Genomic DNA, 72089 nt, shown 5'->3' on the forward strand with positions numbered 1-72089 from the left:
GAAATAACGAGTGATTTTTTGTTGATAATGTGCGAGCTGGAGCTGCGAATCTTCTCGTCTTTCATCAATCAAGTCTAAAGAAGTGCAAAGTAGCTCGTGATTGCGATCCTGGTCGTATGACTGGACCCTATAAGAAAGTACCTTAATTTCCACGGGGAGGACTGCCGCACTCCCAAAGGTCAAGGAAAAATGAGTATGACCCGTAGGAGTCCGATGCGAGGTCCGGTATGCCCAGAGAACTTGGGGGAGTTGTTCTGGCCAGACCCCCTTCGCTTCGTCTAGTCTCTTCTTGAGGCTCGCCTTTAACGTCTTGTTGACAGCCTCGACCTGGCCGGTCGCCTGAGGATAGGCCACGGAGGATAAACTTTTCACAATTCCGTACCTCTCATAAAACTCGGTGAACAGGTCACTGTCGAACTGAGTCCCATTGTCGGAAACAATCTTCTTAGGCAGCCCAAATCAGCAGATAATGCTCTTAACCACGAAGTCAAGGACTTTTTTGGAAGTTATCATTGCCAAAGGTTCTGCCTCAGCCCACTTCGTAAAGTAGTCGATGGCCACCACGGCGTAACTGACCCCGCCTTTTCCAGTAAGGAGGACACCAACCAAGTCGATCCCCCAAACTGCAAACGGCCATGGGGACGAGATCATCTTCAGCTCGACTGGGGGAACTCGGGCAACTGTGGCGAATCGCTGGGACTTGTCGCACTTATTCACGTATGAGATCGAGTCCTTGGACAGAGTTGGCCAGTAATATTCTTGCCTCAGGACCTTCAAGGCCAAGCTTTGCCCCCCAGTGTGATCTCCGCAAAAACCCTCATGCACTTCCTGCAGGATGGCCTTTGCTTCGTCTGGAAGAACACATCGTAGGAGAGGTAGGGAGTGCCCACGTCAGTATAACACCCCATCTACTATAGTATACCTGGGAGCTTGATACAGAACTCGTCGCGCATCATTACGCCCTTCAAGTAGCTTTCCCTCGACGAGATACTCAAGGATGGGGGTCATCCAGGTCGGCCTGGCATCGATCATCTCGACCTCTGTCCTGACTTCTTCTATACTTGGTTTCTCCAAGAATTCTATCAGTACTAACCCCAAGGTCTCCGTCTCCCCGGAGGTGGCGAGCTTGGCAAGAGCGTCTACGTTAGCATTCTGTTCCCGAGGTATCTGCTCAATCAAGCCTCCCCCGAATGCGGACAGCTCAACTTTTACCTTTGCTAGGTAGGTAGCCATCTTGGGTCCTCGTGCTTGATATTCGTCCAGAACCTGGTTTACCACGAGCTGGGAGTCACTGAAGCACTGGACGGAGCTCGCCTTTAGTTCCTGGGCTATCCTTAGCCCGGCCAACAAAGCTTCGTACTCGGCCTCGTTGTTGGAGGCCTTGAATCCAAATCTCAGTGCCGAGTGGAATCTATGTCCCTCAGGGGATAACAAAATGATTCCAGCCCCGGAGTCGTTCTCGTTGGATGAACCATCCACGAAGATCCTCCACGACGCCTGGGACGAGGTGACTTGGGGTGAGTCTTCTGCAGGATCCTCCCGAAATCCTGTGCACTCTGCTACAAAATCGTCCAGGGCCTAACTTTTTATAGCAGTTCGCGAAGTGTACAAAATCTCGAACTGACTGAGTTCGATTGCCCACTTTAACAAGCGTCCCGATGCTTCAGGTTTTTGCAAAACCTGCCTTAAAGGCTGATCGGTCATGACGTGTATTGAGTGGGACTGGAAGTACGGCCTGAGCTTTCGCAAGGCCGTGATAAGGCAGAACACCAATTTCTCCATCAACAGGTACCGGGATTCAGCTCCGAGAAGTCTCTTGCTGACGTAGTAGACTAGCTTCTGAACCCGGTCTTCTTCTCGGACTAATACGGCACTAGCTGCATCCTTTGTGATAGCTAGGTAGAGAAAAAGAGGCTCTCCTGCTTTCGGTTTGGATAATACAAGTGGCTCGGCCAGATGTGCCTTTAGCTCGAGGAAAGCACTTTCGCACTCTTCTGTCCATTCGAACTTCTTATTTCCTCGGAGCAGGTTGTAGAATGGCAAGCACTTATCGGTGGATTTTGAAATAAACCGATTAAGGACTGCCACCCTTCCTGTCAAGCCTTGGACATATTTGCGCGACCTGGGTGAGGGAAGTTCGAGCAGTGACATGATCTTGTCGGGGTTTGCCTCGATTCCTCGGGTATTGACGATGAAACCCAGGAATTTTCCCGATGCGACTCCAAAAGTGCACTTCTGCGGATTAAGCCTCATGCCATACTCCCGTAGTATCTTGAAGCATTCTTCCAGGTCGGAAACATGGTTATTGGCAGTCTTTGACTTAACTAGCATGTCATCAACGTACACTTCCATGTTTTTTCCAATCTGATCTGCGAACATTCTATTCACTAACCTTTGGTAGGTAGCTCCGGCATTCTTCAGCCCGAACGGCATGACCTTGTAACAATAAATGTTAGTCGGGGTCATGAAGCTGGTGTGCTCCTGGTCCACCGGATTCATGGTGATCTGATTGTAGCCTGAGTACGCATCCATAAAGGACATGAGCTCATGCCCTGCCATGGCATCCACCAATTGGTCAATCCTTGGCAATGGAAAACAATCCTTAGGGCAGGCTTTATTCAGGTCGGAGAAGTCGATGCAGGTCTGCCACTTCCCGTTGGGCTTTGGGACCAGCACAGGGTTGGCGACCCAAACCGGAAACTTGGCTTCACGGATAAAGCCGCATTTCTTGAGCCGGGCTACTTCTTCCTCTAAGGCTTCAGCCTGAGTTGTTCCAAGGCATCTCTGCTTCTGGGACTTTGAAGGAACACTTTTATCCAGATGAAGGGTGTGCATGATGACACTCGGGTTGATTTCCACCATGTCCTCGTGCGACCACGGAAACACATCCAGGTTGTCCTGCAGAAATTTAGTCAGCTCCGCCTTCCTCTTGCTATAGAGGTTTTTCCCGAGCTTGACCATCCGTGAAGGATTCTGCGAATTGATGTTTATTTCCTCGAGCTCCTCAATGGCCTGGAGCTCAGATCTGTCCTCGCCTATTCGGGGGTCAATATCCTCACTCAAGATGATATTTTCCCCTTCGGCGCTCTGAGGTTTTTCAATCTCAAGACCAGCTAAGGGTTCCTGAGATTCCTCTTCACCACCTTGGATGGCCATTGCTAGCTGCTCGGGTTTCGATTTTCCCTTCATGGAAATGTTGTAGCATTCCCTGGCAGCAATCTGATCGCCATGGACAGTGCATATTCCCGTGGAAGTAGGGAATTTCATCGCGAGGTGACAAATGGAAGTGACGGCCTCAAAGGCTATGAGTGTGGGTCGTCCCAAAATTGCGTTGTATGCAGCGGAGCAGTCGATGACCACGAACTCGAGGAGTTTGGAGACAGTCCGAGGTCCTTCTCCTAGGGTGATCACCAGCTCGATCGTCCCTATGGCCGCCGATCCTTCTCCCGAAAAACCATACAGCATCATGGAGGTCGCCTTCAGCTCGGCGACAGTCAAACCCATCTTCTCCAGTGTGGACCTAAATAGAAGGTTCACCGAGCTCCCGTTGTCTATCAGCACCCTCTTAACCCTCCGATTAGCGAGCTGAACTGCTACGACCAGGGGGTCGTTGTGAGGGAACTGGACATGGCCCGTGTCTTCCTCCGTAAAAATGATCGGTTGCTTCTCCAATCGCTGCTGCTTTGGCAGGCGCTGCTCCGGGATGAACTCTACTCCATTATGCGCCTTGAGTTCATTCACGTACCTCTTCTGGGCACCCCTGCTCGTGCCAGCCATATGCGAACCTCCAGAGATGGTGGATATCTCTCCTCCTATCACGGGAGGAGGGACGTCCTGATCTACCCGAGACCCGGACTGACTGGCCGGACTTTTGGAGCAGGTCGACTTGCTAGAACCCTGTTCTGCGCGTACTAAGCCAAGGGGCCGGCTCGGATGAAAGTCTCGATCTCATCTTTTAAATGCCTACAATCGTCGGTATTGTGGCCAACATCGTTGTGAAAATGGCAAAACTTGGAGGTCTCTCTCTTCCCCTTTTGGTGCTTCAACGGCTCGGGCCTCTTCCAGGGGAGGTGAGTAGAGTTGGCTAGGAAGATATTCTCCCTAGATTGGGTGAGCTCTGTATAAGTCGCGTAGACGGGCTTAAACTTGTCTACGAACTTATTCTTCTTTTGGCCGTGCTGGCTGCCCTCGCCATTCCCCTTTCTTTTGCCTCCACCGAGCTGGTTGTTCTGTGTGATGTTTTGGGTCGCTGCCACGACCTCCGTCCCCACTCCAGCGGGCTGCTCGGGAACCTAGCTGGTTCCTGCAGCTGACGCTTTGGCCTCCTCCAAGTTGATCCATTCCTGGGCCCTGTTAAGGAATTCGTTCACCGAGCTAACTCCCTTTCTTTGTATATCTTTCTAGAGTTCCCCTCCGACGAGGATTTCAGTCCTCATGGCCATGAGCTTGGAGCTGTCATCCGCGTCTCTGGCCCGAGCAGCGACGTTTGCGAACCTGCTCAGGTAAGCCTTCAGTGTTTCGTCGGGCTGCTGCCTTACGTTAGCCAAAGAGTCGGCCTGAACGCGGGCAGCCTGGGAGGCTCGGAATGCCCTTTTGAAGTCAGCCGAGAAAGTTTTCCAGGAGCTGATTGACTGTCTTTTGCCTTGCTTGAACCACTGCCTGGCTGGTCCAGTCAGTGTGGAAGGAAAGATTAAACACCTCAGCTCGGGGCCAATGTTGTGGGCCATCATTAGGGTGTTGAACATCCCTAGATGATCTGACGGATCTCCGTCTCCATTGAACTTAGACAGGTCCGGCATACGAAAACCAGGTGGGTACGCCGTTGCCGCTATGCTGGGGGCAAAGAGCTCCATCTCGTCCCCCGAATCGTACTCATCTTTCTATTTCTCCGACAGGAGCTTCCTCATCAGCTCCTCCATATGAGCCAGGCGCTCGAGGGTTTGGTCCTGATTTCTTTGGTTATTCCAAGGCTGTTCAACAGCTCCGGATCCATTGTACATATTTGGTGGGTTATTGCCCCTCCTATCTTGAGATAGGTTATTTGGGGCATTCCCACCGTTACGTACTTCGGACAGGCCCCCCCCCCCTGAGCGAGCATGGCTGTCGCCTCCTGCTGGCTCCCCTCTATGAGAGTTAAGGCGATCTCGCAGGTCGCCCCCTTAGGTGGCCCAAGGGCTTTGTGCCGAACTTAGACGCTGACGCAGGTCTCCGCCAGAGAGGCCGCTCCGGCGACTGCCGGTCCAGTAGGTCCTGTTAGATAGGCTCGGAGTCCGCCTTTGGTGGTGAGGATCTGGGCTTTCCCTCGGCGCCCTGCTACGTCGGGAGGGCCCTGCAGAAGGCGGGTCTCTCCTGCTACTTCCATAGGCCGGGATATCTCGGACGGGCCGAGGAGGAGATGGACATCTTATTGGAGAGGGAGGATGCCTGACTGGAGAGGCGATCCTGGTTCCATCAGGACATATGAGGTTAGGTGGGGGCCTCTCGGCTCTGCCAACCTGCGGGTCCCGTGCCTAGCGATCAGGACGAGGCGCAGGACGGCTGTTGGGGACGGGCTGATGCTGCGAGCCCTCCTCGGATCTCCTTCTGGAATTTCCTCGGGCTCTTCTGGGCGCGCTCGAGGCCGGTTGGGAGCTAGGAGTTGAGGTTCTGACCGAACGGCTGTACTGCTGTTGTCCGGCTCTAGGCATTTCTGCGAAGTTTTCCTCTCGACGGTGCGATGAAGGAGTGGAGTTGGTTGTTGGAAGTCTGTTCGAGCGACTATGCCTGGATCGATTACCCCAGCGAGACTTAGGAGCCTCGCCTTGCCTCTCTCCGACGTTAGCGTCGGTTGTGAGAGGGGGTAGTCGGGCCAGCACGTCTTTGATCTGCTGATTAGCTATTGCTAGCTGGCTCCTCAGCTGAGCATTCTCCATCTCCACCGCAATGTAATAACATGGGTTTGGATTAGGTGGCCGGGGCACCGAACTTCCGGTGTCATCTTGGCCCGCCGCTGTTGGACTTCAGGAATTTGTTCGTCGGGGATGGCGACATGACGAGCCTCCTGCCCATCATGTTGTTCTGTCTCGTTACCGTGTCTGGATCGAGTGGTCACCATGGTTGGATGTTTGTGACAGCACCAATCTAACTTGCTCTCAACGAAAGCACCAAACTGTTGACGCGGTTCTTCGCCAACAGGTAATTAAGAAAAGAAAGAGGAAGGGATTAGTGCTTATGTTGAACCGAAATAGATGAATGATCTTGGAAATGAAATGGTGACACACAATACGTTTTTAGGTGGTTCAAAGGTTAAAATCCTTCTACTCCACCAGCCAGTATTATTACTATATATTGGGTATTCTTTTACAGGGTCTTTCTTACAATATAGAATCCAACCCCCTACAACTCCCAGGGTCTCCATATTTATAGGAGAAGGCACCTGGGAGTTGGTAAGAAGGTCATCCCGTGACCTTCTTACCTATCATGTCAACTCTGTGACATTCATTATTAATTCCTAAACCTGACACATAAGTGTGGTCAAATCAATAGGTAAGGGGATAATGGGCCACACGGCCCAAACCAGTCGTGGGTGTCTGAATACGCACGTTCCTGCTGCGTGTCCGAGAAGTTAGGGGTATATCAGACACGTGATGTCTGATATATGCACGTTTACCTTGCGTGGTTGACTTTACAAAAGGTCACAGCCTCCAACTCTAGCTCGTACCACGAGCTGGATGCTTCTCTCGACCTGTTGCCCTCAGAGTCCAGATAGTCCTTAAGCAATCTTGGCGAACCCTTAGGTTACCTCGAGCTAAGGAGGTAGGATCTTATGATGGCAGCTCCGGTCTTGGGGATGTCCACGTGGTAGTCATGATTAGGCCGTATCTGAGCTCGTTAATCAGCCCGTGGGAAAATTAGGGCGTATAAGTAGTATATCATCTATGTATAAAACTATAAAGATCACTTTCTCCTTGTCAATTTGCTTGTATACACAAGGCTCAACATTTTGATCAAAACCATAAGTTTTAATAGCTTGGTCAAATCTTATGTTCCATGATCTAGATGCTTGCTTAAGTCCATAAATGGAAATTTGCAGTTTACAAACCTTTTGCTCTTTGCCTTGTTCTATGAAACCCTCTGGTTGTACCATAAAGATACTTTCATCAAGGTGGCTATTCATAAAATTCATTTTAACGTCCATTTTCCAAATCTAATAGTTGAAATGATTTGCAATGGATAAGAGGATCCAGATGGATTTTAGCAGGGCCACGGGAGAAAATATTTCTTCATAATCCCCACCTTCTTTCTATGTGTAGCCTTTAGCTACTAGCCTCGCTTTGAAAGTCTCTACTTTCCCATCAACTTTTCTCTTTCTCTTGTACATCCATTTGCACCCAATGTGTTTTACATCTTGAGGCAGATCTACAAGTTCCCATACTAAGTTAGAGTGCATCGACTCCATCTCGAGTTTCATAGCTTCAATCCATTGTTCCTTATCAGGATCATTCATCGCTTGACCAAAATTCAATAGGTCGTCAACATTGTCATCAGATATTGCAACTTTTACTTCTCTGAATCCAGTGTCACAAATGGGTTGTCTTACAACCCTCCCACCATGACGGACTACTGTAATATCCTGGTTTGGAATTGTGGTCTAATCTGTTCCAACTTCTAAAGTCGATTGTGGTGTGATCTTATCACCAAGTAACTCCTCGAGTACAACCTTACTTTGAGGTTTGAAGTCCCTTATATAGTCTTCTTCCAAAAAGGTAGCATTTTTTGATACAAATATTTTCTTTTCTGTCGAACTATAAAAGTAACCTCCTCTAGTGCCTCTAGGATATCCAACAAATAAACATACTTCAAATCTAAGTTGCAACTTCTCATTCTTAGCTTTTATCACATGTGTTGTATGTCCCTATATATGTACATGCCTCAGACTAGGTTTGCGACATGTCCACAATTCTGAGGGGTGTCTTAGCTAAAGACTTGGATGGAACTAGGATTAAGATGTATGTAGTTGTTTATAAAGATATCCCCAAAATGATAGGGGCAACGATGAGTAGCTGAACATTGATCTCATCGTGTCCAACAAAGTCATATTCCTCATTTATGCAACACCGTTTTATTGCGGAGTACCAGGTGCGATGAGTTGTGAAACAACTCCATGCTCTATCAAGAAATCTTCGAATTCCTTGTCAAGGTATTCCCTGCCTCGATCTAATCGTAGCATTTTAAGGGTTTTGCCTAACTGGATTTTAGCTTCGGCTCAGAATTCCTTAAACTTTTCAAAGGTTTCTGATTTCCTTTACTTCAGGTATACATAACCATAGCTTGAGTAGCCATCAATGAAGGTGAAATAATACTCATAACCACCACAAGCTTGTACATTCATTGGACCGCAACGTTTGTGTGAATTAACTCGAGAGGTTCTTTGGCTCTAACACCTTTAGAGGAGAAAGGTCTTTTGGTCATTTTTCCTTCTAAACAAGATTTACAAACCGGTAGAGTTCCGACATTTAACTCACTAAGAGGCTTATCCTTAACTAGTCTTTGAATCCTTTCTAAGTTAATATGACCTAGTCTTAGGTTCCAAAGATATGTATCATCTCGAGGTACTCTTTGTCGTTTTGGCTTTGGTTGTTCAGATTTGAACATTTCAGTATTGACTAGTGAAGAAATTTAAGATCTTATCATATATAGACATTCCTCTAGATTTCTGTTACAAACATGTGAACCATTTCTTGAAATAATAACATAATTATTATTAAAAGAAATAGAATAGCATTGTTCTAAACATTTTGAAATAGAAATTAAATTCCTTTTGAAATTAGGAATAAAACGAATGTCTGCTAGAGATAAAAATTTATTTTTAGTAAAATAAATTTTCGCTTCTCCCACCGCTTTGGCTGAAACAAAAGTCCTAGTCCCAACTCTCAATGTGAACTCCCCTTCTTGGAGATCTCTACAAGAGCTAAGCATTTGCAAATAAAAAAAAAACATGATTAGTGCCCCCTAAATCAACTATCCAGGTATAACAATTATTTTCCACTAAGCAGGCCTCAATGTCTAACAAAATAGATTTACTTTCTTTTTTGTTCTTCAACTCCTTGAGGTTCCTTCTAGAGTTCCTCATACTATACCCATCTGTATGGAAGTGGGAACAATATCCATTGTAGTTGGAGTGGGCAACCCTTGCCTTTGTTAATGCTAGACTTCTGATTTGTGTGCTAAGTCATTAGCAATAGATTCTTGTTATTTTTTCACCTTTTAATATTACTAGTTAATTTGTCATTAGTAAGAGTGAACATACGAGAGTTTCCTTCAGCCATTGTATTACTATAATTAAACAAAAGAAAAATAATAAATACAAACACACACTCATACACCATAAATCATAGTATTCTTACAATAAAATAAAAAATAAACATGATGCATACTTACAAAAACATATTCATATAAGTACAACAATGAGATAACCAACACAAGTAAGTGTCGTCGATAGGATATGTCAAATACTTGCTAGTTAAAATGAGACATTATTATATCAAAATATTATATATCTTTATAATAAACAATTATCGTTATTTTGGTCAAAAATATATCCAGCTAGGGTAGATATATTTTTCGTGAGTGTAACCAACTATTTCAGATTTCTTGACTTAACCCATGAGTGTCGTTGATAGAATATGTCAAACATGGAATACATCTTAAAACCCTATCGCAAAGAGATCTAACTATTAAAATCCTAGCTAAAACACCTTTCGATAGGGAGGACGAAATTAAATTCGTCTCGAGGCCCTGACTAGAACCAACGTTTTTCAACCAATAATAAAGACAGTAGGTTATAGGGCCTTATTTTTCGTGAGTGTAACCTACTAAGTGATTATTACCAAAATTTAACTATTAAATCTAAATAACTTATGCAATCCAAATTTTAACTCTTAAAATTCTAATTACCAAATTTATAATAATTACTAACAATTACTAATTAATTCTAAACTATATTTTTCTTAGGTTTTAAACTCATTAATAACCCTAAAACATATTAAGGTACTCTAGACATGCTAGTAATGTGACATTACCTAATTTAACTACTTAAATCTCATTCACATTATTTGTGTCCATATATGGTAGAAAAATAATTATACTACTTTTCTATGCTAGGAGATATGTTAAGGGAAATTTCACTTTTTATGCATACTAATATGTACAATTACAAAAAAATCTTAGCATTATTAACTTTTTCAAATTAATGCTAAACTTTTCCCTCATACCCAAAATACCCTTCCCATTCAACCTCGTCCTTCTCTCTCTCAGTCTCGGTTTCTCTCTCTCAGTCTCACAAAAATCCCCCAAAAACCATCGAACCCCCACCTCTGTCGAGCCGTCGAGCCCCCATCTCCGTCGAGCCCGCATCTCCATCGAGCCCCCACCTTCTCCGTCGAACCCCCACCTTCTCCCATTTCTCCGTCGATCTCGAGACCCACTGTAAACTCCCATTTTTCTGTCAAACCCGAGACCCACGGAGCATATTTCCTTCAAATTTTAAAAAACAAAGGTAAAATCTTGAACCCAAGTCCATATTTGCTTTATATTGTTGTTGAATCTGTGATTTGTGGAATGGGTTGTCCGATTTTGTGGGAAAAAATTTCTGGGTTTGAACCAGTGGCTCAATAGGTTTGATAGTAGGCTCGATAGATTTAGGTTGTTGATATTGCTCGATGGAACTCGATAGTTTCTCGATAGTTGCTCGATAAGGTATGTTGCAGCTCGATTATAGCTCGATAGAGCTCGATGACAACTTATTTCAGTGTTTTTATGAAAAAAAATTTATTCTATTTTCTTACCCTTTTTTTTTTCATGTGTTGTTACAGATGCCTAATTTGCTTGTTCCGTTCAGTGATCACTTTCCTGGTCGAGTGACATATCGGGGTAGTAGTACTTTAAATCACATTAAGACCAGGTTTTTGGAGCTCGGGCTGCTTGAAAGGGCTAAGGAATCCCCTTTCAAGCAGTTCTTTTTGGCTTCGAAGTTTAATTTCTCCGGAGTCTTGGTGCATCAACTGTTGCTCAGGAAAATCGCCAGCAACAACGAAGATGAGGTGCATTTTTTGTTGGGGTCGAAGTCTTGTAGATTCGTCATGGGAGAGTTTGCCCTGGTGGCGGGGTTGGATTTCAGTACCTTCCAGTCACCAGAAGAGTTGGAAGGGCGTAATCTCAGTGATTGGTTGATAAAGGAGTATTTCAACAATGCTGAGAAAGTAAAGCTCTCACAGGTGGACCATGCTTTCAAGACTTGTACGGTTGTGGAAGATGTGTACAAGCTTGGTCTATGTCTGTTTGTTGAGGGGGTTCTGAATGCCATTGAGGGCAAGTTGCACATTTGGCGAGATATTCTAAAAATTGTTGAGAATGTAGAGTACTTCTTCAGCTATCCATGGGGGAAGTACTCTTATAGGAGGCTATTGCATTCTTGTAAGAAGGACATGGTGAAGCAAAAGGCCAACTATGATGCCAAGAAGGATGCCAAGGTGCAGCAAGAGTCCAAGTATAGTATGTATGGTTATGCCCCGGCCTTACAGTACTGGGCATATGAGGCTATCCAACAGCTTGCGGTGGAGCTTGTTGTGAGCTCGGGAAACATGTTCCCGAGGATGCTTAGTTGGTCGCATCGGAGGAACAAGGATTTCACCAAGTCCATCATCGCACCGATATTATTGAAGAAGAATGTAAGTTTTTTTTTTTTTTTTATCTATATGCTTATCTTTTATCATTATTTGAGTTAACCAAATGCTTTATGTTGTTTGTAGTTAATTGTTCTTCCGATGTTGAAGCCTCGGCCAGCAGAAAAAGACTATTACTTGTCTTTGACTGAGGGAGATCTTCCCCTTTATCCTGGGCTTGGCCAGGATCCCACGGAGACTGATGAGGAGGAGGATGCGACTTTTGAGAAAATCGCAGAGATAGTTTCTCAGGCAGCCGAGAAAGCCAAGATATTTGTTGATGCTGGCCCGGGGGAGGAGGTTGCAGGTCCCACCCCTTCTATTGCCCCAGCCTTAGCCCCAGCCTCAACCTTTGCCCCAACATCAGCCCCATCCTCAGCGGGAACCCCAACACCAACCCCAACACCAGCCTCAGCCCCTGAGCTCGCCGACTTGATTGAGCGGTTGGATAGAGTCGAGGGTCGACAGGAGACCCTCCTGAAGAACCAGTCAGTGATCTTGGACTTAGTCAGTCAGATCCTAACATTTATTAAGGAGAAACCGAGGGGCTCCAATGAAGATTCAGACTCAGAGTCATTGGATATTCCGCTAGACTATGTTGATGATCCAACGACGCCTCCTACCATCATTGTGACACCTGATGCTGAGACTCCAGGAGTCGTTATTGCAACCCTGCGGATGTTGCTGGGGTTCAGTTTCAGAGGGCTAGACGCCAAAGACGCAAGCCAGATTGGTTTGAGGACTATACTGATCCCACGAGGAAAAGGCCTCGCACTGATGTAGCTGCACCAGCAGAGGAGGCTACACAAGAGGCTACACATGTGCTGGAACCTCTCAAGAAGCCAGATCCCAAACAGTATAGGACAATGTGCAAGTGGCTACTTGGAGACATGCCCAACAAGACCCCGCGGGATGTAAAGACTGGGAGTCACGGTCCAGCGTGGTTTCTGAAGTTGAAGACACCTCAGTCGTGGCTCAATGATGGGATAAGCCATTTATACCTAATTATGGACTATTTTCAATTTTACATGTTTTGTTTTTACTGACTCGATATGAGTTCGATAGGAGTTTGATAGGAGTTTACTGGATCGATGTGAGCTCGATGGAGCTCGATATGAGTTCGATAGGGATGTTAAAATAGGGTTGTTCTTTACTGTTTCATACTGGCTCGATGTGAGCTCGATGGACCTCGATATGAGTTCGATAGGGATGTTAAAATAGGGTTGTTCTTTACTGTTTCAGACTGGCTCGACGTGAGCTCGATAGTAGTTCGATAGGAGTTCGATATGGATTAGGGTTGTTCTTTACTGTTTCATACTGGCTCGATGTGAGCTCGATGGAGCTCGATATGAGTTCAATAGGGATGTTAAAATAGGGTTGTTCTTTACTGTTTCAGACTGGCTTGACGTGAGCTCGATAGTAGTTCAATAAGAGTTCAATATGGATTAGGGTTGTTCTTTACTGTTTCAGACTGGCTCGATGTGAGCTCGATGGAGCTCGTTATGAGTTCGATATGGATGTTAAAATAGGGTTGTTCTTTACTGTTTTAGACTGGCTCGACATGAGCTCGATAGTAGTTCGATAGGAGTTCGATATGGATTAGGGTTGTTCTTTACTGTTTCAAACTGGCTCGATGTGAGCTCTATGGAGCTCAATAGGAGTTCGATATGAGCTCGATGGAGCTCAATAGGAGTTCGATATGAGCTCGACAGCAGCAATTTATGATGGTCTTTGCTAATTTTTTTATCGTACTCTTTTTGCAGCATATTGATGCGGCAGAACACATGCTTTGTAGGCGTCGTAAGTATTTTCCCAATATATATCGACAGAATGCAGTTGTGATGAACAGTTATTTCTCACAAGTGATACCTGCTCGATATGACCAGTACAATAAAACAGCCGACAAAACAAAGTATTCTTGGGATGCTAACATTATGTCCATGTTGACCAGCATCGAGCAGAAGTTTCTGGCATCATGGGGAGGAGTTGAGGATGTATATTGGTGCCAGAACTATGGACAACAACATTGGTTTGCCATTGAGGCTTCCATTTCTAGTTGGACTCTGACTGTTTACGATTCGAACAACTCGGTGATTAGTGACGCAAAGCTTGAGGATATTATGAGTCCATGGTGCTTGATGCTTCCTTCTCTATTGATGCAGAGTAAACTGTTTACTGATAGCTTGATGTTGAAGATTCCATCAGCAAGAAAGAGGCCGCATCAGTTCACATGGCGTCGCAAATAGAAACACGAGCTCCCTCAGTCAAAGAGAAGGTAACAAACATCATCTTCATACTAATTTTGTTTCTAACTAAATTTATAGTAATGTGCACTTAATATTTACTTTTTTTTTACAGTGGGGATTGTGGTATGTATGCTGTCAAGTATATTGAGCATCTAATGGTCGGTCTTCCATTGGAAACTATCTGCGATGAAAATATGGAGGTGTTCAGGAACAAGTGGACCACAGACTTGTGGTATCAAAATTTGTTACCTTGATGATTGTATATATACAGGGTCTTTACATGTACAGTTTGTTGTTCACATTTTTTTATAACTTTCATGGGCTGTTATCGAGCTAATATCAAGTATATCGAACTGTTATTCAATATATGAGAAATTTGTTACCTTCATGATAATCTTGTATACGGGGTCTTTACATGTACAGTTTCGAACTGTTATCATTTTTTTATAACTTTCATGGGCTATTATCGAGCTAATATCAAGCAATATCATTTTCATATCGAACCATTAACATAACTTTTAAGAAAAATCAAATAAAAAGAGTTTATTAATACAACAAGTTCAAATGGGAAAAAAGAGTTTAAAGCCTAGCTTTGCATGTAGCCCTATTGTGGTCAAGACCACCACACATGCTACACTTGCGCTCTTTGCGAATGATTTATCCATTCGATGGAGTGCGGTTTGTCTTCCTTCTTCCCACCTTATTCTTCTTCGGTCGACCAACTGGTTGTTTTTCTACGGGAACCCCAAATTGCATTTTCTCTATGTTCTCGGGAACTTCCCAATCATCCTCGTTTCCAGTTGGGTAAATTGTTTCTGTGTAAGACTCCCTCCACATCTCAGTAGTGTAATATGGTGAACACAGTGAGTAAATGTTGACACTGCGCAACATGGCCACAACCACACCATGAACACAAGGGTAACCCATTATTTGAAACTGGCCACAAGAGCATGATTTGGTCATCAAATTCACCTCACCATCACCTTCTGGGTCTACCACATGAAATTCAAACTGTCCAAGAGGATGGACTTTCAAGTACCTTACATCATCCGCAATGCCTGAGACATCTTTCTCATATATTGTTGCTAATTTGGATGTGCACTTCTCTACCTCCTCACGACGCGCGGCAAACCATGACTGAATTGTGAAACGAATGAATTCCACAAAAGTAGTGACTAGGAAGGTTCTTGCGTCTATGGTTTTGTTGTTGAAACTTTCAGTGTAGTTGCTTGTCATTACATTATATCGATTCCCAGGAAAGTACGCACGAGTCCACTTATCGAAGCCAATACCCTCGAGATATTGAGCTATGGCAGGATCCATTTGCTTTATATTGTTGAAGAACTTGTGAAATTTTGACTTCCGAAATGCATATGCCGCATTCCACATCTCCTTGTGACAGTGATCAGTCTTGAACTTAGCGATTACATTCATACTTATGTGATGGTAGCATGCGCCGTGGTAGGCATCAGGGAAGACCAACTCAAGAGCATGAATAATGCTAGCATGCATGTCTGATACAAAAGACAGATTATCAACAACTCCAATGGCTTCCTTCAATTTCATCATGAAATACTTCCAAGAAGCATGATTCTCACTGTCAACAATCGCGAATGCAATTGGATAAATGTGGTTATTCGCATCCAATGCGATAACACACAACATGTGGCCACCGTACCTTGACTTCAAGAAAGTGTCGTCCACACATATAACAAGACGACATGATGTAAATCCCCTTCTACAAACTCCGAGTGAGAAGAAACAGTAAAGAAAGCGACCGTCATATGTGACAAAATCAGTAATTGTACCTGGATTCTTTTGCTACAGCATGTACAGGTAAGAAGGTAACTTGGAGTACGATTCTTCAGGTGTCCCCCTGACATAACCGAGTGCCTTCTCTCTGCATCTCCAAGCCTTTATATAACTCATATCGATCCCAAAATTATTCTTCATATCCTCCTTTATGTTGTTTGGTGGATAGCTAGTGCCATCAGTAGCATATTTGTTCTTGATAAGGTGCCCAATGACAGAAGGTGTTGCTTGACGGTGGTCTTTTTGTCGTAATTCTAGTGAGCAAGTATGTACACTATTATAAACAGTGATCTCAAACATCTCCGATCGCGCTACTTTTTTCCCTCTTATTCTCCAACCACAACCAGGATCCTTGTAGGTGATATACAACACATCAGTACCAGACTTCTTAACCATAAACTCAAAATTATTCTTCATTGCAAAGAGAGCCACTTTGGTTTTCAATTCCATCTTGTTCTCAAATGTCTTCCCAAGATGTAATTCCCCCAACGCTACACCAGATGAGGGTGATTCAGAACGACTACAAGCTATGATATCTTCTTTTGTAAACATGGGAGCACTCCATTTTCTGTGATCTTCTATTGAACATATTGAAATTTTCCATGTATAGTTATATTCTGTTCCACCAGGACGACTAGAGCTGGTGCCAGGTGTTCGACGTCCTTGACTTGGTGGGTTCGTTCGTGCAATATGACGTATTGGTTGTTCTTGTGCTTCTTCTACTTGCAAATGTTCAGCTAATAGATCATCATCCACTGAATTGTCTCCTAAGTCCTCATTGTGTTCAGCTACCGGATCGTCATTCACATAGGGGTTGTACTCATACTGGTTGTCCCTCAGGTCACCAATAGGAAATCCTTAAGTACTGGCTGCTCCCTCAGGTCCGGTAGTGGAATATGGGTCTGCAATGACAATCTTTTTAACAGGAGTGACACACAAGGCCAACCTTTCTTTAGATGTTACTCCTAAGAATGCACGGACACCAAGATCACTTTCAACATGAACGGGTGTAAACGGTTGGTCGTCGCAAGTGTAAGGAACCTCCAATTTCAACTCATACATCTGTTTATCAACTTTAAGTTCCTTGTGCAATATGTCAAGAAGTTACAAGTACGTTACAGTATCCTCCATCGGTATCACCATGCATTGAGGGTCCTTGAAAATCCACTTATTCCCTTGTAATTCCCAAACACCATTGTAGGATACAAAAACGTAGACAATAGAGCCTATGTTGGAAAAAAAAACATTAACATTGTCAGGAAAACTGTCATTTTTTCAAAAATACATTAAAAAAGAACATTATCGAGCTTTATCGAGCTAACATCGAGCTTTATCGAGTTCGCATCGAGCTCTTATCGAGTTAGCATCGAGCTACCATTTCTCAAAACTGAACAAAAAACCTAACCAAACCCTCTATCGAACCGCATCGAGCTCTTATCGAGTTAGCATCGAGCTACCATTTCTCAAAATCGACCATAAAACCTAACCAAACCCTCCATCGAACCCTATCGAGCTCATATCGAGCACATATCGAGAAAACCTAAACCTATCGAGCTCAAATATTGTAAGGTCCAAGCGAACCCTTATCGAACCCTTATCGAGTTTCCATCGAGCACTAAAACCCAAACCTATCGAGCTATAATCGAGCTCACATCAAGCTCTTACAAGACCTTCTTCTACATACCATCGAACCGTTATCAAGCTGCTATCGAGCAAAAAAATTGCAGAAAACCCAGAAAAACACAGATCGCGGAATCTCTCAAAAAATCCCGAAAAATACACCAATATAGGCTCAGATCTGTTCAAAATAGCCAAAAAAATGTAAACAAATAATACCCAACACATAAAATGTAAAATCTTATTACCCATGGTTTTTCTCCTCCAAAAACTCTCAAAATAGATGTTGTCTTTGATATTAACGACTTCACAGAGACAATGGAGATGACTAACAATGATTTTGACAAGAAAATTATACAAAACTGTAGGTTTTATGGATGATTTCGTGAGAATTAGAGAGAGAGAGGGAGGAGAGTGGAAGAGAAGGTTTTGTGATTTTTTGATATAATGGGAGGGGTATTTTGGGTATGAGAGGAAAGTTTAGCATTAAATTGAAAATATTATTAGTGTTAGGATTTTTTGGTAATATTAGACATTATTAGACATAAATAATGAAATTTCCTTATGTTAATAAAAATTAACATTCATGCATAGCATGTCATTGAAATGATGCAATGACTGGACATTCCTATTCTATATGGCATGTGAAGTGATCATATCAACTTGTTACCAATCATACAATATAATTAAATATTAGGATATTGACCGCGTTCTCTCTGTTAAATGAAATTACAAAAATATACCAAGACATTCCTTGGGCTTCAAAGCTTCTTGTAATCTCCATGAGTTTTGTCCTTTGTTGTCGGCCTTCCAGGATTAAACACTCAAACGTTAATCCTAAATTCTAAATGAGATGATCTAATTTCCAAAATTAGGATTTTATCAAAGTTTCCTAAACTTTTGTTATTAAAATAATAATTTCATAAATTGTTAATTAATAACCAATAGTTTCCAAAAAAATTATCAATTTTTGGTAATGAATAGTTTCTTACACTATTATTATAATTAATTTATTGGGATTATAATTAAAAATAATTTTTATTTCTCTAAATGAAAATTAATTATTAATCTTATTAGTGATTTCTTAAACCAATATTTGATTTTAATAAATCAAATATTTTTCATTAAGAAATGAAAACTAATAATCTTGCTTCATAAATATTGTATTTGACTAATTTAATAGTCAAATGTTCCCCATAATAAAATTAAGAAAAATGAACCATTAACTTTCTTAATTTTGAATTAAGACATAAATGTCTTGTTTCTCAAAATTATCAATTAACAATTTAATTGGCAATAAAATATTTTAATTAATATAATTAAAATTTTAAAATTTGAATCTAATTAATTAATAAGATAATTAATTTAAATTTGGTAACCATCACCAACTTCCCTATTTTTAAGGAGGAAAATATTCTTTTTATTTGCTTCTTAAACAAAAAGACTAACAACCCAAATAATTTTCATAAATATCAAATATTAAAATATATATTTATTCAAATTAAATCATTAATCATATTAATTAAATAATTTAAAAATCTCCTTTTTGCACAATTTGTGTACTCACAACTAGACTATTTTTTTTATGTATAAAAAAATATAGGGATAATAGCTGCATAAGTATCCAATGTTTGGGAAAAATACCCGGCATGGACCCAATCTTTTTTTTAGTGGGTAAAATACCCAAACTTCCTAAAACTATAATTCTGTCCAATTCCGTCAATAAGGTCTCCGTTAGTGGGCCATAGTGGACACATGTAGGCTTCAGATTAATCCCAGGTTTATTTTTTAAAACAAAAAAAAATTATTTTCAAATTTAATTTCATTATTATTATTATTATTTTATTTTTAAAACCTAAAAACTAAAACCCCTAAAGTTCAGTTATACTCTCCAAACCCACGAAAAATACCCAAAGTCTTGAAAACCCCATTGACGAAGAACAAGCCAAGTTGACGAAGACGACGGGCCTTACATTGACGAAGACGACGGACGGCAGAGGAGGAGGCATTTGCTCTGGTTCGGCTTGCTGGAGAAGACGACTACAATGCCGTGGAGGGAAGCATCGGTTCCAAGTCCTATTTATGGTAAGTTTTCAGACAAAAAATGGTTGTGTTTGTTACCGTTATCCTTGTGCTTGCACAAAATCATGAATAGGTTTTTGGGACCACCAGGTTTTGCATTGGGTTCCATTTTTATACATTTTTTTTTACTAAATTCTTAGTAAGTGCATTAATAGTAGTGCTTGACAATTTTGGTTATAAAGATGTTTTTTACTGTCCCACATACTGTTTTTGTGGAATCTTTGCATTGGGTTGGGGTTGTGGTTGTCTTTTGTTTTAACATGTGCTGAGTTTTAAAGTATGTGGGGGATTATTAATGTTTGACTATTTTGGATGGCTAGGATTGAATTCAGAGATGTTCACACTAAATGTATATCACGGGGGCAATTGGTTTAATCCAAATGGAAAGTTGAAATATGAGGGAGGACAAGTGGCTTGTTTTGATGGTTGTGTTATGGATGAGTTTGGCATGTTGGACATGGAGAGGTTTGTCAAGGAGATTGGATATGAGCTTCCGTTTGGTTTCTGGTTCACACCGAAAGGTAAAGAGTTCCATGTTGGGAAGAGAATAATCACAGACAAGAATGTACTTGAGCTGTTGGAAGATATGGAGGTAAAAAAATATAGACATGTTGATGTTTATATAATTCTGCCAGAGAAAGTCTTGAAACTTGGTTGGGATAGCAGTTTGGAACAAGCACCACATGTAACCCCCCCCCCCCCCCCCAATGTTGTTCCTCATCCCCAGCTGCATTGAAAAGATGTGTCATTGAGGAGCTGCCTAATGATGCTGATGTTAAGGTAGATGTGGTTGTTAGTGCTAAAGCGGATGATTATGTCATGGATAAGAAGGAGTTTGAAATGGTCATAAATGGTTATGAGGATGTAGAAGGAGAAAAGGGTGATGGTGAAGAGGAATTTGTTATGCATATGCCTAATGATTTGGGGGAAAGTGATACATAGACTTGGTTCCTAAATTTGTTGAAGGAGGATTTTGAAGGAATAGATCATACAAAAATCACTATGATTAGTGATAGACAAAAAGGCTTAGGGAATGCTTTGGGTTCTGTATTTGAAGGTGCAGAAATTAGATTTTGTGTGAGACATCTACATTCCAACCTCAAGAAAGAGTTTCCTGGTCTTTTGCTGAAACAAAAGTTGTGGGCATGTGCAAGGGCTGCAACACCCGAGGACTTCAAGAAAAAAATGGCATCACTTAAAGAGGTTATTGAGAAGGCATATAATTTGTTGATGAAGAAAAATCCAAGTGAGTGGAGCAGGAGTCATTTTAGGTTCCATGTAAAGTATGATATGTTATTGAACAATTTGTGTGAAAGCTTCAACTTAGAAATATTGGATGCAAGGGAGAAGCCTATGATTACCTTACTAGACAAGATTCGATTCTGATTAATGATTAGATTATGTATGAAAGTGTTTCCAAATGGGTGCATCCTGTAGGAAAGAGGGTTAGGGAGGCCATTGAAAAGAACAAGCATGTGGCCAGACATTTCCAGTCCACTAGAGCAGACTCACACAAAATCCAAGTACATTTTCGTGACTCAGAGTGGTTCTTTGTGAATTTGATGGATAGGGTGTGTACTTGTAAAGGTTACCAATTGACTGGTATACCTTGTGGCCATGCCTTGGCTGCCATTTGGAGCTCCAACTTAAATGTGATGGATTTTGTGGATTCGGCTTACAAGAAAGAGGCTTTTATAGCTCTGTATGCTGGTATTATAGAGCCAATGCCATCACCTCATAAGTGGCCAGATCCAGGACATAATCCTATTTCTCCACCTACTGAGAATGTCTTGCCTGGGAGACCTAAGAAATCAAGGAAAAGAGAACCAGATGAACCTCCTGCCCCCAATGCCACAAAAGCTCGAAGAGTAGGTCAGGCAAACTTTTGCAGCAGCTGTGGGAAACAAGGTCACTCTCGACGTACTTGTAAGAGTCAGCCTACAGAACATGTATTGGGGAAAATTCTATATTCCTTTTGTTTTGATATGAACTGATAATTACAACTTATTAATGCTAAGGTATGTTGTTTGCAGCCTGTTCAACAGAGAAGAATGGGAAGACCACCAAAGAAAAATCCAACACCAGAAACTATCAAAAGAATGAAGAGGAGGGTGAGACAAAAGGCAAGAGAGGCAGCACAAGCTTCATCATCTCAGCCACATCCACAAACCACTGAACATCCTTAGATTAGGCAGTTGGAACATTTCATTTTAAGTCATGCCTTTGATTTAATTAACTACAAAAACACTTTGTTTTGACATGTTGGCTTAATTTTGATTTTATGTATAAGGTACAACCCTTAAAATATTGCCAACAGGTATTATGTATATGTTTAATCTAACCAAAGGAACTTGCTGAAAACTGGTTAATGTTGTATTGGTCTTTATGTTGATGCCTATGTTATTGTTATTATGTAATTTGTTAAATGCACCAATACAACCAAGTGCCCTCAACACAATTTAACATAAAATTGTCAATCAAAACACACCAATTTTCACAAACAAAAAAGTAGCACAATTTCATTTCAATTCATTTGTCATTGTTACAACTCATGAGACCATTACATTTGTAAAACCACCACTACTTCGGCAGCAATACTAGCACAATGACAACTACCAAAAAAAAATATAGTTTCCCCCAACTTATATTCAACCAAAGACTACTATTTGGATGAGTACACATTATACAAACTTGTTTCCCAATTTTCTTGTCACCTATTTCTACATGTCTCTGATCATTACCACATTTTCCTCCCCATTGCAATCTTCACCTTCAATTCTCTTGACCCAATCCGGAATCAAATCCTTTCCACCTTGACAAGTTTCTGGATCCACCCAACGAAAAAAATCACATCCCCCCTCTGACTGTAATAAGGAAGAAAATATACAAGTTATTTCAAGAACACCATTCAAACCATGAATAATCAAGAACAAGAGAAAATTTAAAAACAAAAAAAAACTTACTTTCATTCTATAGCATGTTATGAATCTTCTACCAGGATTTCGATTAGTCCAAGAGGTCCTCAATGTCGACGTTAAGCCACAATCACATGTTTCTCCATCATACCTCACTGGACCCCTACCTCAATACCTCCCTCTGCTGTGTACTCGACCAGAAGAGCAAAATGAACCTTCACCCTCCATATTTCCAGTCCTCCTTCTTCCTTAGGTCTTCAAAAATGGCTTCTTCTTCCACCGTCGACTTCTTCCTTGCAGCCTCTTCGAAAATGGCTTCTCTTCGTGGGTCTCGGGGTTTTATTTTTTAGGTTTTAAAAATAAAATAATAATAATAATGAAATTAAATTTGAAAATATTTTTTTTGTTTTTAAAAATTAAACATTGGATTAATCTGGAGCCTACACGTGTCCACTATGGCCCACTAACGGAGACTCTATTGACGGAATTGGACGAAATTACAGTTTTAGGAAGTTTGGATACTTTACCCACTAAAAAAAAGATTGGGTCCATGCCGGGTATTTTCCCCAAACATTGGGTACTTATGCTACTAATATCCCAAAAATATATATGCCTTGTGGCATATGTGTACACGCATTGCTTGATCAAGTCAAACTTGATTAGTTACCTGTAACGACCCAACTATTTCTAAGACCTTGCTAGAAATAACTACTACTAATTGAGAAAATATACATAAGAAATAATCACAACTTTATTAAAACTCCAAAATAAATATTGTATCAATAACATAAAATTATAAGTTTAAAATGTAGTATGGCATGGGTACCCATTTTTTGTAAAACATAAAACACAACTTTACATTAATTGTTCAAAAACTAAATGCGGAATTTCAAAAGAAACATAATTCAAAAGACTAAATAAATGTCTTCCTCGATCGACACGCAGTCCATTCATCCTTAACACACAAGCCAAGGTACCAAGAATCCTTTCCATGTTCATTTTCCTGCATTACACTGAAAAAAAAATAAAGGAGTGAGCCTAATGCCCAGCAAGGAAAATCTACTAACAATCACATATCATAACGTAAGACTATATCACAAACATATACTATATAATGTATGATTATAACAACATATATCATATAGGACTATAACAATAATGGCCATCATAAATTATTGGGGCTTGTTAGCTAAGCAAGTCATGTGCCCATAAATTTGTGGGGCTTGCTAGCTAAGCAAGTCATATGCCCAATATAACTTCTTGGGGCTTCCTTATCTAAGCAAGTCATATGCCCAATCATAAATTTATGGGGCTTCCTTATCTAAGCAAGGCATATGCCCGATCATAAATTCTTGGGGCTTGCTTATCTAAGCAAGTCGCATGCCCAAGCGATTGAAAACATATTCTTGGGGCTTGTTGTTTAAACAAGTCATATGCCCAAGGACTACAAAACATACTATACATATACTTATCATAACATAAACATAAACACATAAAATCTATCATATTTTCCTTACCAAAAGCCTGGATATTTGGGAACAAGAACGGGATTAGAATACTCCTATAAACCAACAGTAGAAAAGGTGAGAATATCTAAGAATAAAGATGAATATGAAAACTAAATCATCCAGGAAGAAACTTACCAAGAAGGACCTTAAGTTTCAAGAACTTAAAACCTAATCAAGAATCATAAACAAGAGTTAGGATCTGAATAAAAGAAACTAAAGAAAACTAAAGGATTATAAAGAACTGAGCTTAGGAATAGGAATACCTTGATTGATCTTATGGATTGATCTAAACCTTAATACTGAAATCACACTATTTCTCACTTCCCAAGTGTTTAGAAAAGCTTAGAATGATAAAGCTTTTATCCCAAACCCAAGTGTATCTCTCTATGGTAATCTAGCACCTTAGGGGCTCTGATCAAATGCTTGAAGAATGAAGGAAATGGCTGAGCACTAGGTCCTATTTATAGAGTTTGAGGAGTGAAACTATCCTATTAAAAAAATACCTAAATCCTTAAATAAACATGATTATGACAAGTGTCATGCTCTTAATGGTTCTGGAAGGTTCTAGAGTTTCCAGATCTTTCTTTTATTTAAAAATACTTAAATCCTTAAATAAATATGATTATGACAAGTGTCATGCTCTTAATGGTTCTGGAAGGTTCTAGAGTTTCTAGATCTTTCTTTTATTTAAAAATACTTAAATCCTTAAATAAACATGATTATGACAAGTTTCATGCTCTTAATGGTTCTATCTAAACCTTAGGTTATAATAAATATATTTCTGGAACAGCAATATTAATCAAACTTTATGTTATAATTAATATTCTTAAACTATAAGTTAAACTTATAAAATTCATAACCGTTGCTACGAGTTTTCAACTAAGTCCCGACTTGAACCAAAATCCACAGAATCTAACATGCTGCTGCTGCTGCTAACATTCCCCATAGTATGCATTTACGGATGACTTCTCCATTTTTATTTTTATTTTGTGCACTAAAGTGAAGCCATGGCTAGCCTTAAAAAAATGAATTGATCAATATCAATTATCATGGTTACAATAAACATTTCAAAGTAATCCAAAACAATTTTGTAAAATTTACAATCTTATCGAATATCATCTCATTCAAGAACATAATTCAAATTTTAAAAACTATAAATTTAAAGAATTACAAAGAATATGTACCCAACAAAACAATGTGGGTGTACATTGAAACTAATTCAAAAAAATTAAGAATAAAACCAAAAACAAAGAGAACTATATAGTTAACGATCAATCTCATTCATCACATTCATTCAACATATTCAAAATATAATAGAAATAAGAACAATCCTTAAGCTCACTTATAAAACATGTGTTCTATGTGTTCATACATTCAAAATAAACATAGATCAGATTAATGACACATGATCTCAACCATGGCTCTGGTACCAATTGTTAGTATTTTGATCATGTGATTGATAGTCCAGCAGAAGCATGTGATAACATTTAAATGCGATAATAACAATTATTAAAGCATAAGAATGAATCACTATAGAAATCATAACTAAAATGAGATCTTTCTCATGCAACATGAATATGAATAAAAAAAATACAAATGCATTTTCTAGACGTAGAACACGTGTAGATCAAATAACATCTTAGCCTCCTAACCCACCATCTTCCATACTATGACTTGCACAAAGAGAATGAGACAGGTGGATGTCTATGTTATTTGGTAGGATACACAATAACACATTTTTTAATCTCAACAGAAGGTCTTCTTCTCACAATTCAAAGAGAACAAAGTTTCCTATTTTTCTCTCTTGACAAATATAACGTGAAATTACATCTGTTGTCTTATTCTCATAATGTTATGTTCTATTAATATAACAATCAAAAAAATACATAGCCCTAATCTCATTGGGTCTATGTGTGGGCTACAATCTATTTGGACTGTGATTGGCGCCAACTACAGGGCTTTGAGCCATGTGGTATTTTATTTCTATAAAATGCTATTTGTTGGGCTTTTATCATATTATTTTAGGTAGTATACAATTATACCACAAAATTAAATATCATTCAACTTAATTTTCAATAAAAATTAATTTCACAAAATTATTAATGTAATTTTATTTGCCATTAAATATTATTTCACAAATAATATTAATTTGTGAGATTAAAAAATAAAATACTTTATTTTTTTAATTTTTTCTGTTTAATACCAAATTCCTACTTCTGTGTTATCGAGCTAGTGGGGACAGTATGGACCCGTATTCTAAGTTTCAATAATTTAATTAATTTCACAAACTTTTAGTTTCATTAATTAATTTATTAACTATGAATTATTCTACTAGAAATTCATAGTTGAACTCTCAAAACTGCAATCTTATATTATTAGAAGCTATAACTATAAATTCATCCATTGATTTAGTCATTGCATGAGTTATGACCCTCAACTAGTTGTTCATTATTAAAGTTAGGTCTTAATGTTTGTTCACCCTCTAATTATATCGTTATCAATTAGTTCCATTGATCATCTAATGAACATTATTCTATAAATTTAATTGCAGAATGAAAATTATGTTCTCTAACAAGCGCTCTATGTTCAAACCACGAATCAACATTAAAAGGAACAACTAATCTGCTTTCATTTAAGTAAGGAGCAGATTCCATATATGTGTAGTATATTCTCATCCATTTGTAGTTCTATAACTCCAAAATATCAGGAATTCAGTCGTAGGAATATTGAACCTTACCCGATAAGTCAAAGGTCATAAAAACACAAATATGAGTTCATTACTCACTTCAGGATTGAGGTCAAGTCTTAAACGATCATCGATTGATAAATGTTTAACTTCTATATTTTAACGGAGAATATCAAAAGTTCTTTCTTTCATCGTGTCCCAATCCTATACAATCTATATTGTATATGGTACATCTATCTCTCTGTGTCGCTACACTTAACAGTCTTGATAAACTGCTCTGTCTTAAATAGAAGATAGAACGTCCTTATAATCTTTATTAAATAAAACTCTCACTTTATTTAGTGATTACGAACAATTTTTATATTATTATCTTGAATTAAATCATTATATATATATATCATTATACATATAATTAATTCAAGACCACATCAATAATATTGGATCTTCATGAAAAATGACATGTATAATTAAATACAAATATGAGTGTCAAATATTAATTTTATTTAATTAACAGTAATCGTTCATACAGAAATACGTTTTAAGTGCACAAATCCCAACATATAGATATTATTCATAATCGTTCCTTTATTCGAGTATGTCATAGGCATAGTAGCCTCTCCTATGAGTACTTCATCAAGGTCAAGATTATGAAGTACCGGCAAATCATTTGAACCATTAAACTTTTAATTTCATGCTTTGCAGTCGAACTTTTAATTTCATGCTTAAATAAATGAGAGCAAAGCAACAAATGTGAAACTGTTAAGAAGTGAGTTAGTGATGTAGAATATTATTAAATTTGGTTAAATTTTTTTAATATTTTATTACTTAAAAATTCAGTAATAATTTTATTAAGGTTGTGAAAATATAAAAAAAAACCCAAACATTTTTAACATAGAACAAATTACCTTCCACAAAGTTCAAGCTCGATGTGGTATTCAATGAAAACTGTCAAGATTAGAAACTCCAGCAGTACTTCAATCTTAAAATATATATATACGGCACAACTTTTTCTCATACAGTGTAATATTATATATGTACAATGAGATATAGATCGCTGAATTAACATGCAGTAGGAGACAAATTTCCTTTTTTATTTTCTTGCTATTATTCTAAATATTTAATATGTAGAAAGGACATAAAGTAAATGCAACTTGATAAAGAATGGTCTAATCCCACATGGGTAAAATTTTAAAGCCACTAGTAGGACTAGAAAATACTTTATCTCTAGGACTTTTTTTTTTTTTTTTTAAAAATTAAAAGTAAAAATTAGTACATGTTATATAGTAAATGTTCAACATTATTCATGGATCTTCTGCTAGTAATTGAATAATTTTTTATTTATTTTAACAAGTATGTGTATATACATAGATATAGATATATAGATTGCAATGCTACTGCTGAGAAAATTGCAGGGTTACAGCAAAGAAAATGGAAAAAGATGCCTGACATGATGAGTTGTATTGAAAGCAGCGTATATAGTAATGATCTAGTCAATTTGTGGATACTAAGTTTGTCAACTCAAGTTTTGACAAAGTGGGTATTTTGAGATTTGTAAGTGTTCAGACTTTAATTATAGTTCATGTATGCTAAAACTGGAGAAGCACTCAATTGAGAGACCAGTTAGTTAATGAGTAATTATTAGCCTTATAATGATTCAGAAGAATATGAAAATGTACAAACTATGAACATGTAAACCACTTACCAACTTTACATAATTGTGTTAAAAGAAAAAGCATCAAAAGAACTGTTTTATGAAACCTTAAAAGTGGTTTTGATTCATATGTCTAAAAAAAAATATCTATGACCTGACCACCAAAGGGTCCAATATCAAGAAGCCAAAATGGCCAAAAGGGTAGTCTCACAATGGTCCCCCCTATCTCTAACATTAGATCTCATCAATTTACACCAAAACAGACATAAAAGCCAGTAAAATGCCAATGTACTGATTTTGAATTTTGGCATTCTTCAACATAAAAAGTGGGTAGCTGATTAATCTATGTATGTGTGTGTGTAATGTATGTATGTATGTATCTATCTATCTAGTCTTTGAGATTCCCCAGAGCTTTTTTTTTTCAGAAAACATTAAAAACAGTGGTCACCTTCTCTCTACTACTACCAATAGTTTCACAAGTACTCTTCCTACAATCTACATATTTATCTTTTTCACACATTTTTCTCAAGGTGAAACCAAATGTATTAGTAGTCATAATAATAATACCCTAAAAAAGAAAGCATCTTTAAACTTAAAAAACTCTCCTTTCTAATAGTATATACTATATACTAACCTTTTAATTTCTTCATGGAATGGCTTTTCTGATATGGGCCTCTTGTGTATAATCAAGTGTCCACCACAACATGACAAATCTCCTTTCCACCAATACCCTTCTGCTTTCCAGCCAAACTTACAAGCCTACAAAATCACTAGCCAAAACAAAATAAATAAATATGAGAGAGAGAGAGAGATAGATAGAGAGAGAGAGAGAGAGACTTACATTACAGCTCAATAATCTTCCCCACCACAGTTCAATAAATATAGAAATATAATACAGATATGAATATCTCTATAGGTACACACGCAGAAGAATTGAAGGCAAAAGGAGAAGAAGTTTGTGAAAAGAGAAATATATATATTCATTTTAAGACGATAAAACCAAGAGATTGAAGGCATGAGAAGAGAAGTGAGTTAAACTAGCTGAGGTAATGTCTTGTTTGCTCAGCTGTCATGACCCCATAAGAGGAATAGTCCCATTTTCTGTACACAAAAACAGGAAGCAACCCTCTTCTCCTTTCCAGATCAGATGACAAAAAAGAGGCAAAAAGGAAGAGAGAGTGAATCAGGTAAGAGACTTGGAATCAATAGAGTGATAACTACCTTTTCCTTTTGATCCATTTCAATAATTATGTCTTCTGGTGTCAGCAACCCCAACCTGATTAAAGTCACTTTCTCACCTGTTCATATGGCACGTACGTATTACTAGAACATATATACAATAATATGTTATCATATCATATGTATTTACTTACAGTGTTGTAAGTAAGTAACAACTGATAACATAAACCAGGTGGAGCATAGAAGTTTTGGTTCTGAGAGAATCAAGTACAGTAGTAAACTTAATCATCTTATTCATATCTTACCAGAAACAAAAGTTTTTAAAAAAAAACAAAGATGATTAAAGTTAATCATCTTTTTGTATGCTATGTGGGAACTACATGAAAGTGTGCATAGCAGGTTAGTCTATCGTCTTTTACTTGACATAACTTTTGGGTAAGCAAAAACTAAATTTCTCTTTTTTTTCATTTTTTTTCTTTTAAGCACAGATGACAACTACTTAGTAAGCAATGCCAAATCTAGACCAGCCTTAAGTTTATATCAGCAATTAGAGAAAGGTTACTAATATATACATATATCTTCTGTCTTTCAAACCAGTAAGTAAATAGAATGTTATTCAGTGTTGGGAGATTCTCTAGTGCCAACTTGACGAGATGCTCATGAATGCTGGACAGCAAAGTGGGGTATCCCAAAAAAAACAAACAAATGAGGCATTGTGTTTATCTATTGGTTATACTTCTCCAAAAGTAGATTCTTGAGATCAGCAAGTCAGCATTTATGAAAATTTGTCAGAGTGATGGAAAACCATTTCAACCAAAAGAGGGTGAATTTGATGTTAAATTTCCCTCTAGAGATGTCAAAATCTCATCATAGTCTTGGATTTTTGTTTATGTAGTTTTGGAACCAGAGATGGATGCTCAGCTTTCTTAGCTTGTTTTAAGTAATTGGGTTGATCAACACTCAAGTCAATTCTTCTTACATCAGAGGTTCAATGTTTATATTTTTTTATTGTCAAAGGCCTGAAGAGGAGTTTGAGACATGTCAAAGCAAACTACAACAACCATAGTTGGAGGTGCTGCAGGGGCAATAGCATTCATAGTAGTGGTCATAGGACTTGTTTGGTTCTGCAAGTTTCACTGGCAAAAGTTTACAAACAAGAACTCAGACACAGGTTCATCAGATCCATCTGCACTGGGTGAGTTGTTATTCTGGTAAAGACTTTCCAGGCGCTAATTCAATTCACATTTTTTTTTTCCTTTTGGTAAAGTCATTGATTAATAATCTTCACAAAAATCACAGTGGAATGGAATAGAAGGGGAGAGAGCTCATCAGGTGTGGAGCATCTGTCTCCATTTGGACCAGTTGGAGCAAGGCAGTTCACAATGGAGGAGTTGGAACAAGCTACAAAACACTTCAATGAAAGCAACCTCATTGGTTATGGAAGTTTTGGCACTGTGTATAAAGGTTTTCTCCATGATGGGTCTGTTGTGGCTATCAAAAGGCGTGCAGGTTCGCATAGACAAGAATTTGCTGTCGAGGTATGTGTAACACTAAGAACAACAAGAATTCTCACAACTGATTCCATTTATGTTTTGTGCACAGATCAAATCTTCATTCCTTATTTCACATGTTCAAAATCAAATGACATGAAAATATGGTCCATGACCATTTGTGGAAAGAAAATAACAGATTGTTTCTCCAACAGGCAGCTTCATTTTCAGAGATTCGTCATCGAAATTTAGTTACTCCACTCGGCTACTGCCAGGAAAGTGGATCCCAGATGTTGGTTTTTGAATATTTGCCAAATGGCAGTGTGTGTAATCACTTGTATGGTATGGATCTTTTGTTTATATGGATTAAGTTTTCCTTCCTCCAATGATAGCTTGTGTTCAGAGTTACCTATTTGAATTGATTGTTTTCCCAGATACTGGAAAAGATCCACCAACTAGACTAGAATTCAAGCAAAGACTATCCATTGCTCTAGGAGCAGCTAAAGGTAGATAACCTCAGAAGCTTACTTAGTGCTCTTGACTTCAATAAGAAATAACAAACAATTGATTGGAAAAAGAAAGTTTGTTTTTTTCCTAAACAAATGCAGGTTTATGCCACTTGCATAGCCTAAGGCCTCCAATGGTGCATAAGAGCTTCAAGACAGCCAATGTTCTAGTTGATGAGAATTTCATTGCCAAGGTTGCAGATGCAGGAGTGGCAAAGCTGCTTGAAAAGATCGAAGAAGCAGGTCCATCCCGCTTGTCTAGTGTCAATGTTTTCCAAGATCCAGAGTAATTTAAATTTTCTTCTCATTAAATTTTACTCAATTTATGGAAGGAAAAGCTTTTTGACTAATGTTTCAGTTGATCTTACCTATTGCCAAACTATAGGATAGGAACAACATCTGAGGCTGCATCTCAAATGAGTGACGTGTACAGCTTTGGAGTGTTTCTTCTGGAGCTTGTGACTGGACAAGAGGCCTTGCGCAATGACATATTAGGATCCAATGAAAGCTTAGTTCAATGGGTAAGTAGAACATTAATAACTATATTAGTATGAGTTCATAAAAGATTAATGAGTTTCAAACTTGTGAAACAAGAAAGGAGAGAATTGACTGTCCTAGTCTTTTGAAACATAATCAAGACATTGTTAAGAATGTCTACCAAAGCAGTATTGTTGTACTTAGTTGGCTAACGATAAACCAAAGAACCTTTCAAAGGCAAAGCTAAACTACACCAGTTTAACTATACTTGTGTTGTAACTTGGGTGAAAACATGAAATTTTTAATGGTTTTTCATGACTTTTGTGAAGGTGGAATCAAGATTGAGTATAAATAATTTTGTGGACCACCGTCTGGCCGGAAGCTTCACACTAGAGGCAATGAGGGATTTGATCAAGTTGACTCTACACTGTATGAGTTTTCCAGGAAAAAGGCGGCCAAAGATGGAAAGAGTTGTGGCTGAACTAGAAAGAATTCAAGAGAAAGAGATGGCACTAACAACAGTCATGGGGGAAGGCACTACCACAACAATCACACTAGGAAGTCAACTATTTAGTTGAAAAATGAAGCCTATAAATCAATAAAAAAAGAGAAGAGAAGCAAAGTTGCTGGTGGGGTTGCTCATAATGCTTGTGCTAAACTTAAAAGTTTACCACAAGAATAATCAAACAACTTGGGCTGGGGTAGAAAATTGTTTTTGGGGACGGGAAGACATAAAGTGAAGCTGATTATTTTATATAGAATTATATGAATTGTTCAAAATCACAACAAAGTAAAAAAAATTAGCAGCCATTTGATAAAGAAAGTTTGCATAGTACCACTGTAGTAGCTTTGTCTGTAATTCATTAAATTGAAATATATGTCATTGTTTGGCACTACTGAGACAGTCAGTCACAAGACTCAAAATTAATAATATTCATAACATTTGGATCTTGTGTTGGTAAGAGTATGTTATGCATAGCTTGAAACTTTGACCATGAATTGGAACTGAGTTAACTTAGGACTACAGACTTACTTCTTCTTAACAGAAAAAAAAGGTTTATATAACACTCATTAGAATCAAGGGTATGTGTTGAAACCAAAGAATTCCAATGGAGAAAGCTCAAGAATCATATATGGGCAAACATGTCTCATTGATTGAGGTACAAGTAAATTGATTCATGAAAACAGACTAGAGATGGTGATGTGACAAGCCTCTTCCCCAAGAGTTCACTGCTTCACCCCTAGGGAATATTGACACTATTTCATGAAAATCCACCCAACAGATGGTATTGAAATGACCCCAAAAAGTTTAGAAAATTGTTGTTTCATCACAATGTAAGTTAGTTACAATTATAAGACCAAATAAAATCATTAGTCTGTGACTGGATCTTGAATTTTGAATGTACTACTACCTCATATTGTCAGAATAAGCATTAATTGTTCTAAGACAACTTAATGTAAAAACCAAATATCATACAATTGCTTCACTTGTCCCACATGATTCCTTTGTCCCCTCTTTTTCCCACTAAGATCCACTCATGATTTGGATTGTTGGTCCACTAAAGATTTTAGGTACTGCCTCCCTAATTCTAAATTCAACCAAAGGTAAATTTATCATTACTTTTCACACATTTACAAGGAATATACCACAAAAGAGAACAAGAAAAAAAAAACACAGAACATAAAAAGTTACCACTAGTAAAGTAGTACTATTATCCAATGCACTCAATCATTCACATTTGACGAAAACCAGAAAGATATAGTTTCTCAAAACCTTGTACTGCGACTACAATTTTGCACTACGCAAAAAGAGTGGCTCTTGTTTATGTATTCACATGGAAAAAGAGCAAAAAAATTTAGTGAGGACAAAATAGAAAATAAAAAATTGAATGAGGACAACATAATAATTATAGTAGAAATATTGGGCATATTTAGCCTAGAGTAAGCTTTTTCACCCTAAGCATACTCCAATTTCACACACATGAATAAGTCATAATCTAATTTTTTTTTTAGACGACGATTTTTGTTATAGTTACAGCATCACTTATATATGTTCAGGAAATCCTGAAGAATAATTTAGTATATTAAAAAGAAGGTTGAAATACACACCTAAAAAAAATTAGGTCATGTCGTACTTATAAAATAAAAAAACTTACCTACCACAGACATCCCTAGAAATATTATTGAACACTAGTAATTTGCGGTAGCCAAAACGCAAATAACAATAAATTTGCGTACAAATTTAGAATTAATTTTTTTAGGAGCCTCACATGCCTCATGCTCCGCCCTCATGAAAAAATATTTTTTTTAACAAACTCGTGAAAAGGGATTTGAATGCATTGGTAAGAGTGCCCTTGAGTTTTTGCCACAATGTTATTTTTTAATTATTTTTTCTTGCAGCTAGGTCTTTAAACAAACACCATGTGAACAAGGAGTTGGCAATCCAGCATTGTATGCAGAAACTGCTAGTATGGAGGGTTAAACTTTAAAGCAAATTTCGAATTAGTATCTGCCACTAAGTTAAGGAAATTTTGGAGGAAAAGAAATTCTCTTACAATCAGAATCAGAGATATATAGGAGCAGCCACCCTTTTGGTCTTCAAAATCAAAGCGACCCCTTTGACTGTTGTTGCACATAATAAGCTGAGATTCCAGAACAAAATTGTTGACATTCGGCTCCATCGCCATCTTCAAACCATCATATCGGTTTTTGAGAGATATACACTAATGACTACTATGATATAAAACCAATCCATAATGAGATCATTTTTATAACTTAAGTTACAAAACTTCTTTCAGTAGGAAAAAAAAATCAAAAATTATTTTGCCAATCGAGATAAATATTTTGCGCTTCTGCTTTCTTATACATTCTTATAATAAGTTCTAAACAATTCTTCAAAATAGTTCATTAAAATTACACATTCTTTATTTTCATCAAACTTTTACATCACACCTCTATATTTTCTTTGCATCAATTAAATATTTATATATATATTTACTCATTTACATAAATATACATTTACTAGACAATTCAACACTTGCTTAATTTTATTTAAAAAATTTATGAATTATTTTTATTATATTTTTATATTTCCATATAATTTTTTTTTAAATAAATAATATCTCTTTTATATAATAAATGTGTAATTAACGAAAATTCTTAGTTTTAACAGTTTTTTATTTTTTCGTTAACTTTAACAAAATATTCTTATATATAACATAATATTCTTATATTTAACGGTAGATTATAAATATAATTTAAACTTAAATCAAATTAAATAATTAAATAAATTAAAATAAGATATTTTACAATGATTATTATTTAAAAATAATAAAAACTATAAATTTTATAACTTAAATAAATTTTAATTAAACTTAAACTTCACGTATTAGAATAATATCATATTAAACATATAATATAATATAATCTATTATTAACTAGAAACAAACTTCTTTAAAAAAAAACTAGCAACAAACTTAAATTTAAAATCTATGTATAATATTAATATAATATACAATCTCTTGTTGTCACTATCAAATTAAAAAACTAGAACAAACATAAACTTAAACAAAAATGAATAAATTAATTAATTAAAATAGGATATTTTTAAGATATTTTATGATAATTTAAATAATTAAATCATATTTATTTAAAAATAATAAAGTCATACATATCATTTTTTTTATCTTATAAATTTGTTTGATAGTTTATTTTTATCAAGTGATTGTAGCTGTTGACGGTGCGAACTCGTCAACTAAGTTAAGTTGGAAAGAATTGCAAGATCAAGATTATCAATAGAAAAAGCCTTAGAAATTTAAGTATCAACTCTAAGATCAATTGCAGAAGAACAATGGTGAAATCAGTTTTTCATTCACTATGGTGCACTTTCTACAGTAAATTTTTCAACCCCCTTCCAAATGGGAGTGGAATTTATTTTATAGGGGGCTCTAATGGCCCCTGATACAATGTGGTCCAGGGGACCAGATAGTACGCCAGTACATTGCCAGGTGAGTGGTCTCAGGGGTAGTGGTGTCTGCTCCAGTACATGATCAGGGTTGGTGGGTGCATCTCCACTACCTGTCTGGTACGGGTGTCAGGGGAGTGGCTGGTGAGGACAACGAAAGGTACTTCGCTCATACCACCACTACTCATCTGATGTGGGTACTATGTCCGTACTCTAACTCCTTTCAGTTCGTCAGTGGACTCCGTACCTCATGAGATCAATGCCATGTGGCCCTCATTTGCAAGGCATAGATGCGAGGTGGTAATGACCCATACACTTGTCGTGCCTTGCAAGGCTCCTAGTGGCAAGGGGCCTTGTTACACTTGTCTCCTTGCGGCACAGATCCAGACTCGTGACGTGATGGTGCGACGGCCTCCCAAGAAGATGATGGCCCAAGGGCCTCGCGGGGGCGCGCGCGCATGATGGCCTCGCAGGGGGCGCGCGCGCATGATGGCCTCACAGGGGGCGCACGCGCATGAGGGCCTCGCGTATGGGCGCGCCTGATGGCCCCGCGGGAGAGCGATGGCTCGAGGGCCTCGCGGGGGCGCAAGCACCTGATGGCCTCGCGTGGCTCGCCTCCTGGGCACGCATGAGGGCCTCGCGTGGCACGCCCCTTGGGCACGCATGGTGGCTCCGCGAGAGGGTGACGACCCGAGGACCTAACGAGAGTGTAGGCGCATGGGGGCCTAAGTGCGTTCTTTGGGTCTTTTATAAGCATGGAATATTGAGCATCCACACTTGCCCCCCAGTCTAGGAGAGGACATTTAGGTGCTCTTGTAGACTATTCTTCTTGATTCTTATAAATAGGCCTTCATGCATGTCTCATTATTTTCACCTTACTTCTTTGGCTTAGTGGTTTTGAGAATCCTTCCCCTTCCAAGAGGTAAGGGGTTCAATCCCCCCCTCCATCATTTTTACCATAGTTTCCTTCATTTTATTTTTTCATCTCGTCATCATTTTTTTTTTTTTTTACATATGAGCTAATTTTTTGGTGTGTCTATTTGGAGGCTAACACATCCTTTTGGTCTATTTTTGCAGACGCGTATATTCGACCATTTGGTGTTTTTGGCCCTCGACCTCGACAACGCTCCATCTTATCTGCTTGAGGTATATTTTCTTTTTCCCTCACGTTCATTGGGTCCAAATTAACATTACTCGGGATGGGGTACCTTGGCCTGAGCTCGCAGCGAGTTTGCCCATTTGCATGCCCCTCTTTTTTATACTTTGTAGTGGGTCATTTAGGGTGTTTTCATCTAGAGGTATTAAGCCTATTCCTTTGTGTTTTGTAGCCATCCCATCGTTTATACATGAACCCCTTTTTGCTTTCGGGACGAGGTCTCATGGCCAGTGACGGCCCGTCCGACATACCTCCGGGGGTTGAATTTATTGACCTATCCTCAGACTCAGAGTCCCCTGAGAAAAACCCCTACCAGGACTATGACTCCTTAAGGCAGACCCGTATCCGCCATCTTGAGTACATGGCTAAACTTAGGCGTAAAATTTGGGTGGTGGAGAGCGAAATTGACTCGGTGCTGAGAGGAGACGGAGCACCTTTCCCCCCAAACCTTAGTGACCACGTAGCGAGCCTTAGGATGACCCTTTTAGAATTGCAGAGGGAGTTGGAATTTATGGAGGGACATCTTCCGCTTGAGCCCTCCAGCCCATCCTCGCCTTATGACTGCCATGGGGCCACTGCCACTTCTCCTCAGCCCTTAATCTCGGTTTTCCCTAGCTTAGCGCTTCCGCAGTCGCTCCCCCGATGGAAGACCCTTGCTAGGAGGAAAAAATGGATGGTCAAGTGTTCTGTCTCTTCCTCACATTTTTCTTTTGATTTTCTAGATATGCCGAGGGCACGGTGACAGGTGACTTCCAATGAACCAAACGATGCTCCTTTACTGGCAATCGAACTGGTGTCGCGTGTGTCCGAAAACAAACTAATGGACATCGTGGATCAATATCACGTCCCTTCGGAGTACGCGTTATATGTTCCTCAGGAGACATGTCGGGCTGACAGTCCTAGGCCCGGCTTCGTGGCCCTCAGTGAGCACATCCTGAAGGCGGGTGGTACCATCCCGTTACACCCGTTCTTTATTGCGGTCCATAACTACTTCAACCTTGCCCCGCTTCAGCTGGCTCCCAATGGCTGGCTGACTTTAAGCTGCCTTTTCGTTGCATTTACGAAGCTGTTTAAACGCGCTCCTACAGCGACGAAGGTGCATTTCCTCTACAACCTCATGCCCCTTCCCAAGTCCAAGGGCTTTTACTATTTACAAAAATCCAACAACGAGGCCACTTTGATAGAGGGCTCGGTGTCCAACCCAGGGTCCTGGAAGCAGGACTTTTTCTTCGTGGAAGGCCCCCTCTCTGTCCGTGAGGACTTTCGGGCCACTCCCAGTAAGTACCCTGAGCATCACTTTCTCTCTTTTACTTTCTTACAACTTATTGTTTCGTGACTTACGTTCATATCGACCATGGCGTGTATTATGCAGAGCAATTCACTGAACCCATAGTTGTCGGGTCGGAAGCGAGAGACATGAGAATGTTCCTCAGCGCTGACCCCGCTATGAAAAAGGCGGTGTGCCTATTCACTGTGAAGAATTTGAACTGCTATAAGTTGTCCCCTGTCTCGGACCCCAAGTTGCTGTGGACCATCTCTGGGTCCACGAAGATGAAGGGGGCCTTGGCCGAGCCTTGCCCAGATGACGATGAGGATGAGGAAAGGCCGGAGGAAGCCCCCCTTGATCGCGGGGGATCTCACCGGATTCCCTAATGCGGTTTAATGGCTGGATTAGTAGGCTGGGAGGGCCATAATTGTTTAATTATGCCATTAAATGTGTTTATGCATGTCTATGAGAATTATGTTATAATATCATGTTAATTGTATGCATGTCGATGATATGTGTTGAGACCACATTATGATGGGGGTTTGTTCGAGCTATTCGACATGAGACGATCTTAGAATATTGATTAGCGGTTTAGTCACAACAGGTTTAAGTGTCGGGACTTGGGTTGAGTCTCGGGGTGATTTTGATGATTAGAGCGTTACCGGGAGATAAAGGGTAACGGGTTGTGAATCATTGGTGTTTGAGATTATTGAGAATAGCGAGAATTGGAGAGCGTTAATTATGATTAACGAGATAGTAAGGAAGTACCAAATATGCCCTTGGGAGTCTTTAGAAACTATTAATTGACCTAGGGGTAAAATGGACATTTCACCCCTAGGATAGATATAACCTTTGACAGCTGAGGAAGAAAGTGGAAAAAACAGAGTATGCAAAAGAGTTCTCCCGTACCTTCTTCTCTTCACTTTTCTTTGTGGTTTTTGAACCAATTTTGAGGATTCAAGCTTGGGAAGCAAGCCTTGGGGGTTTGGGAGTGTGTTCCACCATTGAAGACCATCATAAGCCGAGCTTTGGGTAAGTTTCTAACCATGGTTTTCTCTGGTTTGCCCTGTTCTGGTTTTAATTTGCAGCTGAGATTTCTAGGGTGAATTCATGGTTTTGTTGGGATTTTTGGCTAGGGTTCCCATGCTTGTGATGTTTGGGGTGTGTTAGAATGGTTTTTGGGATCATTTGGCATCAAGAATAGGATTTGGAAGCTTGGAAATCGAGTTAGAATCGAAGGAGTTGAAGAAGGTCGGTTCAGGGGAGATTGGGTCTGGAGGTAGCGCTACAGCGCCCACCTTAGGGCGCTATAGCGCTCCTCAGGAGGCTTCCTGGCACCTGGGTGGTTCTGAGTATAGCGCTGTGGCGCTAGGGGTTGAGCTCTGTAGCGCTACCCTGTTCCTTCTAAGTCCTGTTTTGAGTGTTTTTAAGGGTTTTTGACTTGGGGTTTCAATCCTTAAGGCCCAGGATCGAATCTACTCACCGTGTGGGCATGTTTCGAGGTCCCGAGAGTGGTGCTTAGATTAAGACCCTATTATTATGGATTCTCATTAATGGAGGTTGTAATTGGTTGTGATTAGGTAACCGCTAAGGAACTAAACGATCGATCGTTCTCAGGGGTCGTTTTAATCATACTTCTCGCTCGAACTTGAGGTAAGAAAACAGTGTATGAATACAGTTGCACCCTGTATAGGTATATGACATGCATGGTTTGATATTGAAGCATGTTGGTTGATATATGAGGACGTGGATTGCGTATTAAATGCTGATGAACGCTGATTACCTGTTTATGACACTGACTAGTCAGGGACCAACTCTAAAGTCGATGATCACGCATTGAATGGCTCTATAGTATTAATGCGGGACCGACCCTAAGGTCGAAGAACTTATAAGCGCTTACCTGGCCTACGACCAGATGTCTATAGCCAAGGTATATGACCCCGGTGACCGTTTGTCACGTGGCTGAGGGTCGTTGTCCATAGCTTCGACTTTAGAGTCGTGAGGAAGGTTATGTTGGTGGCTAATCACCATGCACCTGCCCTAATCAAACTTAAGAAAGAATCACCTATCAGTTAAGCCCTAGTGACCCTATCGTCACATGGCTAGAGGGAGCGACGCTCATTATTGTGACTTTTGGCTATTGTCACCTATTTGTTGGACTGATAGTCCTGAATGGTTATTGTGATCGTTGTTGATATTATATCATGTCTTATTGTGTTTTCTTGCTGGGCCTTGGCTCATGGGTGCTATGTGGTGCAGGTAAAGGGAAAGAGAAGCTCACCCAACCCTGAGTGGAGAACTTGGGCGATGTTGTGTACATACAGGGCCGCTTGACCGCCACGGTCAAGGAGTTCTCAGAGGGACTAGGGGTTTACCCTATTTTTGCCGCTTAGGCCGGCGAGGACTGTAAATTCGAAACAGTAGCGACTCTTTTGTATTATGGACATCTTGTAAACATTTTAAAAAGGCTCATGAGCAGTTTGTTTACTTAATGAAATGTACCCTTTCCTTTTTACTGGTTTTCCACCTTAACCTAATAGCAACACTTAGATCACGTTTTTAACCAAAGGACTCGGGTAGCGGTTCAAATTTTCGGTTCACCGTTCACCGTAATTGTTCTGGGGTAACTAGGGCATTACACTTATAAGGATATTTTGACCCCTTGGGTCCTAGCTATCCTTTTATATATTCTTGCGCGCGCTTATTATTTTTTGCGAAAAGCGTCCCTCTCGTCGTTCTTCATAGTACTATTTTTGTAAGGGTCTCTCTTAGGACCCATTTTGGCTAGACGGCTTGGTGGCCGCTCTAGACTTATTAGTGTTGTCACTATATATTTTTCTTTCGTAAGACCTTTTGGCCTCCTTGATGTTCACAAGGGTAGCTAATCCTTGTGAACCCATGGGATGCCTTGCAAGGTCCTCTCCCTATTTTTTGTATTTAAGGACTTCGCCTAAGGCCCCGATATAAGGGGTCCTTCTAGGACCTCCTGTTAAAGGGTCCTTTTTAGGGTCATGGTCCCTTTTGGGGTCCTCCTGATGGAGGGCCCTTTTTAGGATCCTCCTGGTGCATAGGGTCCTTTTTAGGATTCTGGTGCAAGGGGTCCTTCTTTGGATTCTCCTGCTTGTTGCTTGCTTTATCTTCACGGGCCACTTCCTCCTGATGGAGGGCCCTTTTTAGGTTCCTCCTGATAGGGGGTCGTTTTTAGGGTCTTCCTAATAGAGGGCCCATTTTTTTTTTTAAGATCCCCTGTTAGAGGGTCCTTTTTAGGATCCTTCTTTTTAGGAGGGCAAGGGGTTCTTTTTAGGATCCTCTTTTTTAGGAGGGCAAGGGGTCCTTTTTAGGATCCTCCGTTAAAGGGTCCTTTTTAGGTTCCCCTTGCTAGCTGCATGTTTTTGGGTCCTGTCCTGCCCCCCAAGTGTTTGGTGAAATTTATTTCGGCAGGCACTTTGGCTGATGCCCGCGTAGCGAAGAAAAGTGACACATGAAGTTGCAAACAGTTTCATTCATAGCATGCGGTTTACAACCAACCTTATAAATAAAAGGATTTCATCTGACTAGGAGGTTATCTAGGTAGCCTCTTTGATTCTTACTTAATTAAGCTAAAACAACAAGGAACAAATTAAACACAGGTTCTTTTTGCACTGAGTGCCGAAGCCTCGCTGGTAGCACTTCTCGAGATGATCCGTAACTCGTGCGTCCAACTTGTGTGGGTCTAATTTGTGTGGGTCGCTCCTTCATACACAACCATTGCCATCGGTACAGACGGTTTGGTGGCTGTGCGGAGGGACATGTTATAGCATTGCCTCGCCTCATTCTGCTCCCCTTTCACGCATGCTACTCCCCCGGGGTTGAGAATTTCATAGCCAGGTGATACACAGAAGTTATCGCCTTCAATTCTCTCAGAGAGGGTCCCCCTAATATCGCATTGAAGGCTGAGGTGCAATCCACCACGAAAAAGTTAGCCATTACGGTGGTTTTCCTGGGTTGCTCCCCCACGGTGAGGGCTAATTCGATTTCCCCCAAGGGTTGCATCGAATCTCCCGTAAACCCATACAAAGACGTAGTGCAAGGCTTTAGGTGACGGAGGCTCAATCCCATCTTTTCCAGCGCTGGTCGGTACAAGATGTCCACAGAGCTCCCGTTATCCACCAAGACCCGATGTACCCTCATGTTAGCAAGCTGGGTAGTTAGCACCAGGGGGTCATTATGTGGGAAATGCACCCCCTGCGCATCTTCTTCAGTGAAAGTTATCGAGTCATTCTCGCCCCTGAAGCTCTTCGCGGGGCGTTGCTCCAAACTTAAAACGCAAGGTGGTGGACTTCGTCTGGCCTCCTTGGCGTACTTGTCTCGCCCCTTCCTTGAATCGCCTCTGAATCATGGTCCCCCAAATATTGTCCTGACCTCTCCCTGTATTTCTGGGGCCATCACCCGCGCCCGCGGTGGGGACGCTCCTTCTTCTAGCCTCTGGCTCTCCTTGCGCATGTACCTGCCCAAATGTCCCCTGCGAATGAGCTCCTCGATTTCCACCTTCAAATGGTTGCATTCCGCGGTGGTGTGGCCGACATCTTTGTGATACTGGCAATACCTGCTGGGGTATCTTTTGGATCGCTCTTTTTTCATTGGCGGGGGCCTTTTGAAAGGGACCTGGTTTTCGTTCGCAACGAAAATATGCTCCCTCGCATGGGTGAGGTCAGTGTAAAAGGTGTAGGGGCCCTATAGGCACTCCTCAGAGCGTTGATGCTTCCGGGGTCGATCGTCTCTTGTTCCCTCATAAACCCCCTTCTTCTTTGCAACACTCGGGTGTCCTCGGGCTAAAGGTTTCGAGGGCGATGGGCACTTTCCGGCTTTGAGGTTCTCGTGACCATCCTCCACGGGAATGTATTTTTGTGCCCGCTCATAGAAATCATCCAAGTCTGTGACCTCCCTCTTGAGTATGTTATCCCATAACTTGCTGCCTGGGCGTACTCCAGCTATGATGGCCATTTTCAGCTCTTGGCAGGTTAGGCTCCCTACTTTAGCTGCTTCCATATTGAACCTATGAATATAGCTCTTCAGGCTCTCGTTTTCTCCCTGCTTCACATTTGCGAGGCTGGTGCCTGGCATCGTGCAGTCGCGCACGGCGTGGTGCTGCTGGAGGAACTCATCAGAAAGTTGTTGCCAAGATCTGATGGACCCCGGTCTAAGTCTTTTGAACCACTTGTATGCGGGCCCTTTCAAGGTGACGGCGAAGCAATGACATCTCGCCCCGCTGCCAATTCCCCTCAGCTTCATCAAGTCATTGAATGTATCTAGATGGTATTTTGGATCTGTGCTTCCTTCGTAGGGGGTCATGTGGGGCTCTTTAAAGTTGGCAGGGAGTCGAATGGCCTGAATCTCCCTCACGAAGGGCGACTCATGGTCGAACTCTTCCTCAAAAGCTTGACCGCCAGAGGCAGTGACGATCTTACTTCGCAGGCTCCTCACTTCTGTGTCCAGGTTCTACCTCCTCTTTCTTAGAGAGTCCTTCAAAGCGGACGGGTTAAGATCCGCCTTTCCCTTGCCCTCTCGAGGCGCCATAGGGGGCGTGGTCCTTTTACCCGCCCTCTTTTTGTTGAGCTCCTCCCGTAAATCTAAGGGTGCTCTCTTAGAGGTGACCTCGTCCTCGTTGCGATGGGCCGCGTTGGTCTTCGGCTCTGGCTTCTGGGCCTGCTTCGGTGGCTCAGGATGTTCGCGTTGCTTCGTTCGGGGGGTGTTGCTGGTGGAGTGTTGGGTCCTCCCATCGTCTACTGGAATTGTGGTCTCTGCCCCCTCACGACCTTTCTCTTTTCTCTTGGGCAAGGTCACGCTTGACTTACCCTGCAATAGGCCATTCAGCACCTCTTGCATATTCTCCAGGGTGGTCTCCAACCTTTGGTTCTTACGGTGGAGCTCACGTATTTCTTCTTCATAGAATCGAGATTTCAAACTCGAGCTCACGGAATGGACCTGGGGATGCTTATCGTGCCTGCGCGTAGAGGGGCCCGGGTCCTGCCGACCGGAGTTCGGTAGTTGGGGTGGTCTAGGGAGCGGGAACTCGTTAGCATTTCCCGGTGGTGCTCTTGGAGGACTCTCTACAGGCGGGACACCCGGTGACGAGGCCTCTCTATCATCCTCGTGAATCTCAGGGTCCCTTGGGGGCTCCACCTCTCTGGGTGGAGGGGGTTCCTTCATGGAGGCCTTCAGCTAGACTCCGGTAAGGTGGACCTCCACCACTCATGGCTCCCTGAGTCACTTTGAATGTCTTGGCATTTCTTCTTGCTGGAAGTAATGGTAGAACAGTAGCTTGGAACTTAAGTTCCCACAGACGGCGCCAAAATGTTGACGGTGCGAACTCGTCAACTAAGTTAAGTTGGAAAGAATTGCAAGATCAAGATTATCAATAGAAAAAGCCTTAGAAATTTAAGTATCAACTCTAAGAACAATTGCAGAAGAACAATGGTGAAATCAGTTTTTCATTCACTATGGTACACTTGCTACAGTAAATTTTTCAACCCCCTTCCAAATGGGAGTGGAATTTATTTTATAGGGGGCTCTAATGGCCCCTGATACAATGTGGTCCAGGGAACCAGATAGTACACCAGTACATTGTCAGGTGAGTGGTCTCAGGGGTAGTGGTGTCTGCTCCAGTACATGATCAGGGTTGGTGGGTGCATCTCCACTACCTGTCTGGTAAGGGTGTCAGGGGAGTGGCTGGTGAGGACAATGGAAGGTACTTCGCTCGTACCACCACTACTCATCTGATGTGGGTACTATGTCCGTACTCTAACTCCTTTCAGTTCGTCAGTGGACTCCGTACCTCATGAGATCAATGCCATGTGGCCCTCATTTGCAAGGCATAGATGCGAGGCGGTAATTACCCATACACTTGTCATGCCTTGCAAGGCTCCTAGTGGCAAGGGGCCTTGTTACACTTGTCTCCTTGCGGCACAAATCCAGACTCGTGACGTGATGGTGCGACCACCTCCCGAGAAGATGATGGCCCAAGGGCCTCGCGGGGGCGCGCGCGCATGAGGGCCTCGCAGGGGGCGCGCCCGCATGATGGCCTCGCAGGGGGCACGCGAGCATGATGACCTCAAAGGGGGCGCGCGCGCATGATGGCCTCGCAGGGGGCGCGCGTGCATGAGGGCCTCGCGTATGGGCGCGCCTGATGGCCCCGCGGGAGAGCGATGGCTCGAGGGCCTCGCGGGGGCGCAAGCACCTATGGCCTCGCGTGGGTCGCCTCCTGGGCACGCATGAGGGCCTTGTGTGGCCTCGCGTGGCACGCCCCTTGGGCACGCATGGTGGCCCCGCGAGAGGGTGACGACCCGAGGACCTAACGAGAGTGTAGGCGCATGGGGGCCTAAGTGCGTTCTTTGGGTCTTTTATAAGCGTGGAATATTGAGCATCCACAGTAGCTATTTTTCTTCATCAAATTCACCAGAGAACATTACAAGTTACATCAGAAACTAAAAATAATTGATGCATGTATACTATTCTACACTATGTCTTTTTCTATTCTTATTTTATTCTATTATAAATTTCTTTTTAAATATTATTGTAATTTATATATATGTCATGTAGTCATGTAAATATATATATATATGTCCACTTCAACAAAAAAAGCCATTTGCATCAGTTTATAACTGCCACAATTGATTTTTTGCGTCAGTTTGATATGTGACGCAATTTCCCATGATGCAAACCAGAGTGTCATTTGCGTCAGTGGGGCACTGTCACAAACTGGCCTTTGTGGCAGTGCCCCACTGACGCAAATGACACTCTGGTTTGCGTCAGTGGGACACTGCTACAATGTTAAAAATGAGTATTTTTTGCGTCAGTTGGGCACTGTCACATAAAGTATTAACCAGGGAAATTACAAATGTTTATATCAATTTGTCTAGCCTATTTTGATAAAAAAAAAATCAGCACCAAAAACAGAAAAACAGCAGTAGAAACAGAAAAACAGCAGTATGAACAGAAAAACAACAGTATAAATTTTTTTGAACATTTATCTAGAGTTAACATTTGTGATCAAAACTATAAAAGTAATTCAAATATCAAAGTTAATATATGTACTCTTGTGTGTTCTAAATTTCTAAGTATTAAACCTACTTAAACTAAAATTTCCTCACTAGCTTGCTCATTTGCTAATTGAGATACGCCATAATTGATTCAGTCCACTCATCCCGTATCTCGTTGATTTCATCAGCTGAATATGGACTCGTATTCGTAAACTAATTAGAAAATATTTAAAATAATAAGTTAGAAATCATCAAAATAAAATCATGAACGATAGTTTAAATGAAAATTAAAAAGTAAAACAATACCTCATTTTGCCAGTAGGCCTTCGGTCTAGGCTGTGAAATCAAGTCTCTAGCAAATTTCATAATGTAAAAACCACACTCGGTTGGCCTAGTCTGGTTTCGACACTGTTACAACATAGTTATACAAAGTTAAGTATTATATTTAGTAAGTTATTATAATAGAAATATGTCAAAAAGTTGAATACGATAAGTAATATAATTTACTTACCTTAGGAACACAAACTTTTAGATTGATTGACTCTTTAAGTCTTCGGTGTGTATCATATTGATCCAATGCCCTGCACACAATATTAATATTTACCTATATATGAGTTTGAAATAAAATCATAAATTAATTAAGTAATATGAAAAACTTACATGATAATTATCTCCTTGATTTGCGGACGGAAATGTGAGTTTATAGGATCCAAAAAAGCCACCGAATGACTATGTGGCTGAATTAATACTAACATCCAATGAAAGCTACAATAAAAAAACTTGTGTAAGATATTTATCAATAAACAAAATATATGAATATAAAATTAAGTTGAATTACTTGTTGTTCCAAGGACAAATTAGAAACTGTGTCTCTAGCTCTATCTGTAGAAACCGATCAAAGAGATTTTTAGCACGTATTTCATTGGTTCCTGCATTAGTGGACACTAAAGCGGGATGCATGAAAGTGTACATGTGGTTCAATCCCTTCGTTTGCACCAATTCATCGAGGAAGCTACATATAATTAAAAAATTTAATAAACTATTAAATTTCAAGTTAAACTAAATAAACTAAAAGATTATAAACACCATTGTACCTCATATATAATGCTAGCTCAGTTTGTCCAATCATCTCATAGTTGCAAAAGTGGAGGATATCATCTTTCCCTAACAGAGCGATAGTTTGGAATCCAAATACCCTTTCAACAATTGGAATTTCTACCACGCGGTCAGCTTTCCATTTATCAATAAACTTCACTAAACACCTCAATATTTTTGTGATAGGCACTTCTGTAGGCTCCTGTGTCAATGCCTCTATTCTTTTCTTTGATTTTCTTGGTTGTTGAGTAGAGGGTGCAAGTGGCTCTTTCGTTTTTTGATTAGTAAGAACCCAATGTTGTGGCCATCAAACATCATACCCGACTGCTTGTAACGCCCTGGATAACTAAGATCATTACACTGTGTGTTTAAAATAGTGCGAGACTTGCTAATCAAGTCATTTGGTTAAAAATGTGAATCTAATGATACAAATAGGCTAGGTTTAAAAGATTTTGGTTATAAACGAATAATTTTCATTAAAATACATGTTTGGTACATGGGATCCCAAATCAAGGTTTAAATAACGTAAATAGAATTTCCAAAGCTTATAAATAATCAAGCCACTCTAATGGCAAAATACACGTTTTAGGTTCTTGTTCCTGTACAATTCCTCGACCGTGGCGGCCGAGCAGCCGGCAATGTACACCTCACCCCCAGAGCTCTCCAACCCATGGTCAACTTGCCTTACCCTTGCCCTTACCTGCTCCATGTAGCACCCGTGACCCAAGGCCCAGCAAGAAAATATAACATTTAAAACACAATCACTAATAATATTCAATTATTTCACAAAACATAACCAGGTACTCAACAGTACACAACATTCACCCATTCAACGATATTATTCAACAAGCTAACAATCTGCCATTCAACTAACCATCATATCATAATCATCATAATAATTGCACTCAAATCACATGATAGTTAGGGCCGACAACTTAGGTCGCACCCTCTGTTTAACCCACTGACTCCAGCCCGCTTAAACCGAGCTTAGTGCATAATAAGCTGTCCTCGGCTACCAGTGGCCGAGCCGCGCCCTGTGCGCAAGTGTAAACTCTGGTGCTCTTAGGCCGCATGTTTACTATTTACATGGCGTGATACCATCCATTTACAATTCACATGGCATAATACCATCCTCTTTAGAGAGCATACAAAACAGGGAACCCTTAGTCCCAATATAAATCCCACAACCAGGTGCAGTTTTCTTACCTTTAATTCCAAGTGCTTTAATTAGGAGAGACGACCCCCGAGCACGATCCTGCCCCGAGCCCAAGCATACACCTAGTCATAACCATGATAAAGGATTCCATCAGTAATTGCATAAGGGTTTCCGGATAGAATTTTAGCCTTCGGGACATCGAATTCTACCAAACACGGTAGTGGGATCGATCCCGAGCACCAAAGGTTAGGTTCCCACGCTTAAAAATCCAAAAGGCCACAAAATGCCCCTTAAGGGCCGCGACCCCTAAGACCTACGCCGTGGCCCGCCCCCTAAAACAGAGGCTAGGCCTCTCTGAACATAGACACGCACCACGGCCCTGACCCTGTGGCGCCGCAGCGCTCCCTCATCTCAGAGCCCTCCTGGCTCTTCCTTGCTCCGAAGGCCGCGACACTCTAGAACAAAGCTGCGCCTCAGCCCTGCGAACCCAGAAAAACCACCATTTGCAACATTCAAACCTCAGCCAAATCCACCTTAAACCATCCCAATAACATAATTCAATTATCTCAACATTCTAACATGATTTTAACAACATAACCCAACAGAAATATAGTCTAGAAACCCATCAAAACAACATTTAAATCTTTTGAACCCACACACTCAAGAACACTCAAACCAGCCACAAAACTTCAGAATTCAGACATTAAATCATAATTTCGAACTTACCTTCACTGCAGCATAAGTTCTCCAAGCTATTTCTGGGCTAACTCCCAAGTTCCTAGCTTTAATTCAATCTTCAATTTCAAAACCCACAAATCTTTTAGAATTCAACCAAAGTCACAGAATTCTAACCACCATACATAAAACTTACAGCTACCTTAGTTTCTATTTAGTTTCCCTAGCTCCCACAGAGTTAATCCACCAAATCCTCAGCTTAAACCACTGAATTCCAGCAAAATCCCCTTTGTTTTCAGAAGTTTTCCTTAAGAGGGAAGGAGAGAGAGAGAGAGAGAGAGAGAGAGAAATGGTCGATTTAGCTTTTGTTCCACTGCATTCTAAAGTCTACTTAGTCTATCCTTAGGTACTTAAGTCAATCCCAAGGCTCGGGGTACCGAAAACGTCCCCGAGGGCAAAATGGTAAAATTCCCCAATATTCCCGCCTAGGCTTCCTAACCTCAGATATATCTCCAATTATTTGTTTCCATAACCCGATAATCCAAATAATCATCTAATACCCGAAATACCCCTTGACTTGCCCCAAGTCAAGTATCGGGTCCCGTTGTGACTTTCCCGCTACTTGCTCCCTAGGATCGCCTCGTGCCGAAAGCTGCAAACACATACTTCCACATAATAATGTGGTCTTAATAGATTATCACAAAATCACATTTATGCCCTAATAGGCCAAAATTACAATTATGCCCTTACTACCAAACAGGGCCTGCATGTTTATCAAATACTCATAAACATGCATTTCACATAATCATGCATATCACACCATTAATTCACACAACTTCCAATTATGCCCTCCCAACACACTAATCAAGGCCCTTAAGCCTTATTAGTAATTTTGGGTCGTTATACTGCTTGTCCAACCAATGTATTACCTTCCATTGTAAGCGGATATGGTAAACTAGTGTTCTCTTGAATGGCTACCTCAACGCTGACACGGTAATTTCCAGGAGGTAGTTGAACGCTATGTATTTCTGTGCAACAGGTACTTAAAAGTTTCCCCTCTGCAACTATATTTTGTGTCGAACTAAGACACAACTTACAATTAATCTGTTACATTCCAATTAATCTGTTAGAATTTTCGATAAACTAGTTTATTTTTATTGTATCAAATATATACAATAATGAATTAATAAGAAACTATTACCTCATCAGGAAAATTTGACTGTGGTGGTGGGGGAGCACATGGTGCCTGATGTGTCGGTGGTGGAGGAGCATATAGTTGTGAGGGTGGTCGGTGAGCATATGGTGTCCATGTCGGTGGTGGCGGAGCATGTTGTGCTTGTGTCGGTGGTGGAAGGGCATATGGTGCGTGTGGTGACGTCACTGTTGTGTTTAGATATCATATTTGTAGAGATTATTGATATACTATAGAATTGTAATTCATTCTATTATATATTGAAGAAGAAAAAAATGAACTGATTTTTATTAAAATTACAAACTATGTTTTGCCATAATTTTTTAATACATTTATGTCATACATTATATTTAAACATATTTTATTTATTTTTATGATATTTTTTATTTATTTAAAATTTATATGATAATTAAAAAATAATAAAAATAAATACATGTTTGAATAATCATGTTTATATATTTTAAAACTAAGCAAACGTGCATAGTAGATTATTTTTATCTAGTTATGTATAAATGAATGACATAACCATATTTAAGAAAAATTAAACCAATAGATTGACTATGATTTAAAAACAAAATATATGTTAATCTTTTAGATTACAAACTACCATATTCAATGTGCAAATTATTCAAAACACATTTCAATGATTGGAGAAGAACTTTGTTTGTTATTGATAGAAAAATAATGTTATTCTAGTTTCTTATGTAGTTACATAGTTATTTTATTTGTACACACGACACCTATATACAATGTATTTATAATATTTGTTGTTATTTTATATAAATATATACATAAGTTAGATTAAGTAATTAAAAAAAGTAACGTTTTCTTTTTAAATATAAATGATAAATTTTTTTAATAAAAATTAATTAGATTATGTATTATATATTATAATAATAATAATAATATTTTATAACATTTGAATTTATATTAATATAATTATTAAATACGTAGTATTGTATTAAATATTATTATAATAATAATATTTTATAATATTTGAATTCATATTAATATAATTACTAAATATTTATTCTATCAAAATTATATAAAAATTAAGATTTTTATTATATATTGTTATAATAATAATAATTTATTACATGTGAATTTATATTAATATAATTATTAAAAATCTAATTTTGTGTTATATATTATTATAATAATGATATTTTATGATATTTAAATTTATATTAATATAATTATTAAATATCTAGTATTGTATTAAATATTATTATAATAATAATATTTTATAATATTTGAATTCATATTAATATAAGTCATTTGGCAAAATGACCTATTTTTTAAAAATCACTTTGCACTCTGGCCTAGCTTTGATAATCTTTTACAAAATGACCTCCGACACTCTAGATGGCTGGTCGAAATTTTTCAGACAGCTGGTCAAAAAATTCAAACAACTAGTCAAAATTTTAGACGGATACCATTTTACAAACAATTATCAAAACTAGGTCATAGTACAAAATGATTTTTAAAAAATTCATTTTCACCAATTACTCTTAATATAATTACTAAATATTTATTCTATCATATTTTTTAATTAGTTTTAAATGTATTTTTCGTTAAATATTTGTCATATTCGATTAAAGTTGATAAAAAAAAAGGTTAAAATCAAGAAAACCCGTTAAATGCATATTTTTTTTATGGAGAAGAGATGTTGAAAAAAATCATTCCAAAAATATATATAATATATTTAGAGCATTGAATATTTTCACCATAGCTTACTTGATGGAGAGATGTTTCACCATTTTTTTTTTTTATATTTTGGATGAGCTATTTTAACTCTTTTATTGGGAGTGATATTTATTTTGTCAAAAGTATTGATTATATTTCACTAGATTGTTTTCTGAAAAACTTATAGAATTTTAAATTGGTGATGCAACACAAATTCATATATTCAGATTTTACATTATAGAAAAAAAAATTATTTATTAATTAATTATATAGAATATTCAAAATAAATTAATATAATAATAAAATAAAATAAATAATTTTTTTAATATATTTATTTTGTTCTAATTTAATATTTTTTTTACTTATTACATATTTTAAAATACTATTAATCTTAGTAATTTTATATTAACAAAATACTTTAATTATAGAGTTATTAAATATTATAATATTATTATATTATTTTTATAATTCGTAATACTTTCAAAATATTATTTACCAAAATTTTAACTGTTTGATAAAAATAATTTCTAAAACAAAATTAAAGGCTAATTGTTGAATTAGTCAGAGTTCTACCAAACTGCCAATAATACCATTTATGTGACCTCAAGCAGTCATTATGCAATGGGAACTAATGCTACTACTAGTTGTCTTGCCCCACTTGCGAAAATATGAAAGATTAAGGTGGTTGGATTACCTTGTTATGGTCTAAGAAAAATCACCAATAAATGACAATCAATAAGATGAAAATAATAGTTAAGTTTTAACTTTTAACGGTGGTAGAACATTGCCAGTGTGTGGAATATGATTGGATATTTTCTAATAGCAATAATAATAAATTATTTAAAAAAGAAAACAAAAATAGGTGTCATTGATATTGTACAAAAACAATGAAAAAAGACAACGGTGGAAGAACATGCATACTATTAAAACACGTGGGGGCTTTAGATGGAAAAAATTGTTACAAAATAAGGTAACAATTTTGTTAACGAATAAGAGATCACATATTCGTTAAATTGAAAATCATGTATCATTTTAGTACCGAAAAATTACTACATGGACGCAAGAGCAAATGTCAAAATAAAGGAAGGTAAATTTATGGGGATATAATGATATTCAAGTAAAAAAAAAAAAAAATTAGAAATCAAAATAAAACCTTAACAAGTGTATGAAGGTAAATTAGTTGGTTTAGGACCAAACAATATTAAACTAAATCAAACTATTTTTATTTGGGCAATTCTTTAGTCCCTCAGTTGATATTTTCAGGACTTAGTCCAACAAGTGTTGTGAGCCATAGGATGTGTTAATTTTTAGGTTGGATGGTTGGATTTGAATTTGTTGATTGAGTGATATAAAAGTACATATATACCCTTGGGGACCCTCTTTAACCGGGTACCGATTGCCATTTACTCTTTAGTTTGTTTTTAATTTGTTTAAGCAAACAAGATAAAAAAAAAAAAGATTATTCCTCTCCAACCGAGTTTGACTGAGAAATAATCGTCGGGTTATTTTTATTGAGATATCGTTGGAGTGGCTTCGTGGGTTGTGGGTGGAACCTGGTTACGTACTGTTTAAAGTGTTCGGCTACGTGAGTTTCGCCTTTTGTAGTGTCCGAGTTGGAGAAAAGAGTTGTTCTGTTACTGGTATGTTGTTATCTCTCTCGGTGTTGGTTTTTTTTTTTTGGCAAAAATTCTCATTTTGTAATTACTAGTTAATATATTTGCATGAATCTTGACTTTGGGTAGTTATGAAACTTCCGATATTTGGAATTTATTCGGGCAATTTTTTTTCTTGAAATATAGAAATTAGTGAAATTTGCAGTGGGCATTGCTTCAATTTATGAAATTTTGTAAGTTGTGAAGTTTCATATGCATTTTCGGAGTTCGATAATGCTAAGATTGTAGGGATCAATAAAGAAGTTCACCACAGAAAACCAACCTCCAAGAATCACAACTAAACAACTAAGTTAAAAGTCACAATAACTCACAAACAAATCAGTAAAACAGAGCTGGAAAAACACAATGCAAAACACAGTCTTTTACGTAGTTCGAATTATAGCCAAGACAACTCTAACCTACATCCACTGGCAGTCACTTTTATTAGAACTTGATCTTCAACTTTATTTGAGTACAGATCTCACTACTCTCTCTTCTAGTACAAAATCTCTCAAATTACAAGTTTTTCTCTGTTTCTGGAAATCATATAAAACTATACAATAAAAGCTATATATATAGTAGTAGCAACCGACTATTAACTGTCAAAACAGATTTACAAATGATAGAAGGCTGTTATAACTGAATGTTTAGTGAGCCAAATAACTAACAATTCTCCACCTTGGATCATTAACATTTCCAAATTTAGTGACTGCACTTCAAGCCCCCTAAAGGGCTTAATCTCCTTTTAGCTGAATCAGATCCAAGCAGTGAAAGAACTTACTGCTTGGAAGAACTTTGGTGATCATATATGAAGGGTTATGATCAATAGAAATCTTCTCAACTATAACTGATCCACGAGCTATAACTTCCATGACAAAGTGTAGTTTGATGTGTACCTGCTTTGTCCTTTCATGATAGACTTGGTTCTTGGACAAGTGAATGGCACTTTGGTTATCACAATAAACTGTGCTGACTTGGTTTTGCAGCTTCAATTCTCTAGCAATGCCTCCCAACCATAGAGCTTCCTTAACAGCTTTGGTGAGTGCCATGTATTCTTCCTTAGTGGTAGATAAGGCTACAACCTTTTGCAAGTTTGCTTTCCAGCTGATAGCAGTGCCAAAAGCAGTAAAAACATAGCCAGTGAGTGACTTCCTTGTATCAAGACAGCCAGCATAGTCTGAGTCGACAAACCCTTCAATAAGAGTTGTTCTGCTCTTCTCTCTAGCTCCACCATAAACTAAAACTCTTCCAAGTGATCCTTTGATATACCTAAGAATCCACTTTAGAACTTGCCAATGAGACTTTCCAGGATTTGACATAAATCTACTCACAATACTCACTGCATAAGCTATGTTTGGACGAGTACAAACCATAGCATACATTAGAGATCCCATAATATTTGCATATGATATACTATCCATATATTCCTTATCTTCATTGGTCTTTGGTGCTTGATCCACACTCAGTTTATATTGCTGAGATATTGGAGTTATTACAGGTTTGGAATTACATATACCAAACTTACTAAGGATCTTCTTGAGATATATTTCCTGAGATAAATACAGTAGTTTCCTTTCCCTTTTCTCGGCTAATCTCAATTCCCAGTATCTTCTTTGTAGCTCCAAGATCCTTCATCTCAAATTCCCTTCTTAGCTTTTCTTTTACCTTTTCTATCTCATACTTAATATTACTTGTTATTAGAATATCATCAACATATAACAGTAATATAACAAAATCATTGTTAGAAAGGAACTTGAAATATACACAATTATCATACCTGCTTCTCTGAAACATGATTTTGGTCATGAAGTCATCAAATCTCCTATTCCACTGTCTAGGGGATTGCTTTAATCCATATAAGGACTTATTTAACTTGCATACATGATCTTCTTTTCCTCTGACCTTAAATCCTTCCGGTTGATCCATTAAAATGTTTTCATCAAGCTCACCATATAAGAATGCAGTTTTTACTTCCATCTGTTCCAATTGTAGATCAAATTCTGCTACCATTGCCAAAAGAATTCTTATTGATCTATGATTAACCACAGGTGAAAAAACATCATTATAATCGACACCCTCCTTTTGAGTGAAGTCACGAGCAACAAGTCTTGCTTTAGGTTAAACTCCAGGAATCCCTTCCTTCCTTTTGAAAATCCACTTGCAGCTTACTATTCTGGAGTTCGTAGGGTTCACAATCAAGTCCCAATTTTGGTTGTCATGCATGGACTTTATTTCTTCATTCATAGCCTTAAGCCATTCATGCCTCTCCTTACTAGCTAAATCTGCCTTGAAACTTCTTGGTTCTTCTTCTAGCACTTCACTTGCAGCAATAAAAAAAAATGCAATTAAATCTGCATATCCATATCTTTCAGGAGGCTTAATCTCTCTTCTGCTTCTGTCACGTGCTAACCAATAGCTATCAGTTCTTTGCTGCTCTTTATCTGGTTCCTCCTTTCAAAGTAACCAACTTCCAGTTTGTTCTTCTTCAAGTTTTCCATTATGCTCCACCTCAAACTGTACACTTTTAGTACTATGAACTTTTCTAGAATTTAAACTCGACTGAGTCTTTTTAGCATCAGATCTGTAGGCCATTTTGTTCTCATTAAACACCACATCACGGCTAATAATACATTTCTTGTAACCAGGTTCTAAGCACCATAACCTGTATGCTTTGAATCCTTCTGGGTATCCTAGAAGCATGCATTTAATTGCTCTAAGTTCCAATTTATCTTGCCTAACATGAGCATAAGCTAGGCATCCAAAAACCTTTAGATTTCAAAGATTTGGAGGGTGTCCAGACCAGATTTCTTGAGGAGTTTTCATGTCAAGGGCTATAGATGGGCATCTATTGATCAAATAAACAGCAGTAGTGACTGCTTCTGCCCAAAATACCTTAGGCAAACCTGCACTTAGTAACATACACCTTACTATTTCCAATATAGTTCTATTAAACCTCTCAGCTAGGCCATTTTGTTGAGGTGTACGAGCAACTATCTTGTGCCTTGCTATGCCATTCTTAATGCAAAACTCATTGAACATATTTGAACAAAATTCAAGCCCATTATCTGATCTAAACCTCTCAACTTCCTCTCAGTTTGATTTTCAACAAGGGTTCTCCAATTCTTGAAATTTTCGAATGGTTCATCTTTTGATTTCTGAATGTACACCCACAATTTCCTTGAGTAGTCATATATTATGGACATAAAATATCTGGCTCCTGAATGAGAAAAAGTCCTTGAAGGACCCCATAAATCTACATGAACATAATCAAGGGTCCCTTTGGTTCTGTTTTGATCAACATTGAACTTTACTCTACAAGCTTTACCATATACACAATGTTCACAAAATCTAAGTTTCTGCACCTTGTCACCACACAATAATTCTTGTTTTTCCAGCTCAAAAAGACCCTTCTCACTTACATGACCCAACCGCATATGCCATAACTCAATTTTAAACAACAACTTCTCTGTTACATTTGTTATTGAACCGATTACTACGTCAGCTTCAAGTGAGTACAGACCATTCTTCTTTATGCCTCTCATAACTACCATTGAACCCTTCACAACTTTCAGTATACCTTTGTCTCCTCTAAATGCATATCCTTGTCCAATTCACCAAGAGAGATCAAATTTTTCTTAAGGTCAGGAACAAGTCTTACATTCTCAAGAAGCCTCTCAATTCCATCATGAAATATGAACCTCACAGACCATATTCCTGTATGGTTGATTATTTCCAAGAAGTACAGAAACCCTTTCTTGCTCATGAAATTCTTCAAACCAAGATCTGTTTGTAGTCATGTGAAATGAACAGCCTGAATCCATTATCCACTCCATTTCAGGATTCTTGCTTGACACCATTAAAGCTTTTGAAGACTTGTAACCATCTTGGAGAATGGCTGCATTTCCTGTGTCTTTATTTCTTTCATTGTTGAAACTTCCTTTCTGTGTATCTGGACAAAATCTTCGAGTGTGTCCTTCTTTTATGCAATGATAGCATTTGATATTAGGTACATTACCACTGCTGTTTGATCCATTTCCACTATTGTTTCTGTTCTGGGAATTTGATCTCCTTCTGTCATGCATATTATCCATTCTTGAATTTCTTCCTCTTACAGTTAACCCTTCACCATTGATTGAGGACTTTGGCTCTTTCCTTTCATTCAATTCCTTCGAATTTAGAGCAGCCTGCACTTCATCAAGGAACAAGGATTATCTTCCAAATAACAAGTTTTCTTTAAAATGGGCATGAGTCTTAGGTAGAGAACACAGTAATAATAAAGCTTGATCTTCATCATCAATAGTAACATCAATATTTTCCAAATCAAGAATTAGTTTGTTAAAAACATCTAGCCATTCTTACTTGTGGGATTTCAGGGAATGAAGCATTGCTATCGTTGAATGACTGTATTTGTCCATATTAATCTATTACTTTTTATATTCAACCTTGTTATCTAGCGAAGTGCACTGGTTACTTGTACACTAGTCATTGTTACTTGAGAGGGACTATGTTTGTTTGTAAGAATCTGTTACTTGGTTACTTGTATATTAGTAACTATTACGTGAGATTGAAATTAAATATTTGATTGCCATAGTTGTTATATTTTTCAATGTTTGAAAGATATATACACAAGTTAATGATAACCAATTGCAATACTTTAGTTTGAATTAATTTCCACTGTAGATCATTGGTACTTTGTCTATTTATTTTTTCCCCATTAATTGAAAATAATTTTCTTGCCATATATCATTGTGTTCTCTTTTATTATTTTAATGGCAGGTGAACATTTTCTTGTAAAGTGGATTTGAAAATGGCTGAACATGATAAATTAGACTATAGATGCTCTCCTCATAGGATCTTCACCCTTATTTCCCATATGAATGGGGGTCAAAAAGAGGTGCTCAAAGAATTGGGATTCGGGGCACTATTAGGGATGAAAGATTGTAACTTGAGACAAAATATTCTATTTTGGTTGTTGAGTAGGTTCAACGTTGATGATGGATCTTTGGATGTTCATGGGAAGCACTTCAAACTTGACAGTAAAGTTTTTAGTGCTACCATGGGTGTTAATGATGGTGTTGAAGATTTACAAAGACATGGTAACCCTGTTGAACAACATTTTTACAAGAAAGGTGAGAAGAATACTCTGAGTTTGTTGGAGGAAAAATTGAGGCTTCGTGAATTGGCTGACATGTCCTTTGTTCGACAATTTTTGTTATTTTTGGTTAGTGTTTTTTTGTTGCCTAATACGTCTCTACATGTTTCTCGAGAGGTTGAGGGTCCTATAATGTCCCTAACTAACATTGCCGCTGTTTGTCGTGTTAATTGGGCATCGATGGCATATATGCATCTATGGAAAAGCATCAGACGGTATCATGGCAAAGCATCGAAGTTCGTTGGAGGATGCGTCTATTTTTTACAGGTAATTTTTTTTTTCGTTTCTTGCAATAATGTTGGCATTGGTGAATGGTGCATAATAGTTTTGTATGTCTGTGCATTTTGTAGGTATTTTACAGTCACCATATTGTTTGGAAGGAAGGGTATGTAGATAGGTCTCTATGCCCTATAGGTGTTTGGTCTGACAATGATACCAAGGCTTTGCTTGACTGGGTAGAAGACGAAGGGGGTTTGAGTCGAATACAGTAAGCATGGGATAAAATTTAGTCAATTTTTTTCTTCATTGTTATGATGGAAAAGTCTATAATATGTCGGAGTTAATAATATTATGTAATTTTTGTTCAGATCCCCATGTTAGAATTGCAAGAAGGGGTCGATCGATTGAAGTTACCTGCCATGATATCGTCTTTATGTGTAATGGTTGAATCCTTGGAGAAGAAATTGATTGCTAAGGAGAATGAAATCGATAAATTTAAAGAGGACATGGGATTTCAACGCTTACATCAAAGTTTGAGTACTCCAAATCATCATGTCTTTCAAATTGGCAAATTTAAAGAGGAGGTGAAATTGTATTTCGACAAGGGATTTGAACGATTACATCAAAGTTTCAATAATGCCATAAGTTCAATGGTTCCCGGGAATGCTTCCCCCCATATTAGCAAGGAAGAGGCCGCTAAGTGTGTGCAGTTTGGGAAGTTGACTAAAGACCCAATCGAGCCAAGCATTTACTTGCATGAGAAAACAAAATTGAGGCAGCTTGCGATGACAATTGACCCCATGCTTTTGAAGTGCGGCATAGGTCGTCCAAATGAGTTTGAAGATTCTTATAGAAAGGGTTCAATTTCTAATATCGAGAGGGAAAATGGGGCAATACAGAATGATTTCAATGATTCTGAACCAACTGTTTTACCCTCAGACAACTACAATGATGACGTTGGGCCTTACAATGATATCCAGAACCTTAATGGTGTACTATCATGTTCAGGGAATAAGAAGATAGATGTTGAGAATGAGATTGGTTTGGAAGATGATCCTTCTAAAATTCTCATGAAAGGGAAGGAGAAGGAGGACTTGGGTATTTTGAATTTTGAAGTTGTACCAGAAGATGTCATTCCATACGAAGCCAATGTGTATGGTACCACATACACTCCTATATAGAGGACGATAACAATGTGAAGATCGATCCTACTATTCTAAGGAGAGACAAAGAGCTATGAAAAATGGACAAATCATTTCAGGATATGATTCCTAAGTATAACAAAAGCAAAGGCAGGTAGATTGGTGCATTCAATTTGAAAGTAGCCCTACCACAGTCCAAGTTTGAACTTGGACTTTTCCTGTTTGACTTTAGTTTGTCGTTGCGGTAGGTGATAAATTCTTATCTGAATAATTTTTTTCGCTATTGACATCACCATTTTTCCTTTGTTTCAATGATGTTAGGACACTTTGGTTCATTAATGAAGTCAATCATTTTCAGAGACGTGTTGGTCGATAATGTAATGGGACGGTTGGAGCGGTGGTACTTCAGAAGCCTTAGACCTGAAGCTGAGGTGGACATGAAGGTAAATACTGATCTATTTAAAGTTCACCTTTGTTGAAGTAACAAAATTATGATCTTGTAGCACATTGCCCAAGTATTTTTTTCTTCAATATGAAGAAGTTGAGAAAAATATTTGACATTTCATACTGCTTTGCAGATTATTGATGCTTTTGGGTGTGTATTAAGATATAGAGACAGTGTAATAGATGACGATGCTCAAAATTTGATTTTCCCAACAAATTTGAATTTCTTGGGTTCAATATTCCATTTTCTCTTTTGAATTTGAAATGTTATTTCAATAAAATAACTTGAAACAGTGATGTCATAATGGTGCATATTTTTGGGACACCGGCAACACTGGCTTTCTTGGTACCCATGTAAATCTTGATATGTTGCTCAAGAAAGTGCAAAAGGTAGTTATATTAGATTTATTTTACCACATAGTGCCTTCTCAAAGTGAGTTAGCTAATTAAGTGTTATTGTCTTCTTGTCAGATCTTAGTGCCAATGAAGGATGTCGAAAACAATCATTGGATACTAGTCGTTATACACTGCCAGAAAGGTTGTGCAAGTGTGTGGGACTCAGTGTCTGGTCGATATAGGACACGGGTTAGGACACATATACTAAGTGAACTGGTATGGGTGTCTCCTGAGTATACTAATAGTCTTGTCACATGTTGTTTTTCATTATTTAATATCTATATATACTTCTTTGATATATTTAAAGAAGCTTGACGTGTTGCTTCATACGACCATGGGTAGTGCTCGTGTTGGTGGTCCCATTTTTTCTGTTTTTAGTGTAGTGCCCTCTGGTCAAGTACCTTAGCAAGATAATGGTCATGACTGTGGTGTTTTTGTCATGAAGTTTATGGAGTGGATTGTGGATGGGAAATCACCCCCGAAGTCCTATGTAAGTTTTTACCACTTAATTAATATTTTCTAAACGCGTTATTAATTAAGTCCTAAAAGGGCGGTTTCAGATTTTAGTTTTTCAGCGCCTTGTTTTGATTTTGCAGAAAGTTGAGGATGCTGATAGACTCGACAATGCAATCGATATCTTGACCTGTGAGTCCAATAGGCTTCGAATGGGAGTGAAAGATAACGCAGCCACTTATTATAAAGCTTGTTTAAGTAGCGTTGAGAAATCCCCTGACTTAAAAGAACAGTCTTGTTATCCTCCAAAACCTTCGCCTGTACCTCCCATGCTATCAACCAAAAAGGCTAAAGACAAACACTGGTCCAAGCTGGGTAAGAGAAAGAGGAAGAACTGATTGAACTTAACCACCATCCGCCTGCCGTATACAATTTTTGTACTACTTTCATTTACCATTAGTCGAGGACATCATTCCGTTACTTCAAACGGACAATTTTACCAACACATCTTTGGTGTTAATCTTTTATTATAACTATGTTATAATGGTAGGTTATAATTATTGCCAGTAGTAACATTAAACCCATTTGTACTATACAACTTTCTTTTAGGTAGTACATTTTTAATATGTATAGTTTCATTCCTAATCATACCACTAATGGTATATATGTTTCTGTTGTGTGGCTTACAATTTAATCTTGTAAATTAACAGTAGGGCATATTGTGCAATTTTTTTAAAACCAACTTTGGTTTCATTAAAAATGGGAAATTTTTTTATGTGAAACCAAAGCTAAATTAAGAGACATTTACATACTCGGTGATTCGATCCACAAATACATTTATTTCACATATAAGTTCACATATAAGATCATCTCTCACCTTACCTAGAAATTAACCTAACTAAACATTCTCACACTGATTTATAAAGAGAAATTGCATATACAAATAGACAAGATGAACGTACAAAAAATACCAAACATAGTACGGAAATTCACAACCCAAATTATAATTAGCATGCGTCTTTATATAAATGTTTGGGGGACGGTGAAGTACAAAAAATAGTTTTAACAGATAACTAGTGTATCGATTAATGACAAACACATTCTTTTGAATGTCAGAAACTGAAATAAGAATTCCAATGTATATGCTATATACACTTGAAACAGTTTCATTTCGACATCAACTATTGGGTAACCTCGCCACATGTCACCCTCGAATTGGAGATGAAGTTCCAACACTGCTAATGTGTCGCGCTCACAATGAACAGAGACTTGTAGAGGGTCCCACTCGGAATATAAGCTCAAATGTGGTCCTACTTCTTCAAGGCACGTGCACACAATAAGGTGGTCATCGTCATTCGCTCTACTCTGTGGCCTTGGATTGAGCCTTCTCTTCGCTACCTTGCAAATTATTTTTGTGCTCCTCTATTCTATACACAATTATGTATTTGCATATCGAAATTGCCACATTTGCCGATCACCCAAAAAAAAAATTAAATCTTTCAAACCAAAAGTTTCCACATTAAATTAAATATATTTCGTAGGCGCAACCATCAAATTTAAAACTTAATTACTTTAGTATTTGTTTACAACCAATTCGCTCTTTCCTGCACATATAAGACCTTCACAAATCTGGGAGGGAAAATGAGCATAAAGAAAATGAGCTCATCAACAAAAACTAACAATATAGGTGACCTCCTTTGACTCCTACAATGCCTACAGTTAAAGAAATGGCCCAGATTGGTGTTATGTGATGATAATATGGAACTTCTTGGAAATTATAATGGCAAGGCATTCCTCTCTTTAACTTTTAATAATGGTAATGTTTGCATTTTAATTTTTGAAGTCAAAACAAGCCACTTATTTATTTAAGCTTATATGAATGAACAATAATAAAATTTATTCAAAAATAGTTATTATTGCTACCATCCGAAACACAAGAGTTTGTATCGGTGAAATTTTATACCAGATAATGTAACAAAATTCAGGGTTCAATCTCTGACTCAAAATTGATATCTTAAAATTTCTTATTTTTTTAGTTTTTAGATATGGTAAACGTGTAGTAAGAAGGATTTGTCCTTCAATTGTGCATCACTTTGGTGGCCCCCACAGAAGAATATCAAAATGTAAGATTTGCACCAAAACCCATTGATTTGGCAGTGTATCCCACAAAATCAGGTACACCATGAAAAGTAAATATATTCCTGACATTGAGTAAAAGCCCTTCTTATTTTGTGTTAGGTCCACCCACTAATGCAATAGCCTCCTAATGTATTCATATGTGCTACGAATTGGAACAGTACAAGGTAAGGTGGCAAATCAACTACTCTAAAAAAAAATTAAAAAAAATTCTTAAACAAAATCTCATCTTCAATAACTTATGACCTAGCAAAAATCTAATTTTTGTCTTCCTAATTAAAAATATAGGTCATTTTTTTACTCTGACCACTTAAAGACCGCCCTATAGTAGTCCTAAAACTCCATGTTGTAGACTGTTGACGGTAAGAACTCGTCAACGAAGTTAAGTTGGAAAAATTATCAAATCAGAATCGCTAATTGGAAAGCTATGAAAACTTGAACAATAACTCAAGAACAATAATCTAAGAACAATGGAGAATTCAGTATCTCATTCACACTAATGCCTCTGCTACAGTCAAATTTCCAACCCCCTTTCAGGTGGTCTTAGAATTCCTTTTATAGTAGGCTCTAATGGCCTTAGATACATAGTGGTCCAGGGGACCAAGTGGTACATTCGTACTGTGTTAGGGGAGTGGCTTCAGAGGTCGTGGACGTACATCTCGTACATGAACAGGTGTCAGGGAGACGTTTCCACCACTTTTCTGTGCCCATGTCTGATAGGTGGCGGCAGGCATAGTGGCGCAGGAAGTCGTGGTGTCGGCTCTGTCCTATGGCCGTAGACGTACGGACCATGATCCTTACCCCAGCAATCTCACTGGTCCTGGTATCCGTACTTGGTACTTGGTCGTACAAACATGTCGCATTCGACTCGTATGGGATCTCCTAACCATGGGGATCTCGAGGTGTAGGGAACGGGACCCTTGGTACGGGATGCCTGGAGCACTCTAAGGTCACCCACGGGCGCGGGCGATAAGTGATTGGCCTCGCTCCACATCTTAGCATACGAGGCAAGATGCCTTTGGGCCATACGTGTCAAGTTATGGGGCGTCGGCCTCCCGAGAAGATGGTAGGCTGGTGGACCCCCAGGGGCGCGCGCGCGGGACCTTGCGCGGCCTTGCGCATGGGGCGCCGTTGACGGCCTCGCAGCCTCCCTTGGCCTCGCGCGGTTGGAATGGCCTAAGGGCCCCGCGATATGGTGGGGTCTCGCCCACGCGGCGACCTTGTGGGACGACAGCCTCGCGAGATGGTGGAGCTTCGCCGACACGAGGGCCTCGCGGGATGGCCTCGCGAGACGGTGGAGCTTCGCCGACACGAGGGCCTCGCGAGATGGGGCCTCGCGGAATGGCTTCGCGAGACGGTGGGCCTCCGCCCATGCAAGGGTCTCGCTGAACGGCTTCGCGAGACGGTGGAGCTTCGCCCACACGAGGGCCTCGCGAGATGGCCTCGCGAGATGGGGCCTCACGGAATGGCTTCGCGAGACGGTGGGCCTCCGCCCATACGAGGGTCTCGCGGGATGGCTTCGCGAGACGGTGGAGCTTCGCCCACACGAGGGCCTCGCGAGATGGTGGTCTCGCTGAATAGCTTCGCGAGATGGTGGAGCTTCGCCCACACGAGGGCCTCGCGAGATGGCCTCGCGAGATGGGGCCTCGCGGAAGGGCTTCGCGAGACGGTGGTCCTCCGCCCATGCGAGGGTCTCGCGGGATGGCTTCGCGAGACGGTGGAGCTTCGCCCACACGAGGGCCTCACGAGATGGTGGTCTCGCTGAACGGCTTCGCGAGATGGTGGAGCTTCGCCCACACGAGGGCCTCGCTGAACGGCTTCGCGAGACGGTGGAGCTTCGCCCACACGAGGGCCTCGCGAGATGGCCTCGCGAGATGGGGCCTCGCGGAAGGGCTTCGCGAGACGGTGGTCCTCCGCCCATGCGAGGGTCTCGCGGGATGGCTTCGCGAGACGGTGGAGCTTCGCCCACACGAGGGCCTCACGAGATGGTGGTCTCTCTGAACGGCTTCACGAGACAGTGGAGCTTCGCCCACACGAGGGCCTCGCAAGATGGCCTCGCGAGATGGGGCCTCGTGGAATGGCTTCGCGAGACGGTGGGCCTCCGCCCATGCGAGGGTCTCGCGGGATGGCTTCGCGAGACGGTGGAGCTTCGCCCACACGAGGGCCTCGCGAGACGGTGGTCTCGCTGAATGGCTTCGTGAGACGGTGGAGCTTCGCCCACACGAGGGCCTCGCGAGATGGCCTCGCGAGATGGCGCCTCGCGGAATGGCTTCGCGAGATGGTGGGCCTCCGCCCATGCGAGGGTCTCGCGGGATGGCTTCGCGAGACGGTGGAGCTTCGCCCACACGAGGGCCTCGCGAGATGGTGGCCTCGCGGAACGGCTTCGCGAGGCGGTGGGGCTTCGCCCATGTGACGGTCTTGCATTTTCCCTTGATGAGATTATGAGCATTCAATTGTGCATCACTTTGGTGGCCTCCACAGAAGAATATCAAAATGTAAGATTTGCACCAAAACCCATTGATTTGGCAGTGTATCCCACAAAATTAGGTACACCATGAAAAGTAAATATATTCCTGACATTGAGTAAAAGCCCTTCTTATTTTGTGTTAGGTCCACCCACTACTGCAATAGCCTCCTAATGTATTCATATGTGCTACGAATTGGAACAGTACAAGGTAAGGTGGCAAATCAACTACTCCAAAAAAAAAATTAAAAAAAATTCTTAAACAAAATCTCATCTTCAATAACTTATGACCTAGCAAAAATCTAATTTTTGTCTTCCTAATTAAAAATATAGGTCATTTTTTGACTCTGACCACTTAAAGACCGCCCTATAGTAGTCCTAAAACTCCATGTTGTAGACTAATTTATAATTTACAATAACTTAGTTACAACATCTAACTTAAAGCAATGACTTAACAAACAACAATAAGATTACCAAGTATTTCTAATTAACTCAATATTAAAAAAATAATTGTACAGAGGTAGATAATATTTGTGGTTATCTCCTTCCATTATCCATGGACACCTCAAGGTCGACAATGTTATTTACTCTTTGCTCTAGGTATTCTTGGTATCGATTTATAGCCTCCTCCTTCAAGTGGTCGATCACTTGCGAAAGTCGTTCATAATCTATCTTCCATTCCTCATACGAGTACACTGCATCATGGATCAATTCTTGTAGCTTGTTCTTCTTCTCACCAAGCTTTGCCTCCAACTGTAATATCTTCTCTTTCACTGACTTGTTGTGTTCCTCCAATAGGTGCTTGTTATCCCAAAAATCAGAAGTGAATGACATGGCAAGCATTAAATACACGTGGCTGACATCTGGCAGAATCTGTGCTCGACTATCGACTAGGAAGACATCCAGTGTCATGCGATCGGTTTCTTCATACGACCAGACTGGTCGTACGCACATTATACGCAGAGGAAATCTTAGGCAGTTATGATGGAATCCGAAATTATCTCCCATGATTTCCTGAGTATCCGATTATTTAGGAAATAATATCTGTAACAAATCAATGTAAATCTTCCCTGAGATTATAAATAGAGGAAGAGGGCTCAGGGAAGAGGGGGTCTCCTTTTTTCTTTTAGGCAAAAAAGATCTTTTGAGATTAGAGAGAGATTACACGAGAATAATTGTATTTTATTCTTCAGAGGTTAGTGAAACTCATTGAACCCCAGTTCTTTGATCACCCCTTTCAATCTCATTTCAATAACAATTCAAGAGGACGTAGGTTATTACCAGATCCTGGGGCCGAACCACTATAAACCTTTATGTTCTTTATTATTTTGTCATCACATTCTTTCCAACGTGTTTGTCCACATCAAGCGTATTTTGACTCCGTGTCAGTTGGTCAAATTCAGGGTCAACATTCTGGTGCTTTCATTGAGAGCTTGTTACAGTATCGTTGAGGAGATCAATGGCAAAAACTACCAGGAAAACTGGACAGGCGGCCGGCGCTGCACCATCTAACCCACCTCCTCCTCCTCCTCCAAACGTGGCTGAAGATGAGCCGCATTTGGAATTTGATGAGGAAGAAATGGACGACGCGACGCTGAAGAGTACCGTAGGGGCATTGCATGAGAAGCTGGCCAATCTGAGGGCCAGCTAGGAGAGTGCCGTCGAAATCATGGCGCGGCAGCAGCAGGAAATTGAGCGGCAGTGCCTGGAGCTGAGTGAAAGGTAGGCGGAGATGGACTGTCACCAGAGGGAGGCCATGGTAGCCCTCGAGGCAGCCTTACAATTGGCTAGGAATCAGGCGGCACCTGCTTCCCAGCTTGATCAACCCGCGGATGGGCCACCCTAGAGGGGTCCCAATCCTAGCCCGCCTATCCAACCCTCGAGCCCACAAAGGCCTGAGTAGCCACTGGCACCTCAGGACGATGTCTCGCTAGGGGACCTTGAAGCACAGCCTCCATCCCAAACTGGTCGCAGAAATCCCCCGCAGTAGAGGCAGAATAGGACTGGGCAGCAGCCTCATAGTCCTAGACGCCACAAGGGCGATGAGCCAAACCTTCCGAACAGAGGATAGCATCCTCCTGGTAACAGGAGGAACTTAGAGTTAGGCTCTGCGGTCCGAGGCCCCCCACGACATGATAATGCACGGGGACCTAACGACCAATGCAGGCCACCCTCTAACGCTCGGGAGGTTCCGACCCGAGAAGGCAATCGAGGGAACAGTCGATCCCACCATAGCCAATCAAGATTCAGAGATGGCCGTGGTTATAATGAGGCCGAATCAGGCAGAGGAAATGCCGGTCGGAGAAATGAAGAAAGAGGTGGAGGCAGGAGCTAGCTACCTCAGGATGACCAGCCCGACAGACGGGACGCTAGGGGGCAGCCCAGACAAAATAACGTCTTCAACCAGCTCGGAGCTAGCGAGCAGCGGAGGAGAGATGAGGACTTGAGAGATGTACTCAATGATCGCCGCAAGCGACACGACGAATACGTCACCCCAGCACCAGAGGCCGCAGCGATTCCTGGCACTGTGCAGGCCCAGATAGATGCCCTCAACCAGGCAGTGCAGCAGCTGGTCGGGGGAAGAACATCTTATATCGACCACGATAGGAGAAAGGGCACTCCTTTCGTCCAAAGGATAGCTATGGCAGAAACTCCTAGCAAGTTTAAGATGCCTACGCTTCCGAAATTTGACGGGTATGGCGACCCGGTATCTCACATCAACAAATTTGAGATACAGATGGACATTCAGAAAGTGTCCGAAGACGCTCGGTGCAGGATCTTCCCTGCAACACTTTCTGACGCCGCACAGGAGTGGTTTTTAAAATTCCCTCCAGCAAGTATAGTTTCCTGGGAAATGTTCGTGAAAGAATTTTACGGACAGTTCTATGCGGGTCGTGTGCACCCGACTGAGGCAAATCAGCTGGTCGAAATACGCCAGCAGGACGGAGAGCCACTGAAGGATTACGTCCAACGCTTTATGCGAGCAGTGGCTAGGGCGAAAATAGTGGGAGACGAGGGAAAGATGATGGCCATAACCGCAGGGGTTAAGCGCCGCATGCCTCTCTAGGAAAGCCTCAGAAAACATGGGGTTAGAACTACCCAGGAATTCTTAGATCGAGCTGATCGCTACATTAATCTCGAAGATGCCATCGCCAACGAAGGAAAGCCCCCAGGCAAGGACAAGGGGACTGCCGAGCCCGCCAAAGTCGCCAATGGGTCCAAGCCCAACGGCAACGGTAAAGGCAACGGGAACGGCCACACAATGAGCCTTCCACCTCTGACAATAAACGAGCCAAGGGCAACCATTATGAACCCCGATTCACTAACTATACTGCCCTAGTTGAATCTCGGGGAGAAGTTTATCAGGCCACGAGTTCCAGCGTGCCTTATAAGAAACCTGCCCCCATTCGAAAAGATATTTCGAGAAGAGATACCACCAAGTTCTGTCGTTATCATAACGACTACGGACATGATACCAACGAATGCAACCAGCTGAAGGATGAGATCGAGTTCCTTATTAGACAAGGACACTTGAGAAGATATATACGGGCCTCGGGAAATTCCCAGCGAGAAGCTCCAGGTGGCAATGAGCAAGCACCCGCACGCCAATGCTCGCCACATTTGTAGCCTGACCTCGTGACTGGCACATTGTTAACCATCTGTGGAGGCCCGCACCTCGCGGGAAACAACGGAAAGGCCAGAGAACGATATGCTCGGACTCTGCGCCACGACCAGGACATCGAGATGATGACTGTGGATGACCGCGCGCTGAAAAAGGCTCGATCAGAAGAAGGCGAAACAACTTTCTTTGATAGCGATGCCCAACATGTCCGGTTCCCACATTCCGATCCGCTGGTCGTGGATATTCAGATGGCCAACATGATGGTGAAGAGAGTGCTAGTTGATACAGGAAGTTCGGTGAACATCCTGTATAAGTCTTCGCTGGAACACATGAAGTTTTCCGTTAAGGACCTGGAACCCTGCAACCAAACAATATACGGCTTCTCTGGTGAGGGACTCGCCTCCGCAGGATCGATCAAACTACCAGTGACGGTAGGAACAGCGCCTGCTACCAGGACATTTCTCGCTACTTTCATAGTAGTCGATTGTCCCTCGGCGTATAATGCGGTCATTGGAAGGCCTATACAGGTTGATCTACGGGCCGTCACCTCTCTGTGGCACTTAGCCATGAAATTCCCAACAGACGCAGGGGTAGGACGCGTGTTGGGAAACCAGAGGGAGGCCAGGGATAGAGATTTAGATCCTCATTTTGGGGATTTTGAGGAAAATGTTGGACCCGTCGAGGACCTGGAAGAGGTCTAACTTGACGAGAAGGACCCGACCAGAGTCGTTAAGGTCGAGAAAAACTTAGAACCCACTACGAAACATGCACTGGTGGAATTTTTGCGGAAGAACCAGGAAGTCTTTGCCTGGTCGCACAAAGACATGGCTGGGATAGATCCTGCAGTCATAAGCCATGTCCTAAACATAGACAAGAGTTTTCCGCCCGTGCAACAAAAAAGAAGGCTGCTCGATAAGGATCGGTCGAGAACCTTAAAAGAAGAAGTTGAGAGATTAAAGGAGAATGGGTTCATCAGGGTGGCGTTTTATCCATCATGGGTCTCCAATCCAGTACTGGTTCCCAAGCCTAACGGCAAATGGCAAACCTGTGTGGATTTTACAGACCTCAATAAAGCCTGTCCGAAGGATTGTTTCCCACTCCCAAGGATCGACCAGTTGGTCGATGCTACTGCAGGACACGAGATCCTCTCTTTCATGGATGCATACTCGGGCTACAATCAGATCAGCATGCATCCCCCTAACGAGGATCACACCAGCTTTCGGACCGATACGGGATTATAATGTTATAAAGTAATGCCCTTCGGACTGAAAAATGCAGGTGCGACTTACCAGCGACTGGTTAACCACATGTTTAAAGAGTTGATCAGCGTAAACATGGAGGTATACGTGGACGACATGCTAGTAAAGTCGAAAAAGGCGGAAGGACATGTGAAGGATTTGCAAGAGTGTTTCGATGTATTGAACAAGTACCAGATGAAACTAAATCCTCTCAAATGTTCCTTTGGAGTTGGATCAGGGAAGTTTTTGGGGTTCATAGTTAATTCAAGAGGAATCGAGGCCAACCCCGACAAGATAAAAGCCCTGATCGACATGAAATCGTCAGAGAATATTAAAGATGTACAAAGTTTAACTAGGAGGATTGCAGCCCTAAGTAGATTTATTTCAAAATCAACAGATAAGTGTGTCTCTTTCTTCAATCTACTTAGGGGCAATAAGAAATTTGAATGGACAGGAGACTGCGAGCAAGCTTTTCAGGCCTTGAAAGCCCATATGGCATAGCCTCCTATTTTATCAAAACCTATCGAAGGAGAAACTTTGTTCATCTACCTGGCAATCACTGAAGTTGCTGCTAGTGCGGTACTAGTACGAGAGGAAGAAGGCGTACAAAAGGAAGTTTATTATGTAAGCAAGAGGCTAATCGGAGCAAAACTGAGGTATCCTCCCATCGAGAGGTTAGCATACTATTTAATCTTGGCCTCAAGGAAGCTACGTCCTTACTTCCAAGCCCATCCTATCACAGTCTTAACTGACCAGCCCCTTCGGCAAGTCCTCCAAAAACCAGAGGCAGCTGGACATTTATTAAAATGGGCAGTCGAACTGGGGCAGTTCGATATTACATATTCACTGCGAGCAGCAGTAAAAGGACAAGTCTTGGCTGATCTTATTGCAGAGTTCACCGAACTCCCAGACAACGAGCAGTGCGAAAAGCCTAGTGCGCCCGAGCTTCAAGATGAGGCTCCTTCGTGGAAGTTATTCACGGACGGGTCATCAAATGAATACCACGCAGGAGCAGGAGTGATCTTGATAACACCAGAAGGGCATCGATTTCACTGCGCCATTAGGTTCGACTTCACAACGTCAAATAATGA

At 40.1% G+C, this 72089-nt stretch overlaps 3 protein-coding genes across 12 annotated transcripts; 2 read left to right on the forward strand and 1 right to left on the reverse strand.

The window, feature by feature from the left end:
- The first annotated feature begins 20461 nt into the window (after positions 1-20461).
- LOC133815468 (uncharacterized) lies at positions 20462-21645 on the forward strand. Its single transcript, XM_062248307.1, has 3 exons — positions 20462-20705; positions 20897-21408; positions 21493-21645. Exons 1-3 carry the CDS (start codon positions 20462-20464, stop codon positions 21643-21645), a joined length of 909 nt encoding a protein of 302 aa, XP_062104291.1.
- Positions 21646-21799: 154 nt separating this feature from the next.
- LOC133819374 (uncharacterized) lies at positions 21800-34684 on the reverse strand. Of its 7 annotated transcripts, XR_009886325.1 has the most exons (5): positions 34427-34684; positions 29441-29517; positions 28854-28989; positions 22423-23387; positions 21800-22323 (listed from the first exon to the last, which is right to left on the reverse strand). XR_009886325.1 is itself a non-coding variant. In XM_062252604.1 (3 exons), exons 1-3 carry the CDS (start codon positions 34556-34558, stop codon positions 23288-23290), a joined length of 357 nt encoding a protein of 118 aa, XP_062108588.1. In that variant the 5' UTR covers positions 34559-34684; the 3' UTR covers positions 21800-23287. The 7 variants fall into 7 exon arrangements, 1 of the variants encoding a protein (XP_062108588.1); XR_009886326.1 differs by having other exon boundaries at positions 21800-23387; positions 28854-28978; XR_009886323.1 differs by having other exon boundaries at positions 21800-23387.
- Positions 29158-32833, forward strand: LOC133819373 (proline-rich receptor-like protein kinase PERK3). 4 transcript variants are annotated; one of them, XM_062252601.1, is made up of 8 exons: positions 29158-29406; positions 30416-30593; positions 30698-30936; positions 31104-31230; positions 31323-31394; positions 31497-31680; positions 31780-31915; positions 32201-32833. In XM_062252601.1, the coding sequence occupies exons 2-8, from the start codon at positions 30437-30439 to the stop codon at positions 32447-32449; spliced, it is 1164 nt and encodes a 387-aa protein (XP_062108585.1). In that variant the 5' UTR covers positions 29158-29406; positions 30416-30436; the 3' UTR covers positions 32450-32833. The 4 variants fall into 4 exon arrangements, with proteins under 4 accessions (XP_062108585.1, XP_062108586.1, XP_062108584.1 ...); XM_062252602.1 differs by lacking the exon at positions 29158-29406 and adding an exon at positions 29726-29797; XM_062252600.1 differs by lacking the exon at positions 29158-29406 and having other exon boundaries at positions 30219-30593.
- Positions 34685-72089: the final 37405 nt, after the last annotated feature.

This window comes from Humulus lupulus, chromosome 2 (genome assembly GCF_963169125.1).
Source record: "Humulus lupulus chromosome 2, drHumLupu1.1, whole genome shotgun sequence".
Classification (NCBI taxonomy): domain Eukaryota; kingdom Viridiplantae; phylum Streptophyta; class Magnoliopsida; order Rosales; family Cannabaceae; genus Humulus; species Humulus lupulus.

Excerpts from the sequence above, each read along its gene's own strand:
- LOC133815468 (XM_062248307.1), top strand. The coding sequence starts at position 20,462 with ATGATTAGTGATAGACAAAAAGGCTTAGGGAATGCTTTGGGTTCTGTA. Across the intron at positions 20,706-20,896 it reads GTTGATGAAGAAAAATCCAA|GAAAGAGGGTTAGGGAGGCC; the intron begins GTGAGTGGAGCA and ends TGCATCCTGTAG. Across the intron at positions 21,409-21,492 it reads AGAGTCAGCCTACAGAACAT|CCTGTTCAACAGAGAAGAAT; the intron begins GTATTGGGGAAA and ends TGTTGTTTGCAG.
- LOC133819374 (XM_062252604.1), bottom strand. The coding sequence starts at position 34,558 with ATGGCGATGGAGCCGAATGTCAACAATTTTGTTCTGGAATCTCAGCTT. Across the intron at positions 28,979-34,426 it reads ATATATCTCTGATTCTGATT|GCTTGTAAGTTTGGCTGGAA; the intron begins GTAAGAGAATTT and ends GTGATTTTGTAG. Across the intron at positions 23,388-28,853 it reads TTCCATGAAGAAATTAAAAG|TGTAATGCAGGAAAATGAAC; the intron begins GTTAGTATATAG and ends TTTTTTTTTCAG.
- LOC133819373 (XM_062252601.1), top strand. The coding sequence starts at position 30,437 with ATGTCAAAGCAAACTACAACAACCATAGTTGGAGGTGCTGCAGGGGCA. Across the intron at positions 30,594-30,697 it reads ATCAGATCCATCTGCACTGG|TGGAATGGAATAGAAGGGGA; the intron begins GTGAGTTGTTAT and ends CAAAAATCACAG. Across the intron at positions 31,395-31,496 it reads TGCTCTAGGAGCAGCTAAAG|GTTTATGCCACTTGCATAGC; the intron begins GTAGATAACCTC and ends AAACAAATGCAG.